Source organism: Crassostrea angulata, chromosome 10, assembly GCF_025612915.1.
Source record: "Crassostrea angulata isolate pt1a10 chromosome 10, ASM2561291v2, whole genome shotgun sequence".
Taxonomy (NCBI): domain Eukaryota; kingdom Metazoa; phylum Mollusca; class Bivalvia; order Ostreida; family Ostreidae; genus Magallana; species Magallana angulata.
Genome location: NC_069120.1, coordinates 15,685,499 through 15,742,500, shown reverse-complemented (window position 1 = coordinate 15,742,500; position 57,002 = coordinate 15,685,499). Strand labels below are relative to the sequence as shown.

Genomic DNA, 57,002 nt, shown 5'->3' with positions numbered 1-57,002 from the left:
AAGTACTCGCGTAAAATAAGGAATCTACAGTATTCTCTGACCTAATTACTGATATGCTAGTGTCTGGTTTCAGATGGACATTTGGGGTCCTTCTGCTGGAGATTGTTAGCCTCGGATACAGTTTTCCTAGAGAAGAAGGGGAATTCTACCTTATACCTCCAAAGTCATGTGACAAGAAGTTGTAAGTTGTAATTAGAGCACAGATCCTTTGATTAAAGCTTGATTGTTATGATATGAAAATCTAGCGAATACTGTTCAAACTGTATTTGTGCTGTTTTAAAATTACCATACTCTCAGTAAAAGCATGCTTGTTCTCAAAGAACTTGCAGTGCTCTATGGACTCTCCTTTTATGTGGATATAAAATTAAATACATCCTGGAAGTCGGAGCAGTACTCCTTACAGATTTATGGGTTTCTGATGATGAATTTGAATTTGTATGTACATGTATATTCAGTGTGATCTTATTCTCGGATGTTAACATCAAAAATAAATTTGTATCCTCTCAGAAATTGGTTGATGGAATCTTGTTGGAGCAAATCTCCTGCTAGCAGACCATCTTGTCAGGAAGTGTACAGTCAACTTCAGGGTATCAGACATCACCTGGTAAGTCTTAGTATCAGACATCACCTGGTAAGTCAGAGTAACTGACACCACCCATAAAGTCAGAGTACCAGTCAACACCAGATCTGTATAAGTGGTTATTTACGCTAGGGGGGAAATTTACACTAGTTACGCGGTAAGCTGAAAACCGTGTAAATTTCCCCCGCGTGTATGGTAAAATATTAAACACAGAGTGGTAAATCACGTATCTGCGTATTTAATACCCACGTGTATTATTTGACCATAGAAAACGCGTACTTAACCACCAGGGTAAATAACCATTTTTACAGTAAGTCAAAGTATTAGACATCCTGATAAGTCAAGATATAATTCTATAGTAAATATACAGTCCTGTATTTTGAGATGGTCCTTAAAAAGAACCAGATGGTTGTTTTTCTCAAACTGTGCAAATTAAATAGAGTTGGTTTAAATAACCTATGGTTTAAAAATTAAGAGTTTTACTTTTGTAGTTTTCTGCCAAAAAAAACCCAAATCAGCCTCCCTAAACATTATGTATGAATTTTATTATTTTTTTCTTTCCAGGAAGTTAACCAGGAAGATGATTCGATTGTCATGACAACCATGGTGTAGGAGGAAATGCAATTTTTGAAGCTGGATATTCAGACCTTGTTCAGAAATCTACACAGAAACAATTTCTTCCTATTTCCTCTGCATTGCATCATTACATCTGTCCTCCATCTATTTTTTTTTTCTGCTTTAAGTGTGCTTTTAGATACCAGACAGTCCCAAGTCCCATCACTGTTTGGTGTGAAGGCAATATAGGGGACTTCGCCTTTAAATGTGCTAGTACCACATGTCCCTTTACCAAAACAAATTCACTATGAGTATTGCCCTGACAATTTGTATTATAATTATTCTTCAACATGTTCAGTATTTTAGTATAGATCAGGAGATGTCCAATGTTGTTATTGTAACCAAAATGTTTCTGTGTTGTTTTTGCTCTGGAAGGAACTATATGTACAATGTACATGCATGCACTGGAACTACATGTACATAATGCAATGCCTGTACATGTAAGTAAACTTGATATTGTGTGTGCCCCGGTAATACAGCGCCAAGGGCTTGTGTTCATGTCTTAAAAAGAAACCAGTTTAAAGCATTCCTTTATTGTTTTGTCTGTACATATCATGTATAATCAGGTTAATTTCTTTTTTACTTTTTTATTGCAGATATTTTATATATGTTCATATCAACAAAAGAGATTTTATTTTTCTTAGTTTTATCAGTGTGTTATGTGTTTGTCATTTGTTCTGTTTCTTTCTGAATGGTTTGACATTTTGTTGCACCATTTGATTACTTATATATTTATATATGCTTGATGTTGTGCTTATACATGTAGACACATAGTTACCAAATACAGCATATAAAATTGATATACTGCAAGTGTGTTACATTTGGCTGTGTATTCTAGTAAAGGTCTTTGGCAGGAAGCAGTTTATGCCAAATCATGTACATTGCTAAATACCATGCATATATGTATAATGATACGTCCATGTAGAAAAAAAAACATGTTAATTCAATTCCTTGCTGATATGTTGAAAAATCAATTTCTGCAAAGTATTGTACACCTAAATAAAATATGTTCACAGTATATAATTACAAAATGAAATCAGGTTTATATTCCTGACTTAATGTTGACATATGGTGCTTTAATTTACTTGACTAGCATGATGCAAACTACTTGAGCCAATAAGGTATTCATGTTTCAATCTCTTTTATGTGATTACTGTATACAGGAAAATATTCACCCCTGTTTTATTTTTGCCCCTTTGGGCCTTATCAGGGAGTGAATTCAAAATGATTTTTAAATAACTATGTTAATTAAAATAAGAATTTATCATACATTTTGTATGGATGAATTCAAAATGGAGCAATATGCAGTTTGCAAAAGTATAAGGGCAAAAAAAAGGCACGAGGCAAAAAAAATCTGTATACAGTACTGTTGGTTGTTAAATTTTTCTACATGCCTGTATTATAAGTGAATTCCTATCATGTTGTTCAAATACTGATGTTTTCTTGCAAGGTATTATCACTAAATCATATTCATTCTGAGGTTCTTATTTTAAAGGATATATTTTTGTACGACTGTATATCTGGAGAAGAAAACATTTCTGTTTTAAATAGCACTTTATAATATCAAACTTTGATTGTATAAGATTTATGTAATATACAGGTTTCATAGTAGTACTCAAGAATAAATAAATCCAGAGAATTTAATAACTAATGCAATAGTTATATGAAAATGTTTATTTGGGTTAAAAAAAAAACTCAATTCTGTCGTAAATGTGTTTGGATTTTGTTTTTCAATTACCATAAAAAAGCCTCTAAAATATATTTAAGATGCCATTCTTTTCATTTACATGTCATTTTATATGAATGGTAAATACAAATTTAACACAGTCATTGATGTAATTTCTGATACATGTACTGGGATAAAACTGTGGCCATTTTTATTTATCTCCATTTTGCCTCTTTTTCAATGTGAATTCTCCATAGGGTTAATTCAAAGATGGTGTTATCTTTATCTTTATACACACTACATTATGGCCGAGAGATTGGGTAAAAACAACCCTGTATGCAGTATTCTGTTTCTAGTATTTTGTTTTCCTTTTTCCTAGTTCATTTAATTTGTTAATAGACAATCCCGAATTGTCATCATGCCTATCTTGCTCATTAGCTTATTACAAGCATTCCAACAATTATATATATATATACATGTATAACAATTTCAATTACAAATGTAATGTGAGTTGTGAATGTAATGGTTGTGACAGAAAGAGAACAGAATAAATATTCAGGAACTGAATTCAAAAGTTTGTGCATTTGGTTTTATTACGGTATACGTTTGTTATGAATAAACTGCAATAAAGTTTATACATGTACAAAAACTTGTACAAAGGCACTTTTTGCTGTATCTAAACAGTGATCCCCTAAAAAAAATAATACACCTGGTATATGTTTATTAAAGCATTTATTTTACTGTTCTGAAAAAAAATATACAGGACTATATGTGTCATTCTTTAAATATTATGTTCATAACAGCTCTTGGTTGAACTGGACAGAGAAAATTTATAAACATTATTACTGCACAGCATAAATATTTCTCTTTATCAACAAAACTTGCAACTTATGTGAAAGCCATACTCTGAATACATATAAACAGCCTGCTTGCACCAGTAATGTGTACATCATGTAAAATATTGCACATTTATCACATCCGTGCATCATTTAAATCATTTCATGGATGCTGATGTACCAGTATACATGCAAAACATGAGAAGGAAAAAGATGGTTAATGAGTCCGACAACACTGTTGTGTGTTTGTTGTTTGGTGTAAGCTTACTTGGCAGGCTCTGTTTCATTTAGATTACTTACAAATTCATACATTGCAGCTCTGTATGCTCGAGATTCACAATAAGAGAATCGGAAGAATGTTCCTAATTTTTTTTCACATTTTGCTAAAAAAGAATAACAAAGTCAAATAAAGGAGGTACATATTCTGTTTAGAAAACAGGTGCCCTTAGCATGAAAATTGTATTGTATTATAAAAACATGTACAGTAACCAAAAATATATCATTTAAAACAAAATCAACTATATAAATTCATAAAATACATGTAAACTATCTATTTTTTCATTATTAATGGCAACTGCAAAATATATGGCTATTGTAAGAAAATAAAAAAAACTATACAATAAGCTACTATATGCATGATTCTTACAAAGCTAGAAAATAAGTTCATGATTGAATGCACCAAGAATAAATGTAAAGACAAATCAACAACCTCATATAGACACACCTTTAGGATCATACATTGTTTATGTCATTTCACATACTCAAAGGCACAGTACACTGTAAATGAAGCCTTCGCACATATATTATTTTAAGTACACACAACTTAAGAAGGTCAATGTCAGTCATCTACACGGTGTTTAGTTTTGGATACTATTTTCATAAGAGTTACAAATACCGGTAGTATGGGTGGTGCCACAAGTTTTGTAAACATTGATATCTGTACAATCAATGACAAGTATTTTTTTCTTAAATCTAGATGACTGTACTACTCCTTGATGACCAACACATTGTGAGTATTGGATCACAGCACAATACCCCGATCAGTGGCTCTTTCCTTTCACCATCTCTCCTCCTGCTGAGCTGTTTATAGTCTGGCTGCCTCTGGACTGGCCGGTTCTTCGTCTCCTTTAGAGATTGCAGTGATCTGATTACTGCCTTCTTCTATATATTTCTACAAAAAAAGAACAATGGAGTGTATATCAACTACTATACCAAAGTTCTTTCCCTTTATAAACAACTCTTACTGGGAGGATCCTGCTCTCTGATTGATTTAGCTGCAGAACATTAGCTCTACAGGAATATTCCAGTTGACAGGCCCTTGAGCTTCAAAATTAGCACATGCCAAAAACTTGGAATTAAAACATGTGCTAGATTTGAACTTTGAATAAAATTTCTTTAACCATTATGTGATAATAACAGCTATGATTGATTAAATTTTTTTGGCTGTCTTAATCTGTAGATTTCTACAAGTATATATATTAGATACATTATCATTACCTGGAGTGACACGCTAGCATAGTATCGGCGCTCAGGAGAGCCATCGTTGATGTCTGTGTCATGACAGAAACACAACAGGAGAGCATCAATCACCATCTGTAAAACAAAAACATCCAATGATGTACAAAACTTCTGTGTCTTCTACGAAGCCAACTACACTAAGATTTAATATGAATGGGAGAATCTTCTTACCTCATATGTAGAGAGGAAGCAATGTGCAATGAAGTACGCAAAAATACACACAAGAAGCACAGGAATAGCGTAGTAGTTCAGCTCCTCCTTAGACTGCAATGCAATGTCATTGTGTTCAAATCAATCAGGTACATTGAAGTTACAAATGATAAAGTCAAGTGGAGATAAAATTATTAAATGTGAATGAAATGAGGCTGACCTTGAACCAAAAGATGCCCACAGCACCAGTTGCTGCACAGACGCCGATTTTTCCTAGAAACAACACAAAGTCTCCCACGCTGTTAATGGCAGCCACACGGAGAGCATTGCTGACTAAGGTCATAAAGGCCTGAAAGGTCAAAGTGCCATACTTATTTCATCAAATTTACACTAAAATTTTCATTTTAAAAAATTACAAAATTTAATGATCTATCTGCAGTTTTTCAGAAAATACAATGTCTTATAGTTTATGCCTACCTTTTTAGCTGAGGAACAGAAGTTTGTACCTTGAATTGCTGTAATGAAAAAAAATATACCAGGAATGAATTTTTCATTGAGAACTGAATCAATATACATGTACTTAATACTCTTATTACTGATCTATACCGGTACTCAAAAGGTGACCCAAGCAGTAAGTATGTAATTGAAAATTTTATTACAACAGTATTGTGATGAAATTTATGGCAATGATATTTAAATTTTCCAGGGGATCTGAGTCATATTTTTGCTAAATTTACTATGTAAATTTGAAATTTCAGAGGGGGGGGGGGGGGGGGGGGGGCGCCTCCCCCTCAAGATCTGTGCATGTGTACAGGTATGTATTGGAACAGTATATGATTTTATGCAGTGTATATCATCCGCTTACCTACTACAGTGTAAGCATTCTGGTTCAAATATTTCAAGCACTTTTCTAGGCACCACAAACAACAAATACAGCACTTCATTGCGTACTGGACACAAGTGTTCTGGGAACCCTTTGTTCTAAAGAAAACAAGAGAAAATATTATAAAAGTATATGAATACATCCCTACTGTACGGAATATACTGTATTAAAAAAAAATTCTAAAACAAGGGGATAATTATCATCCTGACTGACTCACTTTTTCTGCATATACATCAGAATCCAGCGAGGAAGCTTTACTAAAGTGATGATGAATGCTCCAAATGCTACAGATCCAAGATGGTGGAAAATCAAAAGTTTGGTAGACTTGCATATGGTGCAAGAAAGATTTTTTTTGTCCCTGAAATAGAAATAAATTAACAGTAGAATTCATGATCCAGTGATCTGTTTTGTGCTTTTGAGATCTTGTGGTAAATAAATGATGTGTGATTGTAGTTGAATTATTGTTTTAATTATACCACAAAAAGTCTTCACATGGCTAAAGATACTGACTCAACAAGTGGATCTTAATATCAGTACTATGATTGTTACCTAGTGAAGTACCAGGTGGCCACTGCTCCAGATACCACCAGCTGCTGACATGCAATGATGAACTCACTGGTCCAAATGAGACCAATCAAATGATACCACCACAAGTAGGACACGTGCTCATGTTCTGTGTATCTCACAAAGCCAGTCGTCTTGTCCACAGTTGCTTTTTCTAAGAAAAAAAATTTGATACATATTAATCATATATGGTACATACATATTTACAATACAGCAAACATTTTAGCTCAACAGAAAAACATTCCCATTTTTCTCATTCAAAAATTATTCTAAAACAGAAAGGTAGACTGTGAAGGTGAATCATGTGGTGAAAATAATTGACAAACATCTAGCTTCTACAAACTGGCCAAAAGATGATAAACTAATTGGCTTACCCGCTGTGGCGAGGAAGGCCAGGATGATGATCCAGTAGACAAAGAAGAAGACCAGGATGATGAAGGTCCACAGAGGTTGGAGGAGGAGGATGGGGACATCAGCCAGACACTTGCCCGCCTCGTGGAACAGCGTCACTGTCAGACCGATCCGTTTCCTCATCACCAAGATCACCAGCAGCAAAATTACCTACAAAGTCGTACATACATGTGTACCCACATAACACTACCAGCAGTGGAATTACCTACAAAATCATACATTATACCCATAAGTAATAGATCTTCAAGCAGAAATCATAAATCACTTGTTGTGATGTGTTAATTATATAAAGTAAAATTTTACACTGTTGTTGACAATAAATTAATAAAATACATGTACTGGCTATTCTAATGTTTAAGGAAAAGGGAAATTGACAATACTCTAACGTGGACATGTAATTCTGGACCTTGACAATTTTACTTGTACATACTGTCAGTACAGTAGCAATGATGGAGTAGATCATGAAGGCTTGTTCACTGTCAATGTCCACGTTCAACAGAGGAATATTGTCATCCTCCTTATCGTCTATGAACCTCTTCTTGTCCATATACGTCCACCACAGGCCCGCAGTGCCAGCTACAAATTGCATGGAATCAGATGTTACATAAGTTCATTAACTTCAACCATGTGATGATTTGTAATAGATAACAATTTATTTTAACTAAAAGATATATGTACCAATAATAAGATATTACAGATTATTTAGTGAATTATAACATGTATTCAACTTTATCATACATGTATTGAGAAATGTAATATTTGCCATATAATGAAAATCTTATAAGATATAAATAATAATTTAAATCAAAACAATTTTAGTAACTACAAGGAACTCACCAATGCTTCCTATTATAGCGATGGTGATGATGAACCAAACAATGACGGACGCCAGGAATCTGATCAGAAGGACCATCAAGGCCCCAAACCCTGCAACACCCAGGCAAAGAATGAAATATGGGTAGTGGACAATCATATTCACAAAATATATTGAGAAGCAGTTTATTATCAAACTGTTACAGTAGTTAAAATAATGTTACCGACGTTTAAATTTGCACTTGCAGATAGATATAGAACAGATTAAAAAGAAAATTAACAATATTGAATATGAGAAAATATTCTTTCTAATTCTTTATCCAATTAGATATGATGAATTCACTGAAAAGTCAATACTCAGAAACCAAGACTTCTCATTTTCTTTGTTACAAAGGACAATTCAACAAAGAGTATTATGTACATCAAACCTAGATAATTGCATTTTTATTGATCTAAATCTTGGTTTCTGCTGGCATTGATTTTTCCACTACCTTTACCTTCTTTCATTATCAAATAAAAGATATTTATTGGAAATTAAATTCAGCATTAGACATTCTGCTACATGTAGGGGTGAAGTGTAATAGGGATAAATTTTCATGCCATTAGAACAATATTGCAGGGAATTGATTATGTGACAGACATTGGAGTGTAACATGCAACAAATCTATGTTATCAGTAGATCCATTACTGATAAAGCCAAGTCTGACTGCCCTGGTACTTTAACAATCTGAATGTGTATCATTGTTTCCCTGTCAACAAGATGCAAATAGTCATGCAAACTGCTTCTACACTCAAACCATCAGCCCTAAACATGCAAACCAGAAGACTTTAAAAATCTACTGCAGTTCAAACAACAGCTTAATGCCTATGTGATATTTAATTTCTTTTAAAAGAAAAAATTTTATTTGGATAGAATCTTCACAATTGTTCATAATGCAACTTTTTACACTCTAAAATTCCACTACAATTAGATCAGATATGATAAATTGTTGGGGTTTTTTTGTAGATAAATTGATAAACGTAAGACTACAATCTACTAGCTAACTGTTCCCATCACAATATTTTTTTGCGTGTATACAACAAAAAACTATCTTAATAATTGGGAAACATCCAATGAAATGACAACTTCAAAACAAAAAGTTAACACTAGTTTGTCTATATATTGAGTCAAGTATTGATATGTATGTGTGTTGTATATAGGAATAAATAAATTTATATGAATGAAATATACAAAACAATGTATGCCATTCACCAAACTAGCAAGGATCATAACCATTCCCATGTTAGTCTAGGACGTTTAGAAATATATAAGACATGTCAACAATAAATACCCGGTACAAGGCTTTCATTATGCTACATAGTATATTATGAATGCATGTCCCCCCATAAAAACTACAAAAAGCCGTTCATTTACCTAACGCAACAAAACACAGGATGAGCATTTCCCGCCAGCCTGTCATTAAATCGTGTAAAACTTTTTGGAATATGTCACTTGAATTTACGAAATCAAAGAATTTGGCAAAAATGTCACCCGCAGTGCTAAAAATCTGCTTTGGCACACATCTATTCAGAAGCGGTTCACTGAAAAATTGACATCATCCAAATCAATAACAAATAAAACAATGAATATATACAAGAAAAGATTAGTGAAAGGTGTGTCATTAATTCAACACAGGAAAGGTCCACAAAACTAAATCCGCATTATTAGTTAAGTCAGCCTTTGACAAAAAATAAAAATATTACAGTTGAAAATGAAATGATAAAATGGTATGTTTAACATAAAAATTGTGCAATGACAGTCTGAATTAATAGCACCCCTTTCAAATCATTGGCAGATCTAGAAGAAGGGTCTAAAACAAATGCATACATTTATGGTGAGTGGCTATCAAACGTGGCACTTTTCTACCTCCTTCTCTTGCTCTAGATCTGCCAACGCAACTTATACATCTACATGAAATCATGGTTAACACACAAATCAAAGTACCTAGTGCTACGAAACAAAGGATTATCATCTCTCGCCATGACTTAATGAGGTCGGTTAAGACTCTATGAAAACTATCAAACTGGTTAAAGAAAACCATAAGAGTGTTGAGTGAGTCGAATCCCAGTCTCTTGAGTGATGAAGGGACACAATAGTTGAGCAATGATTCACTGCAATGCAAAACCCAATTTGACTTTTACTATTGCATAAACTAACAATGATGTTGTTATCCAACTATAAAAGAAAATCATTTTATAGTGATTGTTGTACAGTGTGGCCTTACTATATATAAACTTTATCTTGGCATCTTGTTTTCTGAATCACAAACTAAACAATCATTTAAGCCTATTCAGATCTACAGAATTGTTTCATTCAGCAATTTTATATTAATTAAAATACAAGTTACAAGTAGTACAATACAAGACAGTCAATGATGGATCACATTACCGGTACTTTAGGAAAGAGATTGTAGACAAAAAACATTGGTTTTGGGTTTTATTTGTTTAATGGGGGAAGGGGGGGGGGCTTACAGATCTTAGCTAAAACACTAACACTATTTACAAAGTACTAGATGTACATAATCAATGCTTATAGGTCAATTTAGTTCTGAATCAATCTATCATAATGATTATCAAAAAGTATATTGATGCTACATAATACAACTGCAGCCTCCAAATGAGGTACCAGTACACGTGCTATATCAATACAATATTGGTTTGTTTACATTGATCTACTGGCTATACTGTCTACAGGTTAATTAATGGTATAACAACTGCTAGTTCGTAACATGAGTATAAAAATTGTCAAATGCAACTCATATAGAGACTAAAATGCAAAGATTTTAATAGTTGGCCAACGCAGTGGACATAAATTCCATTCATACACTACTTAATAGATACTTGAAAATTCAAGTGAAAATGAATTATATGTATTAGAACTAGACCATTTGAACATGAAAAGTATAAGATTTCATAATTGATCATAATACAGTGTAATGTAATTGAACATACACTTATATTCAGAATGTTGCTAAGAATCTTAAATAAACAATGATCTACTAATAGAATGTAAGCTCATGAATTTCAATGCACTGATAACCATGAATTCCATATATATAAGATATCAAATACAAGTAATTCTAAAACTTTTTAAGTAAACATAAATATTTTTATAAAGAGAAATATAAAATATATGATATCCATGAAAAACTTCATTCCAAGAGAAATTTCAATTAAAATTGACAAAAGTATTTAGACTGGTAAAATGTCTTTACTACTGGTAGTTTTTTTTATAAGAAATCTTACCTGGCAAACACTCTACCAGGACATATTCCTTTCTTCACAAGGTCGTCTGAGTAATCGGTATCTTTGATGTCATATCTACACAGGTACGAGCCCTCTGTCACTGCGAATCTCGCAATATCTACAGTGGTGTTCAGATCCTGGCCCGGGCATTTGTTCACACACAGCTTCATGGAGTTCACAGGATCGAGGATGTCTAGTATGAACACGAACCTACAGAAAAGAAAATAGCATACAACATTTTTAATTTTCAAAACCTTGGTGAAAAGGTGAGAAAAAATGGTATGATAAAGAAATGTATGTTAATGACAAATGTAACCTGTTATACTCTATAGCATAATAAGTACAATCTATTGAAAGTAAAAGCAAAGATACAAATACGCTAAAAGCACATTTTTTCATATTTTATTACCATGTCAATTGGGGGATGTATTTATGAAGATAAGTGTTGCAACCAACCAGAACATATATTGCAATGTTATCAAGCCTACAACCTATTCCCTACCCTTACAGCATTGTTGTCATACCTACATCTGTACAACCTATGCCCTACCCTTACTGCATTGTTACCATGCCTACAACCTATGCCCTACTTTGACTGCATTGTTGTCATGCCTACAACCTGTCCTATGCCCTACCCTTACTTCAAAGTTACCATGCTTACAACCTATGCCCTACCCTAACTTCATTGTTACTATGCCTACAGCCTATGCCATACCCTTACTGCATTGTTGTCATGCCAACAACCTGTCCTATGCCCTACCCTTATTGCATTGTTACCATGCCTACAACCTATGATTTACCCTTTGTGCATTGTTACCATGCCTACAACCTATGACTTTCCCTCTTTGCATTGTTACCATGCCTACAACCTGTGACCTACCCTTTGCCCTCCATGTTCATCCCTGAGAAGGACACATTCTCCACTGCCTTTCCTGTGTTATCTTCATCACACGTGTTACCAAAGCTGTCGTATCCATACACAAGTCTCCAGGCATCTCCATGTGTGATAGAAAAGGCTGCTATAAATATCTGTCAGTAAACAAAAGAGGAGAATTAAAATCATTCAACACCAATATAAATTCCTATGGGAACCAGTTTAAAATAAACTATCCTTCTTTAGTTTACTTCTATAAACCTCTCAAAACATACATCAAATGACGCTCATCCCTTCAGGTACATTATCTCTTTCTTTAAATTTAATGAAAAAATTGCAACTAAGATTTCAGAAATGGATTCCTTGATTCTCTATGGAATAATTCTATGCAATCAAAGAAGTCAGGTTCTTATGTGTACATTGGGATAAAATGTCCATACAAGAGAAATCTAGTAATTCAGTTATAAAAAAGATATATAACACTTGACCAATTTCTGATCCATAAAATATCAATGTGCAAAGCACATGGAATGTTATGAACTGGAAAACAACTATGGTAGATAGATTGATTTTGGTGCTTATTACCGGTACATGTATTGAGCTGTACGTCAGAACTAAGACAAGATTTTAAACATCAAAGAATTTTATAAGAATATTGACTCTCTTTATATACCCGGTAATAATAAATATTTACACTTTTCTTCAGAAATACAAAATCCTGCAGTAATTATAAAGACAGTGTACTCATCTTTATTGCCCTGCCAATACCAATTATTGCCTTGATACTTTGATAATGGCAATTTTGAATGAAAACCCCCATATTCAATATTCATGGATTATAAAATGTCAAATGTAATATCTGTTTGAATACAAACCATGCCAGCCCAGAAGAGAACAAACAAAATCAGAATGATGATGTCTGTGCATCCTCGATTTTTAATCGGATTTGTAAGATCGGCTTTATCTTCCGCAGAATCCTGTAAAAAATTAAAACATGGCATTGACAACTCCAGAGCTGCACAAACACACTGATGCAATACCTTAATGGTCATAAAATGTTCAGCTCTTGTTTAGAAAAACCCCTAAACTCCATAAAATTTACAATATTTGATATGTTTACTGATCTTATAATTAGTTTCCATGGAAACCAGGGACAAACTGGTGTAGATGCAAATTACCTCAGGTTCTGTTGAGACATTAAATGTAATATAAGCAGTGTTCCGGTCTGGCTTTTTAGTGGTGTGTGTGAAGCTTTTAGGTCGTACAAATATAAAATATTGATGAGACAGAGTGCTCTTGTCACAAGGCCCAAGGGAGTAATGATCAAATAATTCCCAATTACCAGAGAGGATGCAGCCCCCAACCACTGAGCTATTTTAACAAAAATTGAGCTTCTCCAAAACCTTGGGGTTAATCGATTGTTTCCTGTTTTAATTGTATGGGTGTAGTTTAAAAGCAGGTTTTAAATGAAATACCACGTTGATTGATGAATTTGAATTTTTAAAGGCATTGAAAATAATTCTTCCACAATTAATATTAAATATTCAATTAGTAATTAGTTAACTTGGAATCATTCAATAATCATGGTTGATTGATTGATTGATAGCTTCTGGCTGATTAAAAAAATACTGTAAACATATTACATTTGGCTGTGTATTCTATTTAGCGATTTTGGTGAGAAAAGGCGTCCGCTATATCAAGTACATCACTAAATCTAAAATATTTAAACATTATTAAGTAGATACATATGTACATGCAGAAATGCTCTAAATCAAATCAACGCTATTTTGTTGAAAAATCATATCCCGCTAAATATCATACATGCTAAATATAGTACGTTTACAGTAACCTAGACTCTACAGGGAATTTGACTCAGTTTTCAAAATGCTACCTACTGATATAAAGCTTTATTTTTTATTCTTTCTGACCCAACATTTGACTGATCTGATCTTTATATTGATCAAAACCTTAGACATGATGGATGGCTTTATTCCCACATGATTGAAAAAAATATCACAAGCAAGTTAGGATATATAAGCAGTTTTCTATTCAAATGAAAAAGACGACCAAAATATAATTCTAAATATCATCCAACATACTAAGAAAGGAAACAGAAAGCAGTTAAGCCATTGGGTTGGAGGCTCTCCCAATCCATGTTCAAAAGTGCATAATAAAACTCCAAGATCCATAAAAGCAGGTGACTTCAACATTTAAGTATTAAATGAACAAGTTGGACAACAGTTAATAGTGATACCTGAGTAAGGTGTGGCTGAGGCATGAAGATTTAATTTGCATCTTTATTTAAACTAATATTCTCTGCAAAACATTACAGTTTACTACCTGGTAGTATGTATGGTACATACTGGACAGGTGAATATTCTGAAGCATAAACCTTCTATTAACCCAAAAACTTGTCTTGTACTCACCTTCCCAGAGCAACAGCCACACATCTCTGTGGTTTTCTTCCTACAAAACAAAACAAAACTATGTCACATTCTTGACACAATAAAGCTCATTGCACATGTTCCACCCTATTACCCATTCAACTGCCAAACTGTTTCCAGTATTTTAATAGAAGGAAAACAAAACCTCGATCACCATACTTGATATGATATAGTGCTTTAATTGGGCAGATAATAAAACTACCTGGCTAAACCAAATTCCCCATCAATCAACTTCCAAGTTTAATATCCATCTAACATAACAGCTATCAAACTGTATGCAGAAAAATCATTTCTTATGATAATCAACTTTCATACAGAGTTATTCCAAGTGATTCTAATGCAAAAAAACAAAACAAAATGGCATAATACCTATATGAGGGTTCAAATTCCTTCTTCAATACAAAACAAACTGGTGTTAGACTGATTCTTGTTACCCTCAGGCGTTGTGCACCTTTAACAGGTTTAACCCTCCTTCATTAATTTTCTTCCTCCTTTTAACAATTTCATACACTACTTTTCATTAATATTGCAAATAAGAGTAGCCATTGGAGGCTGTACGTGTTTCATGGTGAGCTTGCTGACTCCTAGCTTTTCCAAGCAGAATTGATTTTCCGAGTCTTTGAACATTATCCTCAAACAATCATTCATTATAATCGTCTCTAGGACCTACTACATGAAGTCATTAAGCGTCATTTACTGTAATCATATTTCGCTGTGAAGTGCAGTGAAAGCAATCAGGGGGAGAATCATTGTGGGTGACAGTAGAACGGTGTCATGTGCCCAAGAAAGTACCCAGGAAAATAACAATATGGAAACATTAATTTCTTATAATAAGATATGAAATTTGCTATACCATATTGTGGTGATGCATAAAACATGTACCTAAGTAAAAAGCATAAAATGAGGTTGATTTGTAAATACAGTTTTTTTCAAATACACATGGACCTCAATGCTATTTAAAACTGATTTTTTTATCAAGAGAATAATTTTGTTATGTCAATACAATCTAACAATAATATACTATATAACAGAGAATTTGAGGGAATAAACCATATGTATACATCATATGCATAGTCAGTACATGTACTTGTATGCATCCTTGCTGCAATAACATAGCAGTTTCTTTTTTTTATCTGATGATATTGGGTGGGGGATTCGTTAAATTATTATAATGTAGGTAGCCTTCATACAGTAGATGTTTACCAAGGGATGATAAAATTACCAATTGTTACACGTCTACATATGTTATGAATATAGCAGCTGATGGCAGAAGCACCGAATCTCTTACTTCTGAGTGCGACATAGACAATTGATATGTCTGATGACTTTCAGGAAAAGATAAATCAGCGACTTTTTCCAGTCGGAGTCCTGTGACAGTTCCAGTATATTTCTAAGAAAATCAATGCCTATGTAATATAATCAGGACCCAGAGGTGATGATAAAAAGCCAGACCCTGACAAAGGAAACACAGATCTGGCTAATGTAAATCTGGTTAGCCATTCACTTCATAGTTATTCCAGTATTAATGATGGAAACTGGGTGAATGCTTTCCAAGAACATTACCCACGAGAGGAAGGAAAGTGATGAATTTCTCACATCCATGATACAATGACATGAAGAGTATACAACAACGTTAAATCAATTCATTAATTAAAGATCAAAAAACTTTCCTCAGCATGCTTGCAGTTGTTTGCACGTACCTAGATTCTACTTTGGGAAATTCTTAGCTTCAGCAATAAATCTTTGCTAATCATATCTTCAGATCAAAAATTAAGATAAATGGCATTGCTTTTGTTCCTGCTGAGTTAAATTTTGCAGATTTTGCATATTTTGGCACTTACAAGTCAAGACCAATCATAAATGTTATGTAATGAGAAAATTTTCTGCATTGTGATTTCAGTCCAAACACAACTTAAGCATTGTGTATTGATTTCACATGGACCAGAGAAAAATGTCTGCAGCATTGAGGCTTTTAGTCCAACCACAGATGTTTAAAAACATTTCAGAAGAATAATGAAATGCTTTGATCAATGAGGTATGCCAATCTTACATTAACACAGAAATTTTCAAGCAAAACAAAAAAACCTGGGCACTGACTCATAACTGTTTAGAAATTCAATTACCAATAAACATCCACAACAATGACTCTAATAAATGCAAAAAATAACAACAAGGCAGCTAGCTTACCTCCCAATGAAGAAATGCTTGTAAACTTAATATTTCCTGTTCTCTCCCACTTCACAGTCTATTTCTCTCTGTGTTTACTATACCGTAACAACACTGCCCTTAAGAAACATTCCTAGTGCAAATCGCTTGTCATCTTATTGATGGCCCGTGGCTCAGGGTTTTTTTATGCCCTGCCCACGTTAATTTTCAGTGTCTTTACCAGTGAGTTCCGATTCAATGAAGCAGTAAATATTACGAGAAGTCAGAAACTTTGTTATTCTGAGTCATTCGCAATCTTTCCGTCAAACTTGGAGCTACTCAGCCTGAATGACGGTCTACTTGTATTTCCTTCCATGCATTCACGCTTTTAGGAAGTTATGCAAAAGACTACACTGGTATCTGAGTTTTATCAATTATTTATCTCTTTGTTTACAGTCACTGCAGCTTCCCATCATATGCTAAAAAATTAATTAAAGCTGGGCCTAAATGATTTTATTGATATTCTGATGCTCCAGTCTTGCGATGTAGTTTCAAAAAATACAAGAAAATTTTAATTATCTATCTAAAAGGACCTGCATTTAGACATATTTGTACTGGGTACACTGAGGTAACTTAACACTGAATGAATGAATAAAATACACATAGAGCAGAATCCTTAGAAAACTTAATGATTTTCAAAAACATTGAGGGAAAAAATTCTGTGCTTATATGTAATAAGATGTTTTGGTTCTATATAAAAACATCAGTATCAATAGAATTGTTTTGATAATCTGGTTTGGAGACACAGCATAAGTTTATTACCCAGAGTGAGGAAGTAAGATATATATTACAAGTAAGTAGGATCTTCTAAATAACACGAGCAACACTTGTATGTATTTATTCTGAGCCTCCTCCCCATTAGTTCCATATACATGTATACATATGTATCTCTAAAAAGTTGTTTGTAAAAGTCAGAGGACTCTGTCTCCAATTAGAGTCTATATAAGACAATGCTCTATAAGAAGATACCATCATTTCTTGTTCTTTAACCATGCTGATTCAATCTTAATGCATTTTGCATAAAACTCATTAATGTTATTTAATCAAAACTCATTAATGTTATTTAATCATATAAATGTTTACTCAAACAATCTTTTAAACATCATTTCCTACCTGGACTTCTATTAGACTGCACTTTTCAGTTAAAAGTTAGTTTCAGTTTCTATTCTTGAGCCAAGTCATATCACAGGGTTTTCCAACATGCTTACAGGTAGTTCTCCAATTACAAGAAAATTTTAAAAACAATGTAAAATTTGTTTCACAGTTTGTCAAGTTAGCATATATTCAGAATGCCAATATGTACATGTATATAAATGTACATCAAAAATATAATGTTCATATACTGGTATTTATTTCTCATACAAGTTCTGACTCAAGAATAAGATCTGTGCATTGCTGAGTTTATCAAGGTAATTCCAGCCCATAGTCTTTTGTTGTTTAAGAATGAAGAATGAATGGAACATATTGATCACTGTTGATGACATGTTTCTTTAAAAATAAAAAATGAGATCTCTTGTTTTATGTTTTATAGCAACCAAATATTGTTTTACATGGATAATGTCAATTTCAGATGAACAGATGAAGTGAATCTGAGTTTATACTAGTACATATGTATTACATGTATTATGTTCATTTTGATAATGTTGATTGTTTCATCTATGAATATTGAACACTAATACGTAATATAAAGGAAAAAAATGTTATTTTCATTCAGATCGATTCTAATCATATCATACAAAGAATTGGTTATGGCAGTTTGTACCTTCTTACTAAATTTTATGAACAAATCAATGCATAAGGATTTAATAGACAGATCTTTACTTTATTTGATAGCCTATACCAAAAGAAAACAATAGGTATAAGTATTAATGTAATAAACTGATTATTTATAATCGATTAAAAAAATCTCAAATTGATAATCATAAATCGACCATCTTTCCCACTATTCATCGATTAAAATTTGATCACCAGGACAACACTATAAATGACATTGTTTGGGGTTTTAAATAACCCCCCCCCCCCCCAAATTCGTTCTGGGTAGAAAAAATGATAAGAGTTATACCCCTTTTCTGTGGAAACTGACAGAAATGTTCTATGCACCAAAATGCATATGATACTTTCTTCTCTTCTATATTCATTGACTTCTTACTTCACACATTACAGAAAAGTATTTCTCTTGCAATTAGTTTTACATTATTTCAGTAAACAATAAAATGATTAGACTAATTTTTCTTAAATTGCCCTTTAAGGTTCTCTCTCTCTCTCTCTCTCTCTCTCTCTCTCTCTCTCTCTCTCTCTCTCTCTCTCTCTCTCTCTCTCTCTCTCTCTCAATTATAGACTAGACAGTATTGAGTAGTCAATGACTATTGCTTCTAACTGTTGTTGTTGAACTTGATAAATACTGTACAATACCTCAACTTACCAGTAATCAATTTTCAGCACTTAATGATGAGGAAATACATGTACAACTTGATTGACTCATGTTTTAGCAAATTCTTGCATTTCGCCAAGAAGAATAAATGCTTGAACATAAAAATCAATCTTCTGAGAACTGTATAACATCAAAGTTTGTTTCATAAACTAAAATATCTGGCTAGGTCCATTTGCAAAAAGTTCAACATGTTGTGAATAACCATCTTGCAACCACTCTGTCAGAAAACACCCTAACATTACTTCTGATTCATCTCTTGCAAATACAACTTTGCAAAGTAGCCATTGCACTAACACAACTTTGCACAACATGCTACTGCATTAAGCAAATTTGCACAACTCACCATGACACAAACACAACTTTGCAAAACCATAGCCATCACGCTATACTCTGTCCCAAGATATTCTGGATTCACATTTGGCTTAATTGCTTGATATTTATAAATACCTCAGGGTTCAAACGATGTTCACTCAAAAGTATGAAAAATTTCCAAGATTTCTCAGTCGAAACCACAAGTTGTTTGATGGAACTCATTTTGAACATACTATTGGCTTTTGAAATGGCCCTATCTGGACCCCATAATAAACAAATATTTTTTGGTAAGTTTTGCATACTAAAAAAACCCTCTAAATCACATTTGTTTGACTTGAATATTCCATAGCTATTATTTAATGTATGCACGTACAACCGAATTAGCTTGATGGTGCAGGGACTTATGTTATTATACTATAACTTTAAAAGTATATACGTCCCTGGGTTGACAATCTTTGCACTCCTTTCCTATACTAGTATAATAGCGGAACGAAGACCCCTTGGCAAGGGAAGATGTGGATTGACATACGATTCTAAAAAAATATTTTCACTTTCGTTTGTTTCTGGGGAATATGTCACTGTTAAGTATTTAGCGCAATTTCTCAATTTGGTTCCCTGTTCTCATAATACATTAGGCCTACATACAATAAATTTACAAAATGCACGCAAAATTAAAAAGGCGTTAGCTAACTTACCACTGATAATATGACTGCTTTCTTTTAAATAGTTTACCGTTGTCGTAAAAATCATAAATTATTAGTTTAAATCTATGCTTTAAAAAAAGTCATCTAATAAAATAAATGCACTGGTATGAACAATAACATGCAGGTATTATGAAACTGACATAATCGCGATGCGTCTCAACGTTACACTTTACGACATTAACTTCAAATACGGAGTTGGCCAAAAGTCAAACCCAATGTCGATCAAATAGAGTGAACTGACAAATATAGAAAAAGCGGCTTATTTTTCGAGTTTAATGGACCAGTTTACCACAGGAATAGTTTTTTTGTTCATATAAAATATATCACTCTCTTCAAACAAGTTTATCCGGTCGTTGAGTTTTCTCAAGTCAAATAAGGTTTTATTGGTTTTTAGCTCACCTGAGGTATTTATAAATATCAAACAATTAAGCAAAATGTGAATCCAAGATATCTTGGGACAGACTATAGGTGAGCTATTCTAATCACTTTTTGTCTGGCGTACGTCTGTCTGGTTGTCCGTCCGTCTGTAAACTTTTTACACTTTCGACTTCCACTGGACTGGCCACTTCAACCACACTTGGCACAAAACATTGGATTCTAGTTTATCAAAACGATGGGCCACGCCGTCTTTCAAAGGAAAATAATTACGAATTGAAAATTTGTTGGTATTTTTCAAAAATCTTTTCAAAGGCAGATCGGCTAAAAAAGCCGAAATTTGTGTGAAAGCATCCCCAGGTAGTGTGCCGGATTGAAATTTGTTTAATTAATGATCCCCTGGGGTAGGGTTGGCCACAATGGGGGATATCAATTTTTACATGGGAATATATCATGTATATACAGAAAATCTTTTTAAAAACTTCTTTTCAAATAGGCCAAAAAAGCTGAAACCTGTGTGGAAACATCCTCAGGTAGTGTAGATTGAAGTTTGTTCAAATAATGATCCCCGGTTGTATGATGGGGCTGCATGGGGGTGGGGATAGTATTTTTACACAAGAATATAAAGAGAAAAACCTTTAAAAATTTTATCAAAATCCAATTGGTCAGAGAAGCTGTAACTTTAGTGAAAGCAACATTAATAGATAATGTAAATTCAAGTATGTTCAAAACATGTCTGCACTTAACGCCGCTTTTTGGGTCCTTTTACGATCACTATTATTACGTTTATTCCTCGCTCAGTTATACTTCAAGCCATTTGTAATATAGTTGGTCAATTTCCAATAATAAAAAAATATTGTCGTAATGGTTTCAAACTGCGATGCAATAAAATAAAATCTCTTAATAATGAGATCTTTTCTTGTAATTACGAGATAAAAATATTTTTGTGTGTTCTTATTCGTCTTTCGTAACAATTTAATAAATGTAATAATTCCTGGAATTGGTGTTTGATATTTCTTATCCCATACGAAGAAGAAAAGCAAACAATTCCGTACTATTGGTTCGCTGGCTACGATTTATAAAAAAAAATGATAAAACTATAATCAGTTTGATACATTGGTTCTGATTTGTTACGTTATTAAAGAGTTCTTAAACAATCAGAATATATTTGAATCTCTACTAATTATGATCTGTTGTTATGGATACTGCACTAAGCTAACTGTAATGAAGTATAATCAACAAATACCGGTATGAGGAAGGAAATATCAGTTTCACAAGTTTTTCTTCATAAATCGTGATTGATCTAGTGGGGAAAGCTTTGTTTTTGTTAGAATCAATCTCTGTGTGTGTAACAGACGTGCGAATAAAGTACAGTATGAGGCCCATTGCATATGACAATATGTCAATAAGATAGTTTTTTTTTAAATGGCATACTTAATTGAAAATTTTAATTTTACTTATGACTATATATTTTTACAGATTAACATTTGCATATATACAAGTGTCATTCGTGATTTTCAGTTTGATAATAATGACAAAATGCATCCTATAAACACCTTTAATTTAGCTTTTACATTGCAGTGTTGCAAAAAATCATTAATTTTCTAGCATATTTCACTGATTGCAGACTCTAAGTAATACATTACATATCAACATTTTACACATTCATTACTCATTATTGCATGAAATATCATTCTTGTTCAAAGTTTGCTCTGTGACCAGTACGGTTAAACGTCAAGAAAACGTATTATTCTATTGACATTTGAAGTTAAAAACGAAATATGCAGGACCATTGTCATACACATCACACTTTGGAAAGCTTCGCCACAAACGTTTGATAAAGCAAATATACTAGTAGTCCAGGTTTTTTTTCAGCAGCATGTGACCAGTGTCCATATTTGACATGAAAATGAAAAAAAAATCCTGGACATAGCTTATTTATTTATAAGTCAAACTTTAATTAGGGCTGTTCCTGACTGTCTATGGAACAATTTCAGTTCGTTAAAGTATATAGAAGGCAGTGTAGAGATGAACTTTAACAAAAATCTCAACACTGTAAGTTATTCAGAATCACAGGGGCTCATACAGGCATGATTTTATATTTATAAACAAATATTAAAACACTTCAAAGGAAGTAGTATGTTGTTGCAAAATATTGAACGTTTATGATTCACAGAATCTGTTCCCATCGTGTACGTAGGAAATACTTAGACAAAAGTTTTAATAATAATATCCTCTTTTATGCATCTATTTGTGGCTGTAAAAATCTCCTGAGTGTACGTAGCATCAAGGGCTTTTATACACTTTATATTGAAAATTGAAATTGAAAGTTACTCTGTCATATATAAACTATAGATTATAATTATAATCTTTTTATTAATTATCGTAATGGGATTTTGATTTAATTATAATCGCCCGCTCCCCGAGTTACGGGCGACACAATATTCGAAAGAACTTTGCCCGGTGGGCGTTTATTATTTCTACATTTTTAAAACATACTTTTTGATTAATGATGGTGAACCATAGTTTTTGTGTTTTATCCATTACTTTAAAAATGACATGAACAAAAAATATATATCATAAAGCTGTATAAGTTAAAATTTAAATAAAACAGGTGTAATTGTATTGTTTTAACCTAGGTGACTTATTTATTGGTGTCTATACTTGTAATGAGTAAATTGTTTCTGTGATGGTTCAATTTGCATATTTCAACCCCACCCTCAAACTTGATCAAAGCACGTACGGTTCCAACTCGATTTTTGGGAGTTGATTTTAATCAACTCTCCTATGCAATCACGCAGACAAACCGAAAGTGAAACAGTGTTTGGACCTCAACACAAATCATTGCTGCTGACAAGACTTAGTTCTTGAAAATAATTGATGAATTCGATGTAATGTGTGCTAAAGCATTGTTTTTCAAGGAAACTTATTTATAAATACCTTCAAAATAGTCAGATTTTAAATGGTACGAACAATTTAAATATTTTTTGTAGTCGTATGTATTCCTACGTCAGAGTCCAACTCGACGCTCGGCTGTCTCCGTAAATTCTTGTCGGAGATTTACGGTGTCAGCCAAGCGTTTGGTTGAACGAGACTAGAGTTCAATATTGCTTGGATCCATACAATTTTCAAGAAATATTCCTATCACTGATACATAGTTTGATTGAATTAATTTTATCTTTAAATATATTTAACATGATTCATATGGGGGGTTCTCGACATTCTTGTCGAAAAAGTCCAAAACTCCATATAATAAAAATGTGCGTAATTCAAATTCAAATTAGAAACAACTATAGAAATTGTATATGTACTTGTCATGCAAAATAACATATCATTGATTTTAAAATAAATAAACATCGACAAAATCAACTCCCGTCAGTTCTTCAGTACTTTGATTAATTCAGGGTTCCAAGCTTAGTAAAAGTATAAGTGCCTACATGTATATATAGATTTACATCTTCCTTATGATAGATCTAAGTGGGTTTGTCCTGTAACAATTCTGTAGTTAGAGAGAGAATATGTTGGGGAACAAAAAAAATTAACTATATTGTTGGGGTAAAAAGTTTTTTTCATTCGAAGTAGTAGGGAAAAGTCTTTTCCGAAGCACTCATTCACTTAACATGCACTCATCCGGAATATTTTTTCCAGAAGGGTCAGAGGGATCATTTTATTCAAAGGAGAATAGAGTGATTTAAGGTCTAATTTTGATTCTCTCCCCAGTCCTGTTTATCAGAATTTCGGAGCGTAAAAAAATCTTATTTATCAGATTTTATTGTGTTGTTTTTATTTTTTATATGTAGTATATAATGTGTAACGTTTACAAATGAATACATATATATTTTTATTGTGATACATGTACTTACATATGATACTGGGCATGCATATTATATACAGCTCTCAAAACTTTTCTTTATCAATTATGTATTATAAAAACACGTAACCGGCAAAAATACAATTGAATACGACACGGTGTTTTCTTGAGCTAGGAATTCTTAAAGACTTTTTATCGCTCTTCCTCAAACATGTTTGTTGGTCATTCTACAAAACGCTATGAATTTATATCCAAGTTGCATCCAAGAGATTTCTTGTAAGTCATACCATAGTGAATAACAGATTCGGCAACAGTGATTTTGAGACTAAATCCATGTTTAGCCAAAATCGGCCTAACGTCAAAAGCAATTAATATTGTATTAGAAATATTCTAAAACATTTTTTCATTCGTTATGTAACTTTTTTTCATGTTTAAGGATTCAGAAATTATATTTCTGATGTTTATCTAAGACGCTATAATAGCGAAAAACGGGTGCTTTTTATAGCGTCAAGCATGGTCATTTAAGGAAGAACGTTTCATTTAATCTTACAAAAATATATATAAACTCAAAACACGTGGTGACGTTTATATTTGTGCTCAAGGCGCATGCATTAGCAAGGTGTATTCATAGAAAATTGAACGCCGTAGATTTCCAATGCAAACATAAGGGGAAATGTACACTGAATGTAAATATCAAACAGCATGCAACTTTAAACATGAGTATCTCCATTTTCAACTGTCTTTGTCTGTGATAACATTACGAATTAAATTTGAAGCCTATAGCCCAATAGTTTCATATTAAAAGATGAAATTGGCGTGTCTTATAGCATAACCGAAAAACGGTATTGGCCGCGCCTAATACATACGTCTAGCATGTGCTACATGAAAAAAATAAGGCTTTATTGGATTTGACCACGGCCCGATCAAAATTATCACCTCATAGGCCTAATGCTCAAAGAATGATTCCTTATAAGTGATTCCTTAACTTTGCTTGACCTTTCCGGAGACATCTTTTTTCACTCAACATTTACAAGTAGCTCCGTTTCAATGACATATTTTTTAAACGGGATGCTTATACTATATAAATAGTGCCTGTTTGGGAGGGTAACAGTTGAAATTGACACCCTAAGAAAACCATTGTCAACCGACGCGAAGCGGAGGTTGACAGTGGTTTTCGAGGGGTGTCAATTTCAACTGTTACCCTCCCAAACAGGCACTATTTATTTTATTATACTGAATGTCTTAATTTTAGAGAAAATTCTACTGCTTTAATATAGAAATGACGTGAATTCTACGGCAAACCGTTTGCGCATATTCCATGCGCATGTAACAATTCGTTTTGTTATACTTTCATGTTAAATACTAAAATCTGATTGGTTAAGACGCAGTTCACAATTCTTTCTATTACCCTCAGCGTTAGCAACGCACTTAACAACGGGTAACATTAAAAAATGTTACATGCGCGAAAATTATGCGCGTACGGTTCGCTGTAGAATTCACGTTATTCCTATATAAAAGCAGTAAAATTTTCTTAAAAATTAAGACATTCAGTATAACAAAATAAATAGTGCCTGTTTGGGAGGATTACAGTTGAAATTGACACCCCGAGAAAACCATTGTCAACCTCCGCTTCGCGTCGGTTGACAATGGTTTTCTCGGGGTGTCAATTTCAACTGTTACCCTCCCAAACAGGCACTATTTATATAGTGTTACCCGTTGCTAAGTGTGTTGCTAACGCTGATGGTAATAGAACGGATTATTAACTGCGTCTAAACCAATCAGATTTCAGCATTTAACATGAAAGTATATCAAAATAAAATGCTTTCTTTGGTTATTCACGCGGGATATGAAGGTAGCGGTATTGCAGAAAAAATACAAAACCATCGTTAGCGGTTTATGTAAAAAAAAAAAAAATCCGCAATGATCACTACCTTCATAGTCCGAAAAAATCATCAAAGATATAATTCTATTGTTTATATTTACATTCTTCTTTTGACAAATTAATGACTTAATCGTAAAAAGTAAGTAAACATAACATAATTATTTTAATGTACAGCAGTAAGGTAGGTAAAAGAAATAGTCAATATATATATTCCGAATCTGACATCATCATGATTATTTCGTGCAGTCCGTGATTTTCTTGGGCTGCTGTATGTTTCGACTCATCGATTATTTCGTTAGATCTCAACCGTGTAGATTTCGGTCCTGTCAGTTTCTATAGAGCCGTGAATTACAATCATTTTACGTAAGAAATGGAGGGAATAATATTAAGTGGATGTAAATATTCTATCATGATTTTTGCCATGTTCATCAAAATGATGGTTGAGATTATTTGTCTTTCAATACATCGTGAATCAGTTTTGTATACGGTTTGCTTTTCAGCAATTTATTAACCAACAGAGATGAATACATGTATGCCAATCATTTAAGTCCAACAATTTATGTCAGTATACAACGATTCAGTAGAAATTTAAAGGATTTGAATAAATAAATGTTATACAAACTGTAACGTTAGGTGTATAAACCATAATGCTATCAACTTTTAAAATGCATCAAACTATACATGTGTATCTGTGGGGGGTTTTCCACTCGTCACAGCACACATTATATGCTGAACTTATAATTCAACACATATAATATACTGTATACATAAATACTGAGAATAGATGTCCATGTAACTTAGTTATATACATGTAAATTTAAGTACACAGTACTTTATAGTAAAGTGTAATTAGTTACATTTATTTTGTACATGCATACGACGTATGTGGTTTCAAAAAATAGATGATTATTAATTTACATTATTGCACGATATATATACCAGTAGTAGCATCAAAAGAAATACTAGGTTGATTTTTGAGAATGATAACAGTCTACAAGAACAATGTCTACAGGTAGATGTAGGTGGTGGTCACTCCAAATTTTGCGGAGTTTGCAGCACTTGGTGGATCCCCGGGATCGTTCTCATCTTCCGGTTCAATTCTCCTACCACTGATCTGAAGAATTCGTTGAGCAAATTTAAACTTATACTTTAGTTCTCTGAAATACGCATGTCCTTTGGCGTCACACAAACGCAAAGCTTTCTTCACAACAGGATGTGAATATAGATCATGCGTATTGAGGGCTAGTTGGAAGGTCAGAGGTGAAGAAACCGGAAGTTCCAGCATCGTGAATCCGTGTGGGTCAAGAATGCAGCCAAAGAGGGTAGTTTCTTCAAACGAGTCCAATAGCGTGAAAAGCCCAGAAAATGACGTCAGGCGCGGTCGGTTTCTGCCGCTTATGAACCTGACAACGATAGGGAATTTTTGCGAAGCAATTAAACTGTCAGCGTTGACAGACATTCGCCCGTTACCCACAGGACTTGGAAGAGCCTCAATGAACTCCCCTGGTTGGGACATAGGGATAAGGACTTCCACGTCTTTCTCGTCTCTGCATTTCAAGTACTTTATTTGTTGAATCTGTGTTGATTTGCGTGACAGAATGGATTCCGATTTGACCCGAGCCGTTCCCATGAACACCTTATCCACCAGGAAAACGTTCCCCGATGTGTATGTAATTTGTTGATAGTCATTGGACTGGGGATTTTTGGAGATTTGAAAAGCTGCCATTTTGCTGAGATTCAGAAAAGCCCTGGCCTTGTACTTTGCAAGTGACTCGATGCTTCTGTGACAGGTGTGGTCCTTGGCAGTTCTTGATTGCAAGCGGAGGAAGAGGCCTGTTGGAAAGACAATGAATAGAGAAATCAGGATAGTTCAAGTCTGGTTATGATGTTTTGCATAAAACTGGCTTCATAGGAATCAAATTCGTTGATAATTGTTAGTTAAAGGAGTAGCCTATAAGCGACACCCTTACTGGAACAACCCACACCTCTCATTCTCTTTACTACGGAAGGCGAATCGACTGACTTTTGATTTATGGAAAATGGTCACTTTTGTCATTGGTACATAGGGGTATGACTGTTAACGAATCTCCTTACCTTTAATTCGGTGTTGATCTACGGGGAGGACATTATTGAAAATCAAATGAGTAAATTATGGTAAGAGGGGGGGGGGGGGTTACAAATAATGTAATTCTAGTTAGTGGAGCGTGATCTTTAATCATGTGTATATCCATGTTAAGACTGTACTATATAACGCCTACACATCAACAGAGAGAAAACTCAATGGCGCAAAGTTTGTAAAGCGATTAAGTGGTCGTGAAAGTTATAAGTATGTGGTTATATTTTAAACATTACAAATATGCATTTGCCTTAAGGTGCATTCTAATGGGGGATTTGCAAATTCTTTCAAGGGTATTTCAGTTAATACGGTAGAGGATATTGGCAGTTTAGTACTTCGAAGTGGACCTTATTCTCGCACAAATAAGCATAAATACAAATAAGCATAAATACAAATAAGCATAAATACAAATAAATAGACAAAATCAAAATTATCTTACATGTACATTTTGTAGTTTGAAATGTGAAAAGTTGTTTTGATATACAAGTATTCAAACTGTAAAATGACCTATTAAATTGACAAAATACAGGTATATGAGAACAAACGGGTTGAATTCCGTATGGAATCGCATTCATAATTGTTTAATATCGTTTAACCAGAAGCTTGATAATGATAGAGATAGTTTAAAAAGAATTCAAGATAAACAATTCTACTTAAACAATTTCCAGGAATTTAATTGAAACCCGAAACTCATGTCGTTCGTAAACTTAGTAATTCTATATTTTCCCCGTACTGATAAAAAAAAATACCCGATTTTCATTGAAACTGTCTGGCTTGAACAATGTTGTCTAACTGGTTTTGGCGATCAAAAATATACTGCAGGAACAATGGCTCGTCTCCCTACACTGGGGAGCAGGCTGTGTTGACATGGATGAAAGCATTGAATTGGTTTAAATAAATATCTACATTACTTATAAGTTGCTCTGAAAAGAACCAGGACCGGCCCGGTTTTGGTCACAAGAGATTGTAGAGCAGCTGCCCTACTTTGATGCATTAATTGAGATGCACCAAAAAGAACAAAAGAACATTACACAACATTTTGGTTTATTGTCAAACTGAGATAATAATAAACATTGTTTAAAACAATGCAGATCCGTTTTGTTTGTATTTAGCATATGATTGTACGAAACACATGCAATATATTTTGAGTAGACTTCATACGATTCTCTGCTATAAAACCAAATATTATATTGCTATGCTTGACTATTGCAGCGTTCTTAAAGACTGACTTACCGTCATAATCTGCCGGAATAACGACGGTTTCGTCATTTTCGCTGTAACGATGTGTTGTAGGGTCCAAAACAACGTTCCTGGCCAGGAGTTTCCGGATTGTGCGTTTGTCGTGAAGCAGGATCGGTTGCGCCAGGTTAATTGGTAGAGGGACCTCTCGTTTCACCAAAATGGCTTGCTGGTTACATTTGACAATTTGCGGCAAGGCGAACTGTTGTACGATGTCCTCCGCGGTAAATGACTGTGTACTCCATTGCGCCCTGGACTGCTCGGCCCCCGATTCACTCCCGTTCTTCTCCCGCCAGGAATTGGTCCGGCTGTGTGTGGATCCGTTCATCATGTCTGCTGGAAAATGGAAAACATTTAACAGTGTTTAAGGGCTTTAGCAATATTCAAACAAACTACCCACGTCTGAAAGTTTCGCTTCAATAGACGCGTTCTTTTCAAGTGTCCCCGTTGGATCGATGCCTTGTTTAAAAAGCAGGGATCTATTAATGTTCCAAGAGAATGCCAAATAAAATTCTTTCCAATCCGCAGTTATAAATAGTAAAGCAAATTAAGAGAAAGAGAGCTAGAGAGAGGCACTAACCACGTCCTTCCAGTTTGCGCTTGAGACTGTAAACACACAACGAGCGATCTTTTCATGAACCGGTTCAATAGATTATGAAAAGAATTCAGGACGAATCCAGTTCACGCTGTTGAGGCCACTGTTTGGTTGCATAATACGCTTGAGATTACTGGCCACAATACAATAGACACAAATTCACTTGATATAATCAAATGGCCCGAAGAAAGGAAAGTTTAGAATAGTTAAGTTCTCAAAATAATTGTGTCACAAATTAATCATAACATAGACATAGATGAAAGATTCCGTGATAATGGCCATTTAAAATTGAAAAGTAAGCAATTCATACTCGTCCCTCTTTAAAACAATATGACAAGCTTGCTTACTGACTAAAGAATAAAGGCACAGACAAAGACACTGTTAAATGTTAGCTGTTGTTGTTGTTGTTTACTTTAACTTCCCTTTGTTGGATTTGTATGCTCGTAAAAAAAGAAGTAATGTACTTTTAAGCTCCTTGTCTTGAATGTCCACAAACGGGGCAAACACAAATCTCGGATCTCTGCAAAGAGCTCACTATAATGACCAACGGCATATCATAGGATACACAGATTAATAAAGTACAGAAATTGTGCTCTGGTTCGTATTAAATTTTACATTAGAAGTTGTCTTTAAAAACATTTGTATAAAAGAAATTGTGCTCAACCAAGAAGTCAATGTCACCTTTTCAGAATAAATATATATTCATAATATTTCATACTCCAGGTGCAGGTCAGAAATGATGTACCTTTGCTGGTGGTTTATGTGGGTATGGATTTAGCAAACATGGTAGTATATATATTTAATTTGCAACAGCGGATTTTAGAATTTATTGCAGTAATGAATATTCTTGAACCGAAATCGAACCAACAATAGAAAAGAAAAAAAAGTGTATTTTACATCTGTTAGAATATATCTACAATTAAAAGACGAATTATCTTTATTTTTGATCACTATGTCAGGTAGGAGCCAATTATCAATATTTGCAGACTATTAAAACAAATTTGGAAGTCTGACGTGGGTCAGCGCTTTCCGTGTGTCAGGGTGACCAAACCCTCTTTGATCGAGAGTTAGAAACAAGCACACTTTCACAATATGAATATTGTTCATTATAAACCCTAGACTTGAGTAAATAAATTTATACGCTGAGAATTGATTTACTCTTCATCAGTTAAATCTAGATACGGTTTGGCAGTGGCCGCATGAACACAACCGTATTTCTTTTCTTTTTTGTCCATTTTTTTTAACGAGAATTATTCATTGGATGTGTACGTTGCAATGTGTCTGTTGAAGAAAACTTTAAACTTTTATAAAATAAGATGCAGAAAGGTTTCAATGTTTTTTTCTATTAAAATCCACTAGATCATTGGCAACATAAAGCATACAGTACATACCAGCCGCATCCCCTGCACCTAGGATATTTAAAAGACTTATGTACATCTCTTATATAAGATAATCTTACATTTGAATGTGTGCGTCATTGCAGTTATAATATAGAACTGCACTGCATGACCATTAATAAATATAGAGTTGTACTTTTTCCCTTTGTTTCATTAGTGAGTAACCATATTACAGCTTGATCTCAATCTCTGTCTTCATAGCATTATTGTCACGTGACATTATTCGTACTGAGCATGATCGTTGTCTATTTTTGGTCTTTGCCTTTTTGAGTATTTCTCAAAATAATTCCATGTTGAAAAAAATGTTTTAATCACCTAAAACGGGAAGAAGAAACGCAGATATGATAAATAAAATGTCTGCTATGATTCGAACACCCTCTCAGCCGAGAGCGAGTGTCTACAATCCTCCGCCATTCACAATAGGCTAGGATGACATATTACAGACATAGTTAATAAACTTTTATAGTTGGACAATTATTGATCGTTGTAAGTTTTTTTTGGGGGGGGGGGGGGGGAGGGGGGTAAAATACTAGTTTTGGCCCAGTAGGGGTCTCGACGCCACTTTAATAATTCAATTATAAAACTGAAAGAAGACTAATCCTTAAAATAAAAGTACTTTTAGGATGGAGTTAAGACCAATTCATACCAAAATTTTGCAATTTAGCACATTAAATGGTGAAGATTTTGGCATAAAAGACCGTATGGAGGGGGGAGGGGGGGGTAGTGGGTAGTGTACCTTTGTACCTTTAACTTTAATGTTCAATTTTAATTTGTATTTCCTTCCTGCAGTCCTACGAATAATAGCTATACTTCTTTTTTATAGTGATCAATTTACTATCAACATCATTAAAAAAATAAGCAATTTAGAACAAATGATCGAATTATTACAAAAATGATAAGACGAGGATTATTATAATTAAATGAACAGTGAGCGGAATTGACACCCCAAAGATGTACATACGTGTTAACACATAGAAAATAGTATTAATTGATGTATGCATCCTCTGTATTCAGTGAGAAGATATTGTTGATAAGTCTTCAAGACTACGACTGATAAGGTGACTTTTTCAAAAGATGGTCTGTCACACAACTAGTTTCTGTAGCACACCTCAGAACTCAGTATTATATACCAATTTGCTCCTCATAAATCTACCACAACATGATAGCGTAAAGGCTGAATAAATTGTCAAATAATTGTCACTCTCCTCGTTTTATCTCCACCAAATCTTGAAATAAATGCCCCCTGAAAAGGTGATCTTAAAGCGGTAGTAGAAAAGCAGAGTTTGTGCGATATGGCATCCATTTATTTGAACTCCGACGGCGGATGGAATGTATACATATGTTTGTCTCAGTCTATTTGCTTTTAAAAATGCATGAAAAATTACATGTTTATTCAGGCGTTTCGAACGAATGATTTCATCCAAAGAGTGAATTAAAAAGACGTTAACTGCGCAGAGGAGACCCCGAGGTTTGTTTATTTTGTGTGGGACAAATGAACAGCTAAACAGTGCAATGTTTAAACGAAAACTGACCAATATCCTGAAAAGGACAGACAACCAAGCGGCCGATCTATCGAACATGCAATGGAGTTCCCAGAGTTACACGTTAAAGGATATTGTGGACAACTTCAAACTGCCCCTGGTTGTGAAATGTAGCGACACTACATGCACGGTGAATCATGGAGACTTTCAGTTTGATCTCGGGGAATCTATTTTACTTCATTCCAGGAAATGGACGCGGAAAATCAAAGTGAGCTGTCTCCAGAGAGATGCTGCCTCAGGACAAATCACAGAAATTCAACCCCACTACATCATACCAGAGGAACATGAGGGTACCTACAGGTTTTTTTTTTAAGTTTTGCAATTGTCTTTTTACTACGACTTAGCTGTGGAAATGCATATAATTGACTGAAGTTTGCCGTTGTAAGCTGCGAGGCATTGCAGCAAACCATCCTCTCTTTTCAACCTGAATATTGGTGATGGTTTAGATAAATATTTTAATGCAAAATAAAATCACATCAATTCCTCCACGCCTGAAGAGATAAGAATAACTTTAAAATGCACAATCATTCAGTGAAACCTTTTGTTAAGTTATGTATACATCATAATTATGAATAAATCATTTTCTCTATGTAGGCTGGTTTCAAATAATAGACAGCCCGGTGGAAAAGGCGACACCCGATACCACTCTGGAAACAGTGGTGGAAAGCACAGCCGAACAGTTCCTGTCTGCCAAGAGTCTGAGCTGTTTGTCTTTGGTAACATCAGACAAAGAGTCTCCTTCATTTGTCAGACGACACATAGACAGTGGTGAAGTATTCACTGTAAGGGGGTTATATCAGGAGGAAGATGAACAGAGAGTCCAAATACGGAATGTTTACAAAGAAATTCAAAACCATGGACACGCTCAATCAACCCCTAAATTTCTTGTGTGCACTGACGAGAAAGATGATCATGTTTTGATTGACACTTCACAGAAAGGATGTTTTTACAGAATATTTGAAAGGGAAGAAAATGGCCGGGGACTTCTGGGAGCTGAAGATTTGATTGATAAATCAGACAAGTTTCCTTTGTTAATTAGACATGTTTTCGGTGAATTGCCAATTGTGACGTCTTCATATTCAAGTGTCATGAAATGCATCGACGTTGTCCAAGAGGAGTCGGCGTTGGCGGCAACTTTAATTTCACAACCCCCTACTCTTTTAGAACTTCAGTGCAAAAGCCCAATTCGTTTTAAAATTTGCTTGAACGAAGCAATATTGAAAAATTCAGAATCTTGTACCGAGGCGTTGCAGATGTGCCAAACTGAGGGCAATGATTTTTTGTCAGGTATAAAAATAGCCTTCACAATACAAAAAGAGAGTAGTGGGTCCTTAGAAAATATCGAAAACATAGCATGCATGGAAGAGAAAATAAGCAATTCTCTATCCGAGACACAGACGACAGCAGCAACCGATACGGAGGAAGTGACGTCAGTGTATGACTCGATCAGTGAGTACGGTGAAGAGGACGCTAACTCAGAATTTTCGTTCGCGTGGACACCGGAACCCTTGATTAAAAACAAAAATAATGTCAAGGAGGACAGGGGTAAAACGTCAAAGGATGACAGGAAACCAACCGGCCCAAAGTTTTTCAATAGTAGTCTGAACAGTCCGATGTCGTCCAAGGAAAGCAAGCTTAACGCCTGGAACGAACAACCCGACGTTGTTTGAATGCAACACGAGCCCATTAATCGTCTCAAGCCACGGTCCGGAGTCTCCTACATGGGAGAGGATCGTACATTTTGGACGTAGTTTGCTACGATGAAGTCAATTCCATCTTGATTAAATGTTTCCCAAATGACCCAAAATTTATCTATTGGAAATTTTGTGGGAATGGAAATTTTAACATACTAGTATACAGTTTTCTTACTTTTGCCGAGACTTCAACATTATTTTTTAAAAATTATAGCAAAATAACAACATTGCGATTTCTGTATTTAGAGTAACGTATTATATTCGTTTGATGGCACCGAAACCTAAAACGATTATGATCCCTTTTTTATGTTTTTGTTTTCCTGTTGGTTCGTTTTTTATCTCTTTTTTTTGTGTGTGTGCATCAATCATTTGATTTATCATTCTGAAATATCCTTATATTCTCACACACAATATTACAGTATAATATTTAACCTCAACCTTTTATAAAGTAAAAAAAAAGGAATCCTGTGCATTTTGTTTGGTTTATTTTCTAACTCCAGCTCCCTTATAACAAGAACACAATAAATAAATGTCAATTCTTTGTTCACCAACAACATGAGCATATAAAAGTCAATTACCTCTGATAAAAAGATGATCACCAATCAAGAGACATACTCACTACATACTAGTTCTGTCAACCCCTTGCATACTTACATAATGGAGACATATACGTGTTAGATGGAGACATATACGTGTTAAATGGAGACATATAGTGTTAATGTAGTAAACACGTGACCAACTGAGATCAAAGAACAGCAAACAAATGTAAATAAATCCACACAACTCTTGAAACCCATTGATTAATACTGAATTATAATCCATGATTATGATCGAAATTAAGCTTTTCTGTGACCTTATATGAAATTAATTCTTTTATATCATCTTCATTTATTTTCATATAAAAAGAATAAACGAATCGAACCCTTGGCTTGCTTTCATCATTTAGATGCAGATCTATTTATGCGATCTGATAGCCCCCACGCCCCCTTCCAATAAAGTGACCATTTAGACCTTGAAATTACTGATTTGATTTGTTGAACACCACCCCTTCTTTATAGGAAAATAACGCTCCTGCAGGTTAATATTGATATAGTTACAGATACAGACGTTTATATGAAAACGGAGTTATTTTTAAGGAACGAATTAATTGATGATTTTAATTACCGGTATACATATAGATATTTGTTTGGTTCAGTAATTATCACACACAGACAATGCCCAATGTGTACAGTGTATTCAAAAAGTCATGCACTAGTAATATGACAAAACGGAATACAATTTGAAATTTAATTTGAAATCGTTTCATAATATTTGTCTGATATCTATCTCCATTTAAACATTATGCTAATTTATTTCAGAGAAAAAAAGCAATTATGAACCAAATTTCACTGTCCTTAATCAAGTTGAAATCATTTAACCTGACAAAAGAAAATATTTACATGTACTAACATCACACGTGTGAAATCTTTTAATTTTTCAAATTCAACTATTCATGCCCATTCCACTGGTCACATTTGTTTCAACTAAAATTGAAACTTTTCAAAGTACCACTAGACTAACCACTACAAATATAAAGATTAAAACAAAAGGCCAAGTATCCGGTACTCTTCACGAAGCACTAGCTTTACTCTGGCAGTCACAGGTTCCAAACCATCAGGTCATCAATAACTTTGAATAACCAATATTTTGTGGACTCTGTCTATGATGTACATGTACACTGGGACATGATATTTCAGAGAATGATAGATACTTTTTGGTATAAAAAAAAAACCCATATAAACACCAATAATAGAATACCTGGTAAATGATTTTTTGTCCACTAGATGAAATGATTTCAGATGATATAAAAAGACTGTTATTAATCAGGATATTTCCTGTTATTTACATTCAACAATTTAAAAAAAACCTCAAAAAATGGAATGTAAAAATAAACATCTGAAGTAATGAAGAAACAATGTTCAAACTGAACCCTTTTATAGACATAAAACTGTTTAAACTTTCAATACCCATATGAATCATTTTGCAAAAATGAGCATCTTGCATTTGAGAGGAATATCTTCATATACATGTATCAACATATTGATGCAATTCTGCAGGGTGAAACTGTACTTCAGTTTGAAATGATAAAAACTTCTGCTACAAAAAATGACTACCAGATCAAAAGTATACATAAAATGTGAAAAAAAGGTTAAAAACACCATACCCTTAAAATCACACAACTCAATAACTGTGGAATGAGAATTCAATACATTTTAATGAAAATGAACTCTGTTGATCAAAACAGAGATGTTGATTAACCTATATAAAGAAAAAACTGCAACGGTATAAAAAAAAATTGTCGTTTTAAAGAACTTCATACACTGATGCGCTATTAGACTAGATTTCACATCCTGTGTTCAGATACGATGAGGGAAGAAATTAAAGCATTTTTCTGATATTGCAATGGATTATAGAATTAAACACAATGCTGAAGTTTCATCAATATTTGTTGAATACCAATTTTCATGGATTTCTTTGTTGAAACCATCCATAAAATTACATGTTCATTAAAGTGCAATTTCTACTGTATATTGTATTGAGAGGATCACTGAAATCCTTGAAACTGTAATTTTCACCAAATCCATGTAAATTGATACCAACGAATAAATAAAAGCAAAGTACTAACAAGAAATAATTTGGCTTTAAAAACCAGTTTTTGGAAAACAGGTTTTAAAATGGCACTTTATATCATTCTCAATATCAAAAGCAGGTGATAAAATGTTGTTTTTTGACACCTAATGTTTGTTGACCATACAGTAGGAACCTTTTTGAGAAATAAACAGTTGTTAACACTGTTTTCCAAGAGAGACTGTTTAAAACCCATACATGACTAGTTTAAAATCAAACTAAATTCAACAAATGAAGGTCTCACACAAACAATCAAATGTAATAAACTCTAGCACCTTATATAAATATATGTACATATATAAATGCACACTAGCATTTCATTGAACGAAATTACTAATGAACAAATAACAAAACAACGTTTTGAAATAAAATAGTATAGATACCCGGTAGTCTTTTTAAATAGAAACAGGTTTTTGTTCATTTGATTACCAGTCATAAAATTCATATTTCTAAAGTGCATGAATGTGTTATAAAACTATGATACTGTATCACATACCCTTCTAAACACAACCTCTGTACAGCAGTAAAGCTTACTCATTTAACTCTTAATTCACTAGTTACAAAGGGGCAAACAGATGTTAATGTATAAACATTTACAAATTTACAAGTATTACACAGTATGTAGTTAAAGGTATATACAATTCTAAAAGACAGCACCACAATTAAAAATATTTAACTTCTGCTCTGCAGATTTATAAATCATAATTGAAATATTTATGGGTATAATATTAGTATGAAAACAAGAAGTTACATACTGCCTCATTTATAAGATTGTCCAATCAGTATGTTTGTTTCAAACACTGTAAAAAATTATGATTCCCCAAATTCTGTACATTTTTTCACCACCAGAACCTGATTTAACATTTGGCATAATAATAAAATTAATAAATCAATCTATCAAAAATTCAAAAAAATATTTACTGGTTAGCAAAATTACTTGTTATATAAAAGTTGCGTACAATTTTTTTTCTTGGAAAAAAATTTCTGCTTCCAATACACACATTGAAATGAATACCGGGCAAAAATATACAAAAAAAAATCTTTTAAAATCCAGTACATTAATACTTTGTACAATATTTCCAAACATTCTAATGAAGAAGATTCTATATAGGCTCCCTAAAAACCGATTTTCTATATATACATGTATTAAATATGATAATGTAACCAACTCAAAATATATACGTAAGGCAAATACTGCAATCACAAATAATACTAGCTTCTTCTCAAAACTGATATATGCTTTTACAGTAACACCTTTTCCTAGAATTAGTAACTGGATATTCATCTTTTGCATATTATAAAGGTACATGTAATGACATCCTTCACATCTCTAGAATAATTCCCATCCTGCACTACCTCTTCTCTTTGTTATGTTCCATTGGTTTGGCAATGTGCTGTTCTAAATATTTGTAATGATCAGACAGAGTTGCTAATAGACCATTGTTGTTCACAACTTCTCTCCTTGAGGAGTAGTCTATAAAGGCTCCCTCTAGTGTAGTCATTTTCCCATGAAATGCGGATAAAATGGCATTTCCGGCACAGATATCCCATTTCTTTATTCTAGTTGTGTGAACATACGCATCGGCTCTACCTTCAATCACTTCCAGGGTTTTGTATCCTAAAATACATAATACCCATAAAATATAATCAATATACATGTATTCAAAAATTCCTATCAAGAAACTCTCACTATCCCCCAGTGACATTTTCAATTGTTTTCTTTCCTTCTAATTAAACTTTGTATATTTCACAATCCTATTATTATGACTTTACCTGCATAAAAAGTAAATATATACAGTTAATCATGGTCAACCTGTAAGTAAAGTTTAATTTGCTCTCAAGATTTTGGTTGGATATCATATGAACTTCCACCCAGCAAACCAAACGATAGACATTTGCAAACAAAATTCCCTTTTCTTAAAAGGAGAAAATAAAATTATCAGAATCTATTATAACAGTCAAATTAGTTTATTCATAAGATATACCTGATTGTATGAATTGAAATCATATTCATTTCAAGTCAAACATTAAATTGCTGATGATGAGTTACCTGCTCCTCCAGCTTTGACGATATTGGTGTTGTTTCCCAGACTTTCCTTGACACTCTCCATCACATCCCCTGTGTGAGAGCGAGATATGATGATGTTGTAAGGATCACCATCTTTCCTTTTGTTCTCTACCATTTGGAGATTGGATGAATGTCCAGAACCAACCCAAGCCCATACTGAAAAACATATTTAGTATACAATGCACAAGCATATGGAAAAATGTCATAGAATTAAATTAGATTTCTTTATTCAACTCTCTTCTCAAGAGGGCAGAGTGCTTCATAAGCCTTTTAACCATGTACAAGCACCACAGTAAATTGTGTACAAGACACAGTAAAATATTTTATAGTACTAAAGTAAAATTTAAGGCAACTCAGTTGGATTCCCCACTATTACAAGTTCTGCAACAAGATCAGAGGTAATTGCACACGAAAATGAATGCAAAGTAATACAATCAAAACTTTGAATATATTTCTGTTTTTTATTCAAAAGATTCATTCCATCTATCTCAATGTTGACAAAATTTCACTGATGTCAAAAATGTCCATCTATGCATTTAATATTATTTTGACTATTTGAGAACCTTGAGAGAGAGCAAAATAATATCTGCTACAAATGTTTACTGTAAATGATAAATTTTCACTTATACTTTAAAAAGTTTTTTAAGTTGAAAGAGGAAAACCCCAGAATAACAATAAAACTGCTATATTATTTTCTGCTGACTGAACTCATAAATTTTGAGTTGTCTGAATTCCCACCTCTTAAGTAAGTTAAATAATTGTTCATGATTAAGAATAATAATTACATGGCTTTACAATGTTAATTTAATATACATGTAGTTAAAAAATATATAAAATGGGAATTTTTACATAAAAACTAGATTAAAACCTGATAAAAAAAAATCTCTCATTTTTTTGTGATGCTTTATAGTTTTTATTTGAATTGTGTGTTTTAATTCTTTCCCCTTGCCAAGGTTTATGAATACAGCACACACAACTCAATGGATAAAAACCATATACCACCACATCATAAGAGATCCTACATCCATCTACTTTTATTTTAAATATTACCTGTTTTTTGTTCAAACGGTTTGTGAATTACTCCAATGGTTGGCTGGCCATTGACAGCTACACATATCATCACAGTCACATACTGCTTCAAATTCTCTGTAACATAATCAATGAAACCTTACTTTAAAGCATTGTTTTACCGGTACTTGTAATTCATAAACTAACTGCAAATACACTACATATAAAAACACCAAACGCAAAACGATTATTACCTAGATGCTGACTAGTTCATCAAAGATTTGATATCTTACCTTTATACTCTTGTGTAGCATCTAAAGGGTCCACCCATACAGTCACTTTGTTGAATGGAACAGACATATCATTTTTAATTAACTTATCCACTTCATCATTTTTGGAGTTTACATTGTCTATCAGCTTAAAGCTAACTGGCCTGATGTCAGATTCTTCTGAAATAACCTAGAAAAAAGAATTTAAAAAAATCTAATTTAGATGTTTGGGCAATCATATTCAGATGCTAATACATTTATGTACATATGTACCAGTAAGTCATCTTATATGTATTTACTCAAAAGATATTCATCAATGAAATCAATATCATAACAGAGTTAAACTCTATTTGATACAGTATAAATGGCTTTTGATTGAAAAACAATTGTTCAATGTTGTTTTAATATTTATCAATTCAAAACTGCACTGTGGATTTTGGTAAATACTGATTTGACTAAAATCAAATACGAAAAGCATCTTGTAATAAGGGCAAGCAAAAGTAATAGCTGCAGCAGCTCACGGTATGCCAATAAAACTAGCTCTAGCTCGCTCAATATAATGAATATTATGCAAATGTAGGATCTTAAAGGGACTTGAACACGATTTGAGATCAAAAATTTTATTTTTATTTTTTATGTATAAAATGGTTTACTGGTGCATTTTACATGATTGACCAAAATATTGAATGTTAAAGTCAAGTTACGAGTGAGATACAGAGGTGAGAATTGGTTGTAATGTAAACAAAGCTCGAGTCTTATAGTTGTTTACAAAAAATGTATTGTAGAGAATTACCATTTCTTAGACAAAATGACATGTAAAAACAATTTAAACTAATTCAGTATCTTCATAAATACCATTATAAACAAAAGAAAGATACATTTGATTGAAACTTACACCAATACAACACATATGTAAAAATGACAATATTCGAGCTTTGTTTACAAAACAAAGAATTATGAACTCTGTAACTTGCTTATAACTTGATATTTGACTCTCAAATTTTGACATAGCATTATAAACTTCTATATTTATCAGTATAAACATTGAAAATGGAAAAATAAAATTTGAAAATGTTAAGTCAAATCGTGTCCAAGTCTCTTTAATAGTTAGGGCTGGGTATTGGTCAGAATTTTTTGTTTGCCATATACTGCGATTTTTTCAATTGTATTGCAATATTTTCAATAAAAATAAAATTGTCTTATTTTATCAACTGAAATTTACAGATCTGCAAAAATGTAATAATTACCTTTTTGAAAAAAAAAAATGCACATTTAGTGATTTACATTTATGCATTGAAATAAACTATTACAACATCTTCCGCTATACTCTTTGGCACAATCTTAAAAGTTTCAGACACTTAATCTTTATATTTTTGCTTAGATTTCTTAAAATTATTTTTTTTACTATTTTTTGGCATTTGTTGGTTCTTTAAAGAAAAAAAATTGCAGTACGATATTTTTTCAACAAACCACATTTGATATGGAATCATTGTACACCCCTTTTTATAGAACAGGTACGAAAGATAGGATAAATACAGGAGACTATTGTTTCTATTACGTAATCATGTCAGCTGCAACATGAAACATTGAAATCACACAGAAAATTATTATATTAAACAAACTTTATCAGTTATACCTGAAGTCCTGGAAAGGTTTTGGCGAATCCATATACAATGGCTCTGTGTGATTCCATATCACCTTCGGTGAGTACTTCATCGGCACCTTCCTTCGTTTTGCCTTTAGATTTTTCTGCCAACGTGTTACCCTCGCGTATATCACGCACCCGATTTCCACCTCGTTCAACTAGCGCTATGCTTACAGACAGGAGTTCTTTCAAACTAATTTTCTGCTCCTTTTGAAACCAGTCGGGAAAACCAAATATGTAAATAACCATACATAGTCCAAATGCAAAGCAGGCAGCAGCCCCGATGGGATTCAACCTCACGTTCGCTGGACCCATTTTGGTTTGGCTAATAAACGAACCCTATAATTAAATATCGCCCAAATCGCCAAACTATTTTCTGTTTATATTATTCCGTTTTACATATATAATGTAACTGATTTTGTTCATATAAATTGAATTTCTTTTTTAAATATTTTTTTTTCTGTTATCAATTATTTTTTAAATTAAAATTGTGAAAGTTTTGGTAATTTTCACTTTACGTTATTTAGATTACCTTCTAGTTATTTTCGGATTTATTATTTGGTTTTCTATATATTTCACAGTTTTCGTTTAAAACTTCAAATGAGTAAATCTAATCACATTCTAGATTGGAATTTCATATAAACATATTTAAATTTCATTTAAAATCCTTCAAAAAAATGTACGAAACTAAATGTAAACAGAAAATATGGCTTCAATGGAGGTAAATTGACAGATTGTGCCAAGTATTCTTATTCCTGATTAATTATTTGTTGAAACTGTGTGCTATACAGTAGTTTTCAGTTTTTAAATACTTTTTTATCAAATGATTATTTAGTATTGAATAGACCTTAATTGATAAGTTATTGAAAGTAACACTGAAGGAAGAATTTAGGACTGATATGGGGAAATCCTTAGATCCAAATGCAAATTGTGTTGTTAACCCGATTCATTCATGACACAAGAACCTGCAGATTGATTTTCTTTAAATCACAGCTAAACGATGAAAGCTATGCATTTACTCACACAACTTTTACTAACTGTAATCGTCAATGTAGGTTTTTATACTCATGTGTTAGTTTTAATCTAAAATAATTTTCTATAGAAGCAAAAATGCTATAACATGATTAAATAATCCAGAATTTAGAATATTGTGGTTGGAGCAAATAATTTTGTCAAATCTTTAGTTATCAAATTACTGAATAAATTAAAATTTGAAATTGAAAAGGTTGGTTGAAATAATTTTGTTGTCCAAAAAATTAATGACATTTTAATTTTGGTAATTAATTTAAACCCATCAGGTTAAATCAGTGAAACAATAAACATGGAGCAGGCTCTCTGAACATGATTTAAACATGACTCTACTTGGTTGCCATTCATCTAATCAGTTGTACATCCTTTTGCATGAAGAATTTTCATCTTGAACATGCATGCACAGCCCACATATACCGGTACAAAAAGAACTCTTCTCTATCATACAGGGAGATAGGTTATTACATATAGAACAGTTGCCTCCCTCTCCTACCCTATATCTGAGTTGTCTTCTATTTTCCATGCTTGCTGATTTTCTGTAATTCATGAGTTTGTATTTTGATCATGTCATAATCTCCCCAGGGAGGAAATAAAGTATGCAGGATTTAGGGATGTTTAATCTTCTATAAAACTAAAACCTACTGACGTGACAAACATACTGGTACATGTAATACATTTTCCCTCATAAACACTGCATAAAAATTTGAACCCCAAAACACTCTCCAATATTTTATATCTAACAATTGAAATTGAAAATATATACCAAAACTAACAAATTACTGCCAATTGCTTTGAACACGATTATGATCCGTCTAGATAGTGAACTATTGCATATCATCTAAATCAGTAACGAGAACAAGTAGTGTAGGACTACGGTCTAGGGACAGAGCTTTCTTTACACTCTTTATCATATGTATAGTTATAATTCATCTGTAAAACCATATGTAACGGTTGTAATTGAACCTATTGTGTATGAAAGCTTATCTTAGTTTTTCTGTCTTTAAAAAAACATTGAATAATAAATTTTTCTGATGAAAATATAAAGATGTACATTTATAAACTATAATTTGCATTTGTTAATTATGATTAAGAGTTGTTAATTATAGTTTCACAAATCATGAAACTATATAAATCAGATAAACTATGTTTTGCAATCAGAGATGGTTGTTTTCAATGTTAATGCTTCTGAAACATAGTTAGGATATGGTTAACAGATGTGAAATATAGATTAACAGTATTAACTATTATATAATTTCACAGATGATAAGCTAGGTTTGTCATTGGACTTCATTAAAAATAAACACAATTTCTATTTAGAGTAACTATGACGGTACTAGCATCCGTACTAATTTATCATTTTTCTGTTTGTACAGAAAAGACTACAAAAGGAGTTACAAGCTTTGTTAAAAGACCCGCCTAGTGGGGTGAAGGTGGATGCTCAAAGTATTTATAGAAACCTCTCTGAGTAAGTATATTTAATGAATCTACACTAGAGAAGTCTAGAGAAAATAATAGATAATTTTATCTTAATATGAATTTTATTTTAAAAAATCTATTAAAAAAAATATATTTTCACTATTCTTATTTGCAGATGGATCGTTGATTTAGATGGAGCCCCAGGTACTTTATTTGAAGGGGAGAAGTTTCAACTTGCTTTTAAATTTGGTTCAAGATATCCCTTTGACTCCCCACAGGTTAGGGTTATTACATTAATTTAAATTACGATTGATTAAAATAGAAAATATCAGTGTTATAGACATTCCGGTAATTCTTGGTGATTTTTTTTAAATTTTAGGTGATGTTCATTGGAGGAAACATACCTTTACATCCACATGTTTACAGTAATGGTCATATATGTCTGTCCATACTGACAGACGATTGGTCCCCTGCTCTCTCTGTTCAGTCTGTCTGCTTGAGCGTAGTCAGTATGCTATCTAGTTGCAAAGAAAAGGTGAGTGCCAGTATTTAATATCAGTAAAAATATGAAAAGACAAAAAGTATTAATATATACTAATAAATAAAAATTGTCTCTACAGTGTAGTTACGCGAGGAAAGTGCTTGCCAACTAAGTTTTCAAATGATATACTGGTGTATGTTGGTCTTATCTAAAGTTCAGACAGAAAAACTTGATTCAATTACCCTACAATTATAACATAAACTGTAGATTTTTTACATCAGATGCAAGATCATCTTACTTACCAAAAAGTATACTAAGTCAGTATGCAGTGCAGGGTCCTAAAAATATTGTTATTTAGGGACCTACTCTGCAGTGATCAGTCCATCTGTGTAACTGACATTACTGTACTGAGCACATTCTCACTCTACTTTGCTAAATCTGGTTCATACTTGAACCCGAGACTAGTACATGCCTTTGGATAAAAGGTGCAGTAACCCTGAACCAAATGTGTAAGTCAAAGCAAACCTATATGTAAAACCCTTGTGGGGAACCATGCATATGTTATTCTCATCCACTGGCCCTACTGTATCTCACTAATACTTCTCCTAGGATGTGCATTGATCTTGAACCAAAATTATGTATCACAGGTCAAGGTCATAGCAGATCTTGGTGAGTTCCATATTTTGATCATGATTTCTCTTTCCTTGGCCCAATCTGGCTCAGACTTTACCAAACATCTGCCGGAAGGTAAGGAGTGTGACCTTGAACAAAGTATCCATGTCAGATATCAGGGTGATAGCAAGCTGCAGGTCTTTCCATCCAACTTTTTTTCAGACCGGGAGCTATAGACCTGCAGCTAGGTGATATAGCCAACCTCTGTGTAAACTTCAGACACATTTTCCCCTTGGCCATAAATGCCTTACACTACACCCATGCATTCAGTGCCTATTGGATGAAGAATGTGCATGCAACTAAACTTTCAAGTCAGAGGATTAGGTCAATGTATTTTAAAAGTCCTCTAAAATGCTTTTTAATCTAAAGCAGAGCCCTTTGAGATAAGTCACTATCTTAATGATGTTTAGTGTATACATAGTGTTAGGCATTTTTTTTTCAAAATCAGTGTAATATCTTTGTTATACTGCTCTGACCTCATTTCGACATAAATGTAATTTACTTCCATTCATTCATTCAAATTTGATAAATTGGGTTGAGGCTGGGTTATTATTGAAATGGAACTTTGATTTAAATTTATAAACAGTGTGAAATAAAAGACTACTGGTATTATGCTTGTGGGAAGTATTATATATATTGTATTACTGTATACAGTAAGTATTATATATATTGTATTACTGTATACAGTCGTTTTGTCACTGATGGATAAATATTTGCAGTAAAATATCTAAGATTTGATAAATTTGAAAATCATTGAAAAATCTCTTATGATATTGTAGTAAAATTACACTCAGGCTGGTCATTAAATTTGACACATAAAGCAGATATCTGCATGCAGGACTTCAATGAAAAAAAAACTTTTTGTAATTTTATAAAAGGACAGGGTCAATCTTCAAATCAAAAGTGTATATTATCATTTGAAAGAAATAGTAAAAATCACTTTCTGCAAAGTCAAAGCTGTATGCAGCACTCTGTATAATTTTATATGTGAATATTGATGTATTTCTAGTCATCATGGTATTGTATTGGTAGTAGATTCAATTGGAATTTTTTTTTTGTAGAAAAGACCTCCAGATGACTCCTTTTATGTAAAAACTTGTAGCAAAAACCCCAAGAAAACAAGATGGTGGTATCATGGTAAGGAACAGCATTCAATAACTGTCATCATCTTATTTTGACAATACATATATCTCTCTGCTAAATTTGTCTATAGAACTATCAATGAGAACTCTTAATTATTTTAACCTTCTATGAAGAGGGTATAGTAACGGTATAGATAATATGGAATTGTTAAATTACGCTGTTTTATGTTGTGCACTACGTGACAGTCGTCATGACAAGTGAATGACTGTGTATATATACATGTATTGATTTTCAGGTCAAAAGGTCAAATGCCAGCAGTATTTTGCTATGCCAATTTTATTTTTTTTAACCAGATATCTTGATCAAGAGGGCATTTATATATATATCAAACATTTCTTGTTTCATGTATCTATTGTATCATTCAATTTCATTTTCAGATGACACAGTCTGACAGATAGTTAATTTGGAAAAAAAACTGCTAAGGCAATATATACATGTGTGAATGGAGAGCACCTGAAAAAAAATCATAGAAGAAAACTGGTGTATTTTTTGTAGTTCAGTTACATTGTCATAAATTGTTTAAGTAACTTTTCTCATGAGATATTTTTATATAAAGCACTGTTTACTATATGTCTGGGTTTTGCAACACACAATTTTTCATTTAAAATATTTAAGGTATCTCACTCCTCAATGTGATTGTGTCAAGAATTTATTGAGAAGTATATTATTGAAATGTAGAGACAAAACAATACTCTAAAAAGTACAAAGAAAAAGGGGGGGGGGGAGGGGGTCAGTGTTCATCCCTCTGTTCATCCCTCTGAGTTAGGGTGAATTTGATTTGACCTTTTTGCACTTAAAATGCTGGGTTTGCTATTTTGCAGCCAGTAATTTTAACTAACCAGAACAATTCATCAAATGTATTGTTTTTAATCATTCACAACAACTCAGAATATGTTTCAAACTTACAGTACTACAAGTTTTAAATTTCTGCATTCATAAAGAGGATATATTAAATGTTTAGCACAAATAAATTTTCAATATTTGCATGATACTGATCATGTGTGAGTGAACCTAATGATGAGCAGGATACCTTAAAGGCAAGTTGGGTTTTTTTTGGCAATCGACATTCATTTATATTTTAGGAGAAAAAAATTTACTTGTAGATGTTGAATGGGTATCATCCGCGCAATATATTCTGTTAAGATCAATGAATGCTGTATTGTTTCTCCTTAGCTATGGTTTTTAAATAGCATGATTTTTGAAATATTGTCTGATACAACTTAATAGTATATGTGTTTTTCAGTATAGTAAGAGCAAATGTACACTATCATACAGTACAGGTAGCTAGTGTTCACAAAGTCTGTTTGCTTCATTTTACTTTTAAGAAACAATAAACCTATTAAGTTAGCTATAACTGAAGTCTTGTTTTAAGGTAAATTTAAGGTTGTACATGTATGCTTTCAAATACTGGTACATTTCATTTCAAATTAAAAATTGCTTTTGTAAATACTCGTTTAGATTTTTAGTAAATACCAGTTATTTATTTGTAGGCTCTGGAAATGCATCTTGATCCTTAATAATAAGACTTTAGGCATCATTTTAATCAAGGTTTTCCTTCTTTATAGTGGAAACCATGTTAGTTTGCTTATAGTATAGAGTTCTTTGTGCCAATTTAATCTACTTTTCACCCAGGGCTGCCCCGAGAGGGTCAAGTTCTTGATGCCTGCTATGAGATAGTTTCCTGTTCATATCAGAGAAAATTTCTTTGGTTTCTATCTTCTGTATTTTTCCCCTGTTGTAGTATTTACCTTTTTGGGGCACATATTGGACCAATTAAACATCTAAAGACTTTTGGCAACTAAATACTAGGATGTTATCTAAAATCCACACAAGTAGTACTAACAATTTTTTTTTTTAGAACTGTACAAACCCTATGGTACATGCACTGTAGTATGGTTACATATTATTATAGAATTAGTACAATTACATGTAATATCAAGGAATTTTTTTTAAATGATACACGCTGAAAATCTTTTTTTTCTATCAAATACATGCATGTTTATGCAAGGTAACAAGAGGAATAGTTGTGTTTTTTATAGTCATTTATGACGGGAGTTGCAACAGCAAAGTCTGAATTCATGTACTGTCATACACTCGTTTATGTACCATATCTGTATTATTAAATGCTTTATTTAAGGCATTTTTCTTTGTTTTTTCACATTTTCATTTTAATACAACCATTCAGTCAGTTGCTAAATATTTGAATGCCCTAAATAAGATGGAATCTCCTATGTCCATATGCTGTGTTACAGTAGTTTTGTAGTTATTGTAGCATGACAAGGTTTGTCATAAATAGGTATACATCCCAAGAATGGTTAGATTTGCTTGTTATGAAGATTATTTACTTCAATTGCTGTCGGTTTTTCTTTTTGTTTTTTTTTAACATGATATGTTGATATGATATATGAGAAGCATGTTAAGTAAATTGGTTTTGCTATATTTAAATTCATTCGACAAAAATGCTATACTGAAAGTTTTATTTATATAAAGTTATTCAAAATTTATATACTAAAGTAAAATCATGTCCTTTTATTAAAGTGAAGTTCTACAACCTCCCTTTTAATCCCAGTTTGGTACTGTTAAACAATATTGTTGCATCAAGTACCGATACGATTTTAGTTGTTAACGTTATTTGTTCTTTACATTTCCTGGGATTTGTTCAATGTATAAATTTTAATGAATAAAAATGTCTTTCATCACTTTATTCGAGTTTTTGTTGTAGCTACCTCTAGTACACTCAACTCCTAAACAGCGCAGGACACCTCAACACAAAACTTATACATGTACTGCATGATCTGATCTAGAGGGGTTGAGAAAATTCAAACTTGCTGAATTCACCTGAAGCCCTAGACGACTTCTCCCCAAACAAGGAAATTATTTTGAAACTGCCCCTTTTGATTGAAATATCCATCACTGCAGCATGACCTTTCAATGAAACTGCATCGATGATTAAGGGAAAAGTAGATAAAGATCACGATACATCCCTATAAATTGGGACATGGCCTTCTTATTCTATTCACTGCTTTTTCAAAGTTTTGCTCAAATCAAACTTACAGGACAAGAAGTTTCAAGCTTATTTGCAAGAAGAATCTTATTTCATTTGTATTAAAGGTTAGTAATTATAACCACATTCATTGGCCAATAGTGATTAGTGAAGAACTGCCCCTTGTCTCTTGAATAGAGAAAGGAACAGAACATTAATTTATGGCAACTTCAAAAATCTAAATATTTTGATACTCGGACCACACCAATATAATTTCTTGTTTGTCAGACCTCACGTGCCCATATTTAAATAAAATTATACAAATATAAATTATTTTCCACATCCAGGAAATTCTACACTGTTTACTGTTCTATTTTTCGCATTTTAAATAGTTTTAATTTATAAATCAGAGAGAAGTAGCAAAATATAACAGTCCGCAAATTTATTTATGTACTGCCTAAAAATTTTGGCTCCAAAAAATAATTTATTACTTAATCGCTCGCCCGCTCATACCTTATTTCACTGGATGTCCGACAAACAAGAAATTATATTGGTGGGGCCTAATTAGTTTTGATATAAGTACAAACAATTCTATATTTTTTTTAATTCAAGTGACCTTTCAATGTTATAAGAAGCATTTGATGATTTAAACCAAAAAGTTTAACCATAGGGTAGAATTTTAAAGCAACATGTACTTGTATAACAGCGTTCACTGAAGATCAAAAGATATTACGGTACTGCTTCATGAACCAACAAGAGCACTATTATTGCATTGAAATTCACATTTTATTGATGAATTTACAACACAAATTCAGGAAACTCAAAAACAACGTCTTTTCCTGTAAGTTTTTTGTACACAGCAGAGAATGTATCCACCTGAAAAAAGAATTTTTTGAAATCATTAACAAGTAAAAGTATGTCATATACAGATTGTTGTGATTGTTAATGCATGATTTGGAAGCAAAAGCACTGTTTTATAATAATAGTAGTTTAAATTGGGAAAAATTATAACTTGTGGGAATATAGGGTATACAATAAAATAAAATTTATTATATTTTTGGTTTCTCCTGTTTATCTACTTTACTTCTGTTTTGCAATACACAAGAGCATTTGAACATGTTTTAAGGTATTCAATGTATAACGACCATATTTTGTACCTAATAAATGAATGGTACGATACTATTAATCATGATATCATTTTGAAGGTGTATTCAAATAAAAATACTCCACCAAAGGAATATTCAAAATTTTGATTATGGTCCAACTAAATACACATTGAATTTTGCATTGAAGTCTATGGGCAACGTATGTTTTATTAAGATATTGTAAAATGTAACTTTAAATTCGTAAAACTCTCTTGGTTAATACATGCATAAACTTTCTCTTTACTATAATATGAAATAAAATTAATCATTTACCGCAGATATTTTAACGAAATTTAAATTTTCTCTTTTTTATCAAGGGGAGATAACTCCTTAAAAAATTTTAAGGTTCAAAATGACCGGCTCCTTAAATGTTTTCTGCCATGTGAATTTGGTTCATTTTACTTTTGTAGTTATCTAACAATACATATTTAACTAGTTCAAAAATGATTTAAAATTGTTCAATAACCCTTCGTTATACATTGAATACCTTAAACGAAGACACCCTAATTTATATCTTCCTATGTTGGGTCCTAGGGTTCTGACCGTTGGTAAATTTTTTAGCTCGGGAAAAAAGTATTTTTTTAAAAAATAAGTATGGGGTCTTTCAACAGTCCAAATTGAAGACAATCAAAAGCTCTGGCATTATTTCACATTGTCAATAGACATCTCAAATAACATTTAGTGCTCACATACAGAGTGTGTACATAGAGGACACAATGCATGATATATTCTTCTATTTTAAAGCTAGCATCATTTCACATTTTCACGGTTCATACAAATTAATGCTACTATGACAGGTTCAAGATTTCAAATTGACTACCTGAAAAGTTTGTTTGATCTTGTCATAGTAACATATCTACAGTAAAACTTGTTTAGTATGAACACGGATATAGCGAATAATTCTCAGATATAGCAAAGTTTTTTTTGAGTCCCCGGTAAAATATTTAACAAATCTTTGCGAAATTTTACAGTTAAACCAATTCATTTGTAACAAATTAACGGATATATTGATCTGATTTTGTGTCCCATAAAGGTAAAAAATAATGAATTTTAACGAATTTCGTTACAGTTTAAAAAAGTTTGCACAACCTTTCAACATAATAGCTTAAATGAATTTATTTTCATATATTTTTTTCGACCCACAATCCAATCATTAAAGGTAACAAAGTAATGTATTTTTATTCTAAGCCTCAATTAGCAAAAATTATAGTCTGATGAAAGAAAACATGTATATAGTGAATTCGCTATAGGTATTATTACGAATTCGTTATACAGATATAACAAATTACGGATATAAATAAATAAATCCATTGGTCCCTAGGACTTCGCTATAACCATGTTTAACTGTATTATTTTTTAAACCTGTTGATATAGAGAATGCTCAGCAAATTCTTTTCCCAACAATACAATACTGAATTGAAAAGGTAACATTCTTACAATTCTGTCCAAAACACTGAACCTGATAAATTGGACAGTATTATATACAAGTGCTTGCCCTTACTTTGTGTTCAATATTTGTCTGTTGGTTCTTGTCCAGGTGTACTTTAATGAGTCGTGATCCATCCAGCTTGATTCTGATTCTTTTGCCAACAATTTCAGCAGGGAAAGCTAGATCCTCAAGCATGGCATCATGGACTGCAGTCAGTGTACGTCTGCAATAAAAATTGTTGAACATTTAGGAAATAAACAAATTGTTGAACATTTAGGAAATAAACAAATTGTTGAACATTTAGAAAATATAAATTTTACTATTTATATATTAGTCCGATATTGCCGAATTAGGCATAGTTCATTCATGAGCAAGAGTATAATTAAATTACAATCGTCAGCATTGTTATTTCTCTTATTCTTTCCATAAACAAGTCGAAGACAAAGGCTAAATTTACTACTGATATGTATAGTGTTAGCATGAATTGTTCATATAATATTACCAGAATTAATGGCAAGACGTAGAGAAATCATTTATCAAATTTTTCTCGATCCAAAATGCCTAACAAATACATTTCCAAGTAATACCCATTATTGAACTTGAATTTTGTATTCAAAAATGGCTAATACTTTAATAACAATAATTTTAGAACCTTATAATAATATCAATAGCCTAGATGAAGTTTTAACCCAGTGGTTCAATACGTACGATCTAGGTCTCTTCTGCTTGCTCTTTCTTGTCTTTCTGGTAGGTTTGGGGAGGATTCTCCTCTACAAAAAACAGAGTTAGATTAGTGAAATATTTTCAGAACATTTCATAGTAAAAACTCGTATTCAAAGGTCATTTACAAAAAATCAGAAACTAGAAATATCAAAATCCAAGACTTTTGTTTGACTAGCTCTACTGATCTCCATGCATCTACTGCAGTAAAGAGAACTGAGCATAATTATATGAAAGGAAAAGAAAACCCCACAACCAACCTGTGCAATAAATACTACATGTTTTCCACTGAATTTCTTTTCCAGCTCCCTCACAAGTCTTGTCTGGATTTTCTGGTAGGCTCTGAGCTGGGGGACTGGTACAAAGATCATGATAGCCTTCTTTCCCTGAACATCAATTTCCTGAAAAATGACAGAATAAAACTTTTAAATGAAATTATTTTCTTAGAATGTAAATCAGGTAAAGACCCTTCAAACTTTAGAAATCATTCCCAGAGATAATATATCGGAGTAGACAACATAAATGGCATTCAATTGTTACCTTGGCTCCAGTGATGTACAGTTCTCTCAGCTGTGCCTTGAGGTCACTGTTCATTTCTAGCTCCAGAAGAGCCTGCAACATTTGTTATAAGAAAAATTTACATTTATTACGGACTAAAAAATTAAACAAATTATCAATTTCTTTTTGGTACAGATTTTTTTAAATCATTGTCCCCCCCCCCCCCCATATATTCAATGCCATAGACAATCCTATCACATTTAGTAAATTAGTTATTTCTATGTCACACAAAGAAGTTTGCAAATTAAAACAAATCTGTATACGACTATTCAAAACAAATGATATAGCTTAAAGATGAACATTTAAACTCACCTGAGAAATTGATGATTCAAACTCATCTGGCTTTTCGCCTTGCGGCTTCATAATTTTAGCGCTCGCCGAATACATCTAAAAAGGAAAATAAAATAAAAACATTACATAGATATCATTACCCGTACAATACAATCAACACGCAATTATTATAAATAACTTGAACAGTCACAAACATACACTTTGTAGGCTTAATTCATTAGTAGAGCTAACAAGAGAGTACAATAAATGTTTTAATGTTAAAATAATTATGACCCATGGACCTGGCTTAAGGATAGAAATTTTCCTTTAAAACCATACTGCAGTAAAATGATATTAGAACACTTGTTTACTCAAGAAAATTCTGGTACCCCATACTCTGGAGTATCAGTGTTTATGGTGTCAAATGAATATGTTCATTACTTAGACAATGAAGCTAGGTGAGCACTTTTTGTCTTTTATCATATAATTGCATTTAATTTCTGAAAGATAGTTGATGTAGAAGGATGTTTTTAGCGACTGTTTCATCGCTGTTTTAAGGTTTCTCCACCCTCGATGTTTTTATGGTTTAATCTGTGTAATTTTTGTTTAAATTTGATGATTAATATGCAAACAATCAAATTAAAGTTAAATATTGGTATGTTGCAAATATTTTGTTCATGCTGTAGGAGCTAACACAAGTACACTATCAGGACAGTTATAGCAACGACTGCTCTCTTATCAAACATCACATTTATTTTAACTAATTTCGATATAATAAAGCAATTTTTAAAAGAAATTAATCGCAATCCTTTATTTTAAGTATTTTAACATTTTAAGGCCATTTAAAATTGCCAGTATGAAAGCTATCACATTTACAGTGCATTTTGATACGATTTTTCAACCATGAATAAGTACAGTTTAGCAACATAAAACGTCTATAACTTTTGAAATAATGGTTCAAACTCACTGAAAATTGGTACATTTGTAATTCATTATATGTCCTATCGAAATCTGCAAAGAAATGTTTACCTTGCCTGGTAAAAAATTATGAATTGTGGTCTCTGTCAAGTTTGCCTATATACGGTTTTATCAGTTTTTCATTGAATTCAGCGATTTCAACTCAAACTACTCTCTATGAATTGTTAAACATTGGTGTCATTTCACTTTACATAGCTTAAAATGTGTTAAACACAAGTATAAATCAAGAAATATTGGCAAAACTATGCACCACATAACACTATTATTATAACCGATAACGGTAAAATATTCCGGATTGCTCACAATGACGTCACACGACAATCGAAAGACCTTAAGGGAGGGACCTGAGAATATCCTGTCAGTGACTGCGTGAGATTATTATTTCAACGACATTACCCTAATGGTACAGTTCATACATTAGCCAAAGAGAGATAGAGAAATTAAGAATTGTGATTACATTGTAATTATAATAGATCATACGTGTAAATATAATTTTATATTTATTTGCATTCTGTTATTATTTGATATAAAAGTTCAAGACTATAACATCCTGACAACCAAGACGAGTTCAGGTTCGATGATAGTCGTATTGTAAATGTAAACAACTTCCTTAACAGTATGTAAACTGAGATTTCTACGATTTATTTTGCACAGTTGTGTAAGGCAGAGTATACAGTAAAAGTTCATAACTATTATTTGGAAATATAGCGCGACACTTGGCTGTAAACAAGCATGTAAGGCCAGAGAAAATTCGTGTCGCTCTCATTTTCTCTTCACAATCTATGTTATATCACATTTCTTCTTCATCATCTACCACTAACAAATGACTGAATGAACATGACGAATAACAATCTCTTTAATTTCAAAGTTTAACAATGATTGACCATCAATTTCTTGAGATATTCGATGATATCTAATACACATTGCATATTATCGCACCTTGTCAATGGCGGCGACGGAAGAAAGGATTATTCCGGAGAAGTTCGTCGGTTTCTTCCTTTTCGTGTTCGAAAGAATTTCCGTTTCGGTTAACTCGTACAACAATTCATAGACGCATATGTACAAAAATAAGAAATTCAACATATCTGAGCGAAAGGGCAGCGGCAATATCTTAAATAAAGGATACTGCTGCAGCTCTGAAACTTACAAATTAAACAAAATTATCTATTTATAGTGATTAGCCATAACAAATTATCATAATTATAAATTCTAAATTGATTTGTAATGATATTTTCAAGTTGTTCTGTCAAATTGATAATTTGTTCTAAACAAGATAGCGCAAATGCCCATTTGGTTTTGTCGTAAAAAACAATTTCAAATTAATTTTTTTCCAACTAAATATAATAGATGATGTTATATTACAAGTTACAAAAGTACAAATTCTAACAATATTCAGTTTTTGAAAATATATTATAACAAAAGATAAGAAAAAAAATATATTCTAAAGAAAGTGGGCGCTTAAGAATTACATTCGGCAGGAATTTGGGCGCACAAGGATAGTGAAAATTTCATCAATTAATTTTGAATATTTTTCGAATTGTAACCATTATTTGGTTTCTGTTGGATGTGGAATGAGTGGG

The 57,002-nt window shown here is 32.8% G+C and overlaps 7 protein-coding genes across 16 annotated transcripts in view; 3 read left to right on the top strand and 4 right to left on the bottom strand.

Annotated features, from left to right (window-relative positions):
- LOC128166486 (multiple epidermal growth factor-like domains protein 6) overlaps positions 1-3,440 on the top strand; it is a 25,147-nt gene extending 21,707 nt beyond the window's left edge. For 3 of the 4 annotated variants that reach the window (XM_052831676.1, XM_052831673.1, XM_052831675.1), the window contains 3 exons: positions 74-181; positions 508-604; positions 1,145-3,440. In XM_052831676.1, coding sequence (XP_052687636.1) covers positions 74-181; positions 508-604; positions 1,145-1,192 — 253 coding nt within the window. In that variant the 3' untranslated portion in view covers positions 1,193-3,440. The remainder of the gene's footprint in view (positions 1-73; positions 182-507; positions 605-1,144) is intronic. The other variant, XM_052831674.1, reaches the window with a different exon arrangement.
- A 136-nt stretch (positions 3,441-3,576) lies between these two features.
- On the bottom strand, positions 3,577-20,298 carry LOC128166488 (choline transporter-like protein 1). 5 transcript variants are annotated; one of them, XM_052831683.1, is made up of 17 exons: positions 20,283-20,298; positions 14,622-14,661; positions 13,071-13,172; positions 12,202-12,350; positions 11,322-11,531; positions 10,021-10,187; positions 8,061-8,150; positions 7,654-7,799; positions 7,187-7,373; positions 6,798-6,966; positions 6,466-6,606; positions 6,231-6,346; positions 5,843-5,880; positions 5,586-5,714; positions 5,387-5,479; positions 5,195-5,290; positions 3,577-4,868 (listed from the first exon to the last, which is right to left on the bottom strand). In XM_052831683.1, exons 2-17 carry the CDS (start codon positions 14,643-14,645, stop codon positions 4,782-4,784), a joined length of 1,944 nt encoding a protein of 647 aa, XP_052687643.1. In that variant the 5' UTR covers positions 14,646-14,661; positions 20,283-20,298; the 3' UTR covers positions 3,577-4,781. The 5 variants fall into 5 exon arrangements, with proteins under 5 accessions (XP_052687643.1, XP_052687638.1, XP_052687641.1 ...); XM_052831678.1 differs by lacking the exon at positions 10,021-10,187 and adding an exon at positions 9,451-9,617; XM_052831681.1 differs by lacking the exons at positions 10,021-10,187; positions 20,283-20,298 and adding exons at positions 9,451-9,617; positions 17,958-17,977.
- A 6,537-nt stretch (positions 20,299-26,835) lies between these two features.
- LOC128167730 (uncharacterized) lies at positions 26,836-30,445 on the bottom strand. Of its 2 annotated transcripts, none has more exons than XM_052833612.1 (3): positions 30,295-30,445; positions 29,709-30,050; positions 26,836-28,192 (listed from the first exon to the last, which is right to left on the bottom strand). In XM_052833612.1, the coding sequence occupies exons 2-3, from the start codon at positions 30,043-30,045 to the stop codon at positions 27,366-27,368; spliced, it is 1,164 nt and encodes a 387-aa protein (XP_052689572.1). In that variant the 5' UTR covers positions 30,046-30,050; positions 30,295-30,445; the 3' UTR covers positions 26,836-27,365. The 2 variants fall into 2 exon arrangements, with proteins under 2 accessions (XP_052689572.1, XP_052689573.1); XM_052833613.1 differs by having other exon boundaries at positions 29,709-30,047; positions 30,295-30,428.
- A 2,233-nt stretch (positions 30,446-32,678) lies between these two features.
- LOC128166279 (uncharacterized) lies at positions 32,679-37,752 on the top strand. The gene is made up of 2 exons (XM_052831358.1): positions 32,679-33,537; positions 33,842-37,752. Exons 1-2 carry the CDS (start codon positions 33,219-33,221, stop codon positions 34,915-34,917), a joined length of 1,395 nt encoding a protein of 464 aa, XP_052687318.1. The 5' UTR covers positions 32,679-33,218; the 3' UTR covers positions 34,918-37,752.
- LOC128166280 (inositol monophosphatase 3-like) lies at positions 35,410-42,913 on the bottom strand. The gene is made up of 5 exons (XM_052831359.1): positions 42,590-42,913; positions 40,978-41,143; positions 40,727-40,822; positions 39,659-39,832; positions 35,410-39,226 (listed from the first exon to the last, which is right to left on the bottom strand). Exons 1-5 carry the CDS (start codon positions 42,911-42,913, stop codon positions 38,961-38,963), a joined length of 1,026 nt encoding a protein of 341 aa, XP_052687319.1. The 3' UTR covers positions 35,410-38,960.
- Positions 42,914-43,245: 332 nt separating this feature from the next.
- LOC128166383 (ubiquitin-conjugating enzyme E2 W-like) lies at positions 43,246-50,043 on the top strand. 2 transcript variants are annotated; one of them, XM_052831507.1, is made up of 6 exons: positions 43,246-43,319; positions 45,001-45,092; positions 45,219-45,321; positions 45,423-45,578; positions 47,258-47,333; positions 47,717-50,043. In XM_052831507.1, the coding sequence occupies exons 1-6, from the start codon at positions 43,305-43,307 to the stop codon at positions 47,728-47,730; spliced, it is 456 nt and encodes a 151-aa protein (XP_052687467.1). In that variant the 5' UTR covers positions 43,246-43,304; the 3' UTR covers positions 47,731-50,043. The 2 variants fall into 2 exon arrangements, with proteins under 2 accessions (XP_052687467.1, XP_052687466.1); XM_052831506.1 differs by lacking the exon at positions 47,717-50,043 and having other exon boundaries at positions 47,258-47,389.
- Positions 50,044-51,086: 1,043 nt separating this feature from the next.
- On the bottom strand, positions 51,087-56,442 carry LOC128166382 (40S ribosomal protein S7-like). The gene is made up of 7 exons (XM_052831505.1): positions 56,362-56,442; positions 54,487-54,561; positions 54,157-54,228; positions 53,877-54,017; positions 53,605-53,666; positions 52,969-53,119; positions 51,087-51,198 (listed from the first exon to the last, which is right to left on the bottom strand). The coding sequence occupies exons 2-7, from the start codon at positions 54,559-54,561 to the stop codon at positions 51,121-51,123; spliced, it is 579 nt and encodes a 192-aa protein (XP_052687465.1). The 5' UTR covers positions 56,362-56,442; the 3' UTR covers positions 51,087-51,120.
- Between the last annotated feature and the right edge of the window lie 560 nt (positions 56,443-57,002).

Bases quoted from the DNA above. Each gene is read 5' to 3' on its own strand.
- LOC128166488 (XM_052831683.1), bottom strand. From the start codon at position 14,645: ATGTGTGGCTGTTGCTCTGGGAAG. The intron at 13,173-14,621 runs GTGAGTACAAGA...AATTTTTTACAG, and splicing joins GTGGCTGTTGCTCTGGGAAG to GATTCTGCGGAAGATAAAGC. The intron at 6,607-6,797 runs GTAACAATCATA...TTTCTATTTCAG, and splicing joins GCCACCTGGTACTTCACTAG to GGACAAAAAAAATCTTTCTT.
- LOC128167730 (XM_052833612.1), bottom strand. From the start codon at position 30,045: ATGATGAACGGATCCACACACAGCCGGACCAATTCCTGGCGGGAGAAG. The intron at 28,193-29,708 runs GTAAGTCAGTCT...TCTTTCCAACAG, and splicing joins TATTCCGGCAGATTATGACG to GCCTCTTCCTCCGCTTGCAA.
- LOC128166279 (XM_052831358.1), top strand. From the start codon at position 33,219: ATGTTTAAACGAAAACTGACCAATATCCTGAAAAGGACAGACAACCAA. The intron at 33,538-33,841 runs GTACCTACAGGT...TTCTCTATGTAG, and splicing joins CATACCAGAGGAACATGAGG to GCTGGTTTCAAATAATAGAC.
- LOC128166280 (XM_052831359.1), bottom strand. From the start codon at position 42,913: ATGGGTCCAGCGAACGTGAGGTTGAATCCCATCGGGGCTGCTGCCTGC. The intron at 40,823-40,977 runs GTAAGATATCAA...ATTATGTTACAG, and splicing joins TGCTACACAAGAGTATAAAG to AGAATTTGAAGCAGTATGTG. The intron at 39,833-40,726 runs GTAATATTTAAA...TATGTTTTTCAG, and splicing joins ACCGTTTGAACAAAAAACAG to TATGGGCTTGGGTTGGTTCT.
- LOC128166383 (XM_052831506.1), top strand. The intron at 45,322-45,422 runs GTTAGGGTTATT...TTTAAATTTTAG, and splicing joins ATCCCTTTGACTCCCCACAG to GTGATGTTCATTGGAGGAAA. The intron at 45,579-47,257 runs GTGAGTGCCAGT...TTTTTTTTGTAG, and splicing joins TATCTAGTTGCAAAGAAAAG to AAAAGACCTCCAGATGACTC.
- LOC128166382 (XM_052831505.1), bottom strand. From the start codon at position 54,561: ATGTATTCGGCGAGCGCTAAAATTATGAAGCCGCAAGGCGAAAAGCCA. The intron at 54,229-54,486 runs GTGAGTTTAAAT...CAAATGTTGCAG, and splicing joins TTGAATCATCAATTTCTCAG to GCTCTTCTGGAGCTAGAAAT. The intron at 53,667-53,876 runs GTTGGTTGTGGG...TGTTTTTTGTAG, and splicing joins ATGTAGTATTTATTGCACAG to AGGAGAATCCTCCCCAAACC.